We start from the raw sequence: 72089 nt of genomic DNA, 5'->3' as shown, positions 1-72089 counted from the left end.
AAACAATACATTCAAGAATGGAGTAGCGCGGAAACACCATCATTGTCTTGAATATATTTTTGTCATTAGTTCCGCCATCGTGGTTCGGATTAAGGATTGCAGTTTTTTTCCTATGTCATTTTGTCCTTGGTTCCAATCATCGCGGTTTGGATCAAGGATTGCATATGTTTTAGTTCCGTCCATCGTCTTTCGGATTAAAGATTGCATAATTTTTCTTATGGGCATATCCTTAATTTGGGCTATCGCGGTTGGGATTCCTCATATTTAGTCATCCCTCGCATATATCTATGGGTCATTCTCCTCTTAGGTTCGGTCCTCCAAAAAAAGTATACGAGCCAAGATGGTAAACAAAATTACTTTGACAATAACGCATGGGAAACACATGAAATACTTAAATCACCAATAATGCTCTGTGCATGGGTTCTTTTACGCAAATTCCTTGATCCGAGCCAGAAATAACTACAGCACACGATATCCTCAGCACATGGGATCTCCCACAAGAATTCTATGACATGGGGCATAAAATTCTACAATGTTTGATTCTTATGTTATACTCGGCGTATTTCTTCTCTATGAATTCCATGACATGAGCCATAAAATATTTAAATCACAAGTTATGATCTACGCATGAGTTCTTTTTATATGTATTCGATGACCCAGTCAATAAAGTATTTAAAATACAAATTATGTTTTGCGCATGGATTCTTTTATGTGAATTCCATGACATGAGCACAAAATGTTACAATCACAAGTTACGATTTATGCGTGGGTTCTTTTGTATGAATTCTATGAAATCACCCGTAAAATACTTAAAATATAAATTATGTTCTGTGCATGGATTCTTATATATTAATTCCATGATATGAGACATAAAATACTTAAAATACAAATTACGCTCTGTGCATGGATTCTTATATATTAATTCCATGATATGAGACATAAAATACTTAAAATACAAATTATGCTCGGAGCATGGGTTTTTACATGAATATCGTGGCATGAGCCATAAAACACTTAAAATATAAGTCGTGCTCTCGGTATGCATGGGTTTCTTTCTAATCACGACATGATTCACAAATTTCACAAAAAAAAATATCATCAAAGTATGGGTTCCACAAGAATAAAAGATTATGTCATAAAGCTTTACTTCTTTATGCTAAACACGGGCACTATGTTGGTGTTACACGGTGTTAGTCATGTATAACATACAAGTGTGGCAGAACCTAATGATAAAATGCTCGATGTCCAGGCGCCACTTGGTAAGTGAAGCAGGAACCACAAAGACGAAGGCGCATATCGTGAAGGTGACCTCCAAGGCAACAAGTGAGGTGTTGCCCCGTAACCTCCGGTGTGTCCAGAGAGCTATTGGACTGCCCCGGGGTCTGCTGAGAACCTCTAGGCCAATGTCCAGGCGCGTACGAACAGTTGCTAGATAGCTCGAAACCTGAACCAGAATTTCTGAGCCGAAGTCATAAATCCTCTGAATTAGTCAAAACCTGGCGGGAGGAGCCTTGGAACCTCAAGACCGTGCCTAAACACACCAAAACAGGCTAGGCCCACATATCTATTCCTGTCGAGGCAACGAACCTGAAAATGAGTGCTAGGGGAATGGACTAAGGGCAAAGCCTAGCTATGGTGCAAGTGTATGACTCAGATTTAGAGAGTGCAGGCCCCTCTCGGAGAGGTAACAACCCTACGCCTCATGCCCGGAGGTTTGTTTTTTTCTCTTGGGGTGTATGATTACAATGGGTCCTGAACCCTTGCCACGGAGCTGAGGAGGGGCTTATATAGAGTGCACCTCAGCTCATTAATGCCATGTTACAAGGAGTTCAATGCACATAACTACAACAGTTACTAGTAATGGCAGCTATAACTACACTTGAAGTCTAAGGTTAAGGCACCCGACCGTTGCGGTTCCCACGTCGCCTCCACGCCTCCACTGTCCGAGTGATGCTGGTGAGGCCGACTGGTGAGAAGACATCCAAGTGTTGTTGGAATATCCGAGTGGATTTCCAGGGGTGCGCATCTGAATGCGCCTCGGTCCAGGGACCTTCCAATGATGGTGTGGGACTCTAGGTGGGCCTTAGATGTCAGGTCCTTGACCCTACCAGTAGTAGGTGCCCATCATTAGCCCCCAAATCGGCTGAGGTTTTGTAGGACGAATGGGTTGAACCATTGGCTTGCCCCGAGTACTTCAGGGGTACCCATGATCCGTTGCCAAGTGATTACCTATCGTGACCTGGGTGAAACCATAGTGGAATCTAGACTAAAGGTTTTCCGAGTGATCGGATCATGTTTGACTGTCGGGCAAAACTTGGTGGCATTTGTATGTCTCTTAGGAGAGATAGACTAGGGTTCCGAATGAGGACATGCCATAAAAATCGAGTGACGACACCGGCGTGTGGTCTGATTCTACGGAGAGACGCCACTTATTATCCCAGGAGGATGCCAGCACAGGCCATATCTGAGTCCAAGTTTATGAGGCTCACACCTTGGAGCCTAGAAAAAGGGCCAAGTCAACCCGCAGAGGGGTGTCGAGCTCATCCCATCACAATCCTGAAGATGACTTCAGTCAGGCATTTTATGTGTCAGAGTGCACAATGACCCTCGGAGGGCGGTCTGTCGGGCCAACAAGTGTCCTTTTGGGAAAGGGACATAGGGCAATCAATCCGACTGATTTGCTGCTGAAATCTCGACATTTGAAATCGTGTGTGGGCGCGCAAAAGCAGTTACACCGTGGCTACTGTGGAAAGTGGGGAACGACACCTCGATCTCCGCCCCAAAAAATGCCACGTGCCCTCTTTTATGTGTGTGCCTAACTGCCACGGACGCCGTCTGATCCAGGGATATGTGGTCGTGATCCCGTGAAGCAGTTTTTACCCATGGTGTAAAGGGCTGGTGGGATAGGGTAATTCCCAGATCCCCTTTCTCCCTCGCCCACTCCGCACCCCATCTCCTCCGCTTCATCAACCAACGCGCACGAGCACTCGAGCTGATGGGGAAGGCTCCACCGCCAAGCTAGAGAAGGGGAAGAAGGCGGGGAGCTATGCCGCGGGGGATTGGATTCCCTCGCTCGTCACGACGAAGCGACTGGAGGAGCTTGTTGAGGAGGGGCTTATTTTGGTGGACGGATGGAGGCAGCCGGAGGCAGGCGAGGTCAAGTCAGCGCCACAGGGGGACGAGCGCATCCTCCTCATCACTCATATCGAACGAGGCTTTTCGATGCCTCCCCATCCTTTCTTATAGACAAAAAACACGATATAAAGTGTTAGTCAAGAACTCAAGATCGAGAATGTATTATACAATCAAATTCTTATAGACAAAAAAACAATGGTGATCCACATGGACTGCGAGAATGGTTCCGCAGAAGCAGCAACTCCAGGAATGGAACGACATGAAAAAGTTAATGTTGCTGAATCCAATCACTTATCACTTCAGGCCAGGCCATGGGTTTTCACCTGAAGTCAAGACTGAGCAAGCTCCAAACAATACATTCAAGAAGGGAGCAGCGTGAAAACACCATCATTGTCTTGAATATATTTTTGTCATTATTTCTGGCCATCATGGTTTGGATTAAGGATTGTAGTTTCTTTCCTATGTCATTTGTGCTTGGTTCCAATCATCGCGGTTTGGATCAAGGATTGCATATGTTTTAGTTCCGGACATCGTCGTTCGGATTAAATATTGCATATATTTTTTTTTCTTATGGGCATATCCTTAGTTTGGGCTATCACAGTTGGGATTCCTCATATTTAGTCATCCCTCGCATATATCTACGGGTCATTCTCCTCTAAGGTTCGGTCCTCCAAAAAAGGTATACGAGTCAAGGTGGTAAATAAAATTACTTTGACAATAACGCATGGGAAACAGATGGAATACTTAATGCACCAATAATGCTCCGTGCATGGGTTCTTTAATTTTATGCAAATTCCTTGACCCGAGCCAGAAATAACTACTCAACACAAGCTATCCTCGACACATGGGTTCTCTCACAAGAATGCTATGACATGGGGCATAAATTTCTAAAATGTTTGATTCTTATGTTATACTCGGCGCATTTCTTCTCTATGAATTCCATGACATGAGCCATAAAATATTTAAATCACAAGTTATGCTCTACACATGAGTTCTTTTTATATGTATTCGATGACCTGGTCAATAAAATATTTAAAATACAAATTATGTTTTGCGCATGGATTCTTTTATGTGAATTCCATGACATAAGTACAAAATGTTACAATCACAGGTTACAATTTGTGCATGGGTTCTTTTGTATGAATTCTATGAAATGACCCGTAAAATACTTACAATATAAATTATGCTATGTGCATGGATTCTTACATATTAATTCCATGATATGAGATATAAAATACTTAAAATAGAAATTATGCTCGGTGCATGGATTCTTATATATTAATTCCATGATATGAGACATAAAATACTAAAAATACAAATTATGCTCGGAGCATGGGTTTTTACATGAATATCGTGACATGAGCCACAAAACACTTTAAAATATAAGTCGTGCTCTCGGTATGCATGGGTTTCTTTCTAATCACGACATGAGTCACAAATTTCACAAAAGATATATCATCAAAGTATGGGTTCCACAAGAATATAAGATTATGTCATAAAGCTTTACTTGTTTATGCTAAACACGGGCACTATGTTGGGATTGCACGGTGTTAGTCATATATAACATACAAGTGTGGCAGAACCTAATGATAAAATGTTCGATGTCCAGGCGCCACTTGGTAAGTGAAGCAGGAACCACAAAGACAAAGGTGCATATCGTGAAGGCGACCTCCAAGGCAACAAGTGAGGTGCTACCCCGTGACCTCCGGTGTGTCCAGAGAGCTATTGGACCGTCCTGGGGTCTGCTCAGAACCTCTAGGCCAATGTCCAGGCGCGTACAGAGAGTTGCCAGATAGCCCGAACCTGAACCGGAATTTCTGAGCTGAGGTCATAAATCCTCTGAATCAGTCAAAACCTGGCGGGAGGAGCCTTGGAACCTCGAGACCATGCCTAAACACACCAAAATAGGCTAGGCCCACGTATCTATTCCTGTTGAGGCAACGAACCTGACAATGAGTACTAGGGGTATGAACTAAGGGCAAAGCCTAGCTATGGTGCAAGTGTATGACTCCGATTTAGAGAGTTCAGGCCCCTCTTGGAGAGGTAACAACCCTATGTCTCATGCTCGAAGGTTTGTTTTTTCTCTCGGAGAGGTGACAACCCTAGGTTGATTTTTCTTGCAATGGGATAGGTGTTTTGTGATTGTTCCATCTCTGGAGAGACGCCACTCTATGCCAGAGGAATGCCAGCGCGGGCCATATCCGAGTCCAAGTTTATGGGGCTCGCACCTTGGAGCCTAGAAAAAGGGCCAAGTCAACCCGCAGAGGGGCATCGAGCTCATCCCATCATAGTCCTGAAGATGACTTTAGTCAGGCGTTTTATGTTTCCGAGTGCACGGTGACCCTTGAGGGGTGGTGGGTCGGGCCGACGAGTGTCCTTTTGGGAAAGGGACAGAGGGCAGTCAATTAGATTGATTTGCTGCTAAAATCTCGGCATTTGAAATCGTGTGTGGGAGCGTGGAAGCCGTTACACCGTGGCTAGTGGGGAAAGTGGGGCATGACGCCTTGAACGCCGCCCCAAAAAACCTCCACCTGCCCTCTTTTATCTGTGTGTGCAACCACCACGTACATCGTCTAATCCAGGAATCTTTGGCTATGATCCCGTGAAGCGGTTTTTACCCGTGGTATAAAGGGCTGGCAGGCTAGGGTAATTCACAGATCCCCTTTCTCCCTCACCCACTCCGCACCCCATGTCCTCCGCTTCATCAACCAACGCACGCAAGCACTCGAGCTGATGGGGAAGGACTCCAACGTCAAGCTGGAGAAGATGAAGAAGGTGGGGAGGGTTGCGTCGTCGAGCTCCGGCCCACCGACGAGCTGTGTCATGGGGGATTGGATTCCCTCACTCATCACGATGAAATGACTGGAGGAGCTTGATGAGGAGGGGCTCATTCCAGTGGATGGATGGAGGCGGCTTGAGGCGGGCGAGGTCGAGTCGGCGCCGTAGGGGGACGAGCGTGTCCTCCTCGTCACTCATATCGAACGAGTTTTTTCGATGCCTCCCCATCCTTTCTTCCGCGCATTTCTAGATTATTTGGGGCCGCAGTTTCATCATCCTCCCCCCAATGCAGTCATATACTTGTCGTCCTTCATTTCCCACTTCAAAATTTTCATTGGCTGCTACCCGCACTAAGGCTTATTCAAGCACATCTTCACCTGTCGGTTGATGGCCGTGAAGAAGGATTTGCCGGATGGCGAGAAGACCCATGTGACCCGGCTATGCGGCGGACTAGGCATACAGGTCCGGGGGAGAGTGCTTTCCCCAAAATGAGTATTCCCGATTCTGTGAAGGGGGTTAGCACGACAGTTGGTTCTTGCAAAGGACATCCCAAGTGCGAGATCTCCGAATGGACTCCCCCCCCCCTCGCATACTCGGGAGCGAGAGTCGTTGCACCTCCATCCCTTGAGGTGACCAAGGAGGAGAAGGTCGATGTAGGGATCATGACTGACTCCCTAGTTGGAGTCCTGAATGCCAGGGTCAATGGAATGGACCTGCTGGAGACATTTCTCAATCAGCGGATCCAGCCGCTGCAGGCGAGGTCGCACCCGATGTGGTTGTACTAGGGTCCGAGTGATCCCACTCAGGTGCATCCGGAGGAGCTGAATTAGAAAGCCGTGGCGGGCAAGATCAAGGTCATCACCTCGGTCCGTGATAATCCGCGTGGGGCTAGGAGAGTTCCCCAATATGGGAAGGACACCCCGCCGATTGAGGTAACTCCATGTTTAATCAGTCGGACTGGCCCAAAATTTCTTTCTGTGCATCTTGGTGTTGTGATCTTTTTCCTTCTTCTCAGAGTTTCCAGCAGTTGATCTCCCATGTAACAGTGGTCGGCCGATCGCCAGAAGACGTGATGAGTGACACGAAGCGCTAGCGCTCCGAGGAGAGCTATAAGGAGGAGGAGGAGGAGGAGGAGGAGAGCGACACCAAGGATGGCGACGAGGCTGAGTCCTCCCTGTCCGAGACCGTCCCCAAGGAGCGCCACACCAAGGCGCAGAATGATCTGAGTGCTCGAGTGGGCAGTGCCCGGGCGCCAAGTGACAACCCAAAGTTGACTTCCCCGGTTCCAGCCCCCAACACGAAGCACATTGCCACCAAGCCTCGAAAGGCTTCCATGCCGAAGATCAAGGTGGTGGTGCCAGTGGCTTCGATGTAAGTGCCGGAGACTGAACTTCCTCTTTGCGTAATTTTGACTTGGCTGATAGACGAGTGACTTAATTTGCAGCAACGAGACGTCGACGACCTCCTTGGATCCGAATGCCTCCAAGCAAGGCCAAATGGAGGGCGACGCCGTGGACACCGCCACCTCCAAAGGTATTGATCCACCGAGGGATTTGTCCTTCAAGTCTTGTCCGATTGGTTTATAGACTGGCGCTTTGCCATTCATGCGGATGTAGAGCTAACTAAGAAGATCCAACAAGACGACGACGGCAAGGCCAGCCTGCTGAACCCGGAGGTTGACATGAGGGAGACGACTGGCGCCGACGTAGCCATGCGCGACACCTCGCCGAGCCGAGTGGACCGCGTTTCTCCCGCCAAGGCTACCGCGAAACCTGCATGTCCGAGTCCTCTGGCTCAGGCAGGCTTAGAGCTCGTGACTACAGTCTCTGCGTCCAGGCCCGCGCTCGTTAACAAGACCAGTAATCACTATTGCAGTTTCATATGAGGGAGAGGCATAAGCTAACATACTTTCTCTACTTGGATCATATGCACTTATGATTAGAACTCTAGCAAGCATCCGCAACTACTAACAATCATTAAGGTAAAACCCAACCATAGCATTAAAGCATCAAGTCCTCTTTATTCCCATACGCAACAACCCCCTTACTCGGGTTTGTGTTTCAGTCACTCACCAACCCACTATAAGCGAATCATGAACGTATTGCAACACCCTATATCGGGAACCCCTCACGCTTGCGCGACGCGGAGGGCACCATAGGACAGCATCGAAGTAAAACATACAACTCATACCAATCTAGATCATCAATCAACCCAAAGACAAAAGATATCTACTCAAAACATCATAGGATGGCAACACATCATTGGATCATAATATGTGGCATAGAGCGCCATGTTCAAGTAGGGATTACAGCGGGGTGCGGGAGAGTGGACCGCGTAAAATAGATGAGGATGGTGATGTTGATGAAGACGATCACCGTGGCGATGATTCCCCTCCCGATGGCACTCCCGTGCCACCGAGAGAGAGGAGGAGAGGTTCTCCCCCTTGTGCTTCCTCCTCCAAGGCTTCCCCCCTCTGGTCCTTGGCCTTCATGGTGATGATGGCCCCTCCGGGATCCTCCTCCATGCCCTCCGGTGATGATGGCCCCCTCCGGCAGGGTGCCGGAGAGGGCCTAGATTGGTTTTCGGTGGCTACGGAGGCTTCTGGCGGCGGAACTCTCGATCTAGGTTTCTTTCTGGAAGTTTAGGGTTATATAAGAGGTGTTGGAGTCGAGAACAAGGCAGGGGGGTCTCCGGGCTGTCCATGAGGCAGGGGGCACGCCCCCCACCCTCGTCGGCAGCCCGAGACTCTTCTGGCCCAATTCTTTTACTTCATGGCCTTCTTCTGGTCCAAAAATAAGCTCCGTCAAGTTTCAGGTCAATTGGACTCCATTTGGTTTTCTTTTCTGCGATACTCTACAACAAGGAAAAAACAGAAACTGGCATTGGGCTCTAGGTTAATAGGTTAGTCCCAAAAACCATATAAAATAGCATATAAAACATCCAGGGTTGATAATATAATAGCATGAATACTTCATCAATTATAGATACGTTCAAGACGTATCAGCATCCCCAAGCTTAATTCCTGCTCGTCCTCGAGTAGGTAAATGATAAAAGAAATAATTTATGAAGTGTGAATGATAGCAAGTGCATAAGTTTCATCAATGATAGTTCCAATCACTTTTTCTAGCATAATTATATATCATAACAGTAGCTCATTTTCATAAAACTTTTCATGATCAAGTAATAAGCTATTCACATGTTAAAGTATAGATCATAAACTCTCTTAAAACTAACAAACTATATTCTCAGTCATCAAACAATTGCAATTCATCTTATTTTCAGGAAGGGTCTATGTCAGAGCTTTGATTTAGCAAACTCCACATACTCAACTATCAGTTAGTCTTTCACAATTGTTGACACTCATGTGATATTTATGGGTTCAAAGTTTTAGTCGGACACAGAGAAAGATAGGGGCTTATAGTTTTGCCTCCCAACGTTTTACCTCAAGGGTAATGTCAACAACAATAGTTCATGAAAACTCACATCCAATTAGCCATATATACCAGGATCTTTCCAACATATTGTACTTGCCAAAGGATAAAATGTAAAAAGGAAAGGTGAAGATCACCATGACTCTCGCATAATGGTAGAAGATAAAAGTAAAAGATAGGCCCTTCGCAGAGGGAAGCAGAGGTTGTCATGCGCTTTTATGGTTGGATGCACAAAATCTTAATGCAAAAGAACGTCACTTTATATTGCCACTTATGATATGGACATTTATTATGCAGTCCGTCGCTTTTATTTCTTCCACATCATACGATCGTATAAAGCTTATTTTCTCCACATTAATAGATTATACATATTTAGAAGGCAATGTTTATTGGATGCACCGATGACAACTTACTTGAAGGATCTTACTCAATCCATAGGTAGGTATGGTGGACTCTCATGGCAAAACTGGTTTAAGGAATGTTTGGAAGCACAAGTAGTATCTCTACTTGGTGCAAAGAATCTGGCTAGCATGAGGGAGAAAAGCAAGCTCAACATGTTGGATGATCCAAGACAATATACTTTATTTCGGATATAAGAAAACATAACCCATTACGTTGTCTTCCTTGTCCGACATCAACCTTTTAGCATGTCATATTTTAATAAGTGCTCACAATTACAAAAGATGTCCAAGATAGTATATTTATATGTGAAATCTCTCTTCCTTCAATATTCTTTCATGAATTGTTCAAGTGACCAATTCTACGTTTGCTAAATTTCAATAAGTTTACTACCTATACTTATTATATGTGAAGTCATTACTCCCCATGGTATAAGGATATGAAACATTTATAAATTCAGATTTATGATATTCAATTCATTCAACCATTTACTCATAGGATATACTTGAAGCATGTGAGTAAATTACAAACTACCCCAAAAAGATATAAGTGAAGAACACTGAGTAGTCAAATAATTAACTAGCCACGGGAGGATTCTTTTTCATTTAATAATTCAGATCCAATGATTTTATTCAAACAGCAAGTAAAATTGAAAATACGCTCCAAGCAAAACACATATCATGTGACGAATAAAAATATAGCTCCAAGTAAGGTATACCGATAGTTTTGAAGATGAAAGAGGGAATGCCTTACGGGGCATCCCCAAGCTTAGGCGCTTGAGTCTTCCTTGAATATTACCTTGGGGTGCCTTGGGCATCCCCAAGCTTTCACTCCTTATTCTCCTCATATCGATATCTCACCCAAAACTTGAAAACTTCAATCAGACAAAACTTAACGGAACTTCGTGAGATAGGTTAGTATGATAAAGAGTAAACCATTCACTTTGGTACTGTCAAAGACAAGGTTCATAATTGTTCTCACACAATTCCTACTGTACCATATCATTTCTACAATTTATATTGAGGAATATAAGCCATAGAAACTAGAAATCAAGCAAACTATGCAATGAAAATAGAATCTGTCAGAAACAGAATAGTCTGTAATGATCTGAACATCAACCATACTTATGCTATTCAAAAAATTATTAAATAGACGTGAGGAATTTGTCTATTAATCTTCTGCAAAAAGAATCATAACCAAAGCACTCTTCTGTAAAAAAAATGGCAGCTAATCTCGTGAGCGCAAAGTTTCTGTTTTTTACAGCAAGATCATATTAACTTTCGCCCAAGTCTTCCCAAAGGTCTTAATTGGCACTTTATTGAAAGAAAAGCTATAAAACATGATTACTACAGTAGCTTAATCATGTAAACACACACAAAAAAGTAAGGGTAAATATTGGATTGTCTCCCAACAGGCGCTTTTCTTTAATGCCTTTTAGCTAGGCATGATGATTTCAATGATGCTCACATAAAAAATAAGAATTGAAACATAAAGAGAGCATCATGAAGAATATGACTAGAAAATTTAAACCTAACCCACTTCCTATGCCTAGGGATTTTGTGAGCACACAATTTATGGGAACAAGAATCAACTAGCATAGGAAGGCAAAATAAGTATAACTTCAAAACTTTAAGCACATCGAGAGGAAACTTGATATTATTGCAACTCCTACAAGCATATATTCCTCCCTCATAATAATTTTCAGTAGCATCATGAATGAATTCAATCATCACATAAAGCATTCTTTTCATGATCTACAAGCATAGAAATTTTTCTACTCTCCACATAAGCAAAATTCTTCTCATTCGGAATAGCGGGACACTAGTAGAAAAAGGGTCAAACGTGAAGCACATTAGTGCCGGTTTGTATTTGAGCCGGCACTAATGTATACATTAGTGCTGGTTCCAACGGCTAGCCGGGCCGCTTTCATTAGTACCGGTTCGTGGCGAACCTTTAGCACTGGTTCGTGCCACGAACCGGTACTAATGAGAGTGGTGGCAGGATGTTGTCAGACTGGGGCCCCTCCAGCCCCTTTAGTACCGGTTCTTGGCACGAATCAGTACTAAAGGTCGTCCTACATAGACCGTTCGTCCACCCGAGCTCGCTCTATTCTTCCCCTTTCCCCTCTCCTCTCTGTTCTTCCCCTCTTCCTATCAAGCTCATCACACATTTTGCCCAAAATTTGTCAAGATTTGAAGGCCCCCATCCATTCAAATCATCACAAAGGTTAGCAACTTTGTCCTTTCATCTCTCATTGCTAGATTAGCTCGTGCAATGCTTTATATAGTGATTGATTTTTGAGTTTAGTAATTTGGGAGGATATATGTGTGTGTGTGTGTGTGCTAGTATTTGATTTATATGCAATTTGAGGTCAAAAATAACACTTAGTTTGCATATGTAGGTGTGGTTTACTTAGTGCCTTCTAAATCTCCGTCGTAACCACCGTCGATCGCCCGCACCGTCCCGTCACCGGCACCACCTTGTGGTGAGCCTCTTGTTCATGAAATTTTATATAAAAATTGATGTTTGTGTGATTTGGATATATAGTTACTCGTATAATTATCTTACCCGTACGTTGTTTGTTATACATATAGTGCCATGGTTTTGATATCCGTCCCCGTCGGCCCTCGTCCTTGTTATGATTCGGATGTGGTATATATATTATCTTTTAAAACTAGTTGCATTTTGTGTTTATGACAAATTATGCCCATCAAGTTGACATAGATATTTGTATGTAGGAGGTAGTTGAACCGGAAATTCCAACCGACCCTATTGTCGAGAGGTTAAATTTAGTTGAAAGAGAAAACGAGGATTTGAAGGAAAAATTGAAAAGAATTGAGGGGGGGAAGATGGAATTGGAGTTGCATGTTGCCGATGTCGTCGATGCTCACAAGATCAAGATGGAGAAAATGCGCTTGAAGATTAGAAAGATTAGAAAATATGCCATCGATAGTGAGGCTTGTATCATTATGTTGTTGGATCCATTGTTACCTTAGTTGCGATCTTGATCGTATTTGTTGTTGCATTTAAATGCTTTAGCTAGAGAGTTATTTGTTTGTTGCATATAAGTGTTGTATGAACTTTATGTATGAACTTGTATTAATTTGGTCTATTCGGTGTTGTGTAATGAAGATGAGCCGGCAATGGATGTACGATGACCGATGCTCTCCCCAGTTCGTTGAGGGCGTGCATACTTTTCTACTTGCGGCTGAGGCAAACAAGCGGGCGGATGGTTTTATGCCTTGTTCATGTGCTCGCTGTAAGAATGGTCACAATTACTCTACGTCAAGAACCATTCACGTCCACCTATTTAAGTCCGGTTTCATGCCCCACTATAATGTTTGCACCAAGCACGGAGAAATAGGGGTTATGATGGAAGACAATGAAGAAGAAGAGGACGACGACAGCTATCCTGGCCATGGGTTCCCTGAATACGATGATACAACAATGGGGGAAGAAGTTGAGCTGGTAATGCGGGAAGAAGCTGAGCCGGCAATGCGGGAAGAAGCTGAAGAAGAGGCATCAGATGAGCCCGTTGATGATCTAGGTTGGGCCATTGCCGATGCAAAGAGAAACTACGCAAGTGATTTGGAGAAGAAGAAGTTGTAGCGCATGTTAGAGGATCACAAAAAATTGTTGTACCCGAATTGCGTAGGTGACAAGAAAAAGCTGGGCACCACACTGGAATTGTTGCAATGGAAGGCAGAGAATGGTGTATCTGACAAGGGATTTGAAAAGTTGCTGGTAATGATAAAGGATATGCTTCCAAAGGACAACGAATTGCCCGAGAGTACGTACGAAGCAAAGAAGGTTGTCTGCCCTCTAGGGTTAGAGGTGCAGAAGATACATGCATGCCCTAATGATTGCATCCTCTACCGTGGTGAGTACGAGGATTTGAACGCTTGCCCGGTATGTGGTGCATTGCGCTATAAGATCAGCCGCGATGACCCTGGTGATGTCGAGGGCGAGTGCCCCAGGAAGAAGATTCCTGCCAAGGTGATGTGGTATGCTCCTATAATACCACGGTTGAAATGTTTGTTCCAAAACAAAGAGCATGCCAAGGCGATGTGATGGCACAGAGAAGACCGTAAGAAAGACGGAAAGTTGAGAGTACCCGCTGACGGGTCGCAGTGGAGAAAAATCGAAAGAAAGTATGGGAAGGAGTTTGCAGATGACGCAAGGAGCGTATGGTTTGGTCTAAGCGCAGATGGCATTAATCCTTTTGGGGAGCAGAGCAGCAACCATAGCACCTGGCCTGTGACTCTATGTTTGTATAACCTTCCTCCTTGGTTGTGCATGAAGCGGAAGTTCATTATGATGCCAGTGCTCATCCAAGGCCCTAAGCAACCCGGCAACGACATTGATGTGTACCTAAGGCCATTAGTTGAAGAACTCTTACAACTGTGGAATGGAACAGGTGTACGTGCGTGGGATGAGCACATGGGGGAAGAATTTGACCTAAAGGCATTGTTGTTCGTGACCATCAATGATTGGCCTGCTCTCAGTAACCTTTCAGGACAGACAAACAAGGGATACCGCGCATGCACGCACTGTTTGGACGATACAGACAGTATATATTTGGCTAATTGTAAGAAGAATGTGTACCTGGGACATCGTCGATTTCTTCCGAGCAGGCATCCCGTAAGAAAGAAAGGCAAGCATTTCAAAGGTGAGGCGGATCACCGGACGAAGCCTCGCCACCGTACTGGTGCTGATGTACATGATATGGTCAAGGATTTGAAGGTGGTCTTTGGAAAGGGCCCTGGTGGACAACCTATTCCGAATGACGCTGACGGACGCGCACCCATGTGGAAGAAGAAATCTATATTTTGGGACCTGCCCTATTGGAAAGACCTAGAGGTCCGCTCCGCAATCGACGTGATGCACGTGACGAAGAATCTTTGTGTGACCCTGCTTGGCTTCTTGGGCGTGTATGGGAAGACAAAAGATACACCTGAGGCACGGGAGGACCAGCAACGTACGGACGGAAAAGACGGCATACATCAGGGTCATGCAAGCTATGCTCTTACCAAAGAAGAGAAGGAAATCTTCTTTGAATGCCTGCTTAGTATTAAGGTACCGTCTGGCTTCTCGTCGAATATAAAGGGAATAATAAACATGGCAGAGAAAAAGTTCCAGAACCTAAAGTCTCATGAATGCCACGTGATTATGACGCAACTGCTTCCGGTTGCATTGAGGGGGCTTCTACCGGAAAACGTTCGATTAGCCATTGTGAAGCTATGTGCATTTCTCAATGCATTCTCTCAGAAGGTAATCGATCCAGAAATCATACCAAGGTTAGAGAATAATTTGGTGCAATGTCTTGTCAGTTTCGAGTTGGTGTTCCCACAATCCTTCTTCAACATCATGACGCACGTCCTAGTTCACCTATGAGAAGAGATTAACGTTTTGGGTCCTGTATTTCTACACAATATGTTCCCTTTGAGAGGTTCATGGGAGTCTTAAAGAAATATGTTCATAACCGTGCTAGGACAGAAGGAAGCATCTCCAAGGGCCATGAAAATGAGGAGGTCATTGAGTTTTGTATTGACTTTATTCCTGACCTTAAACCGGTTGGTGTTCCTGAATCGAGGCATAAGAGCAGACTGGATGGAAAAGGCACGCTAGGAGGGGAACAAATAATATGTATGGACGGACATTCTCTCACTGAAGCACACTACACAGTTCTACAGAATTCCGCCTTGGTGGCTCCGTATATGGATGAACACAAGAATTTGCTACGCTCCAAACACCCGGAGCGGTCTGATGGCTGGATTACACATGAACAAACCAGAAGTTTCGCCAGCTGGTTGCAGACACGTACCATGCATGACACCTCTATTGAAGATGACCTGTACTTGCTGTCCCAGTTACCATCTTCGAATATAATGACTTTCAAAGGGTACGAGATAAATGGTAATACATTTTACACGATTGCCCAAGATAAGAAGAGCACCAACCAAAACAGTGGTGTCCGCTTTGATGCAGAAACCAAGACGGGAAAGGAAACATATTATGGTCATATACAGGACATATGGGAACTTGACTATCGACGTGGTTTCAAGGTCCCTTTATTTCGGTGCAAATGGGTCAATATGACACGAGGCGGGGTAACGGAAGACCCGCAGTACGGAATGACAACAGTGGATCTCAACAATCTTGCGTATGCAGACGAACCATTCGTCCTAGCCAATGATGTGGCATAGGTTTTCTATGTGAAGGACATGTCTACCAAGCCAAGAAAAAGAAAAGATAAGATAAGGAAGCAAATGCATCGTACGATGAGCCAAAGCGGCACATAGTTCTTTCTGGGAAGAGAAACATCGTGGGAGTGGATGACAAGACAGACAAGTCAGAAGATTATGAAAAGTTTGATGAAATTGCTCCATTCACAGTGAATATTGACCCGAGCATACCGTTAAATGATGAAGATTTTCCATGGTTACGGCGCAAAGGGACACACACGAAGAAAAAGTTTCACACCCAAAGATCTGGGATGTGATCGGCTTCACTATCATCACTTTCTACTGTGTTTCACACCCAGAAGGGAATCTCTGTAATAGTTAGGGTAGTTAATTATGTGTTTTGGCATTTGAAACGCGAAGAAATTTTATGTGCAAACAAATTCTTTCATGCCTTTACTGATTTTTAAAGTTAAGTTATTTACAAACTAGTGATTCACACTAATTTCAAATAATTCAAAATTTAAACAATTCAAATTTGAAAACTACCGGCACTAACAGAAAGTTTGTAATTTTTTGTACCTAAAGCAAAAATATTCACAAAGAAACTCTAAATACACAAAAAAAACAACTCAAAAATAAATAAAGCAAAAAAAATAAAAAAAAGCCCGCCTACTAGGCCAAAGCGGACGGCATACGACTAGAAACCCAACCTGTTGTTGGGCCAGGATGCAGGCCCGCAAAGGCCCAGTAGGCCTACAGGGCAGCACAGAATATGTAGGCCCAGTAGGCCTGCTTTGGAGAGGAGCTCGAGAGAGCTACCGCACGGGGGTTTATAAACCAGTGCGGTCGCCCCTCGGCTAGCGAGGTGGGACTAAACTTGCCGCACCGCACCTGCGCCAGCGCACCCCCTTTAGTACCGGGTTGTGCCACCAACCGGTACTAAAGGGGGGGCCTTTAGTACCGGTTGGAGCCACCACCCGGTACTAAAGGGGGTCGCTTCCCGCCGCTTGGCCTGGCCAAAACAGGCCTTTAGTACCGGTTGGTGGCTCCAACCGGTACTAAAGGCCCCTCCTGTATAAATAACACTTACGAAAATTTCAGTTTCTCATCTGCTTCTTCTCCTCTACACCGTCGCCCGCCGCGCCCCCCGTACGTCTCCATCCCTCGTCGCTGCCCCGTCCCCGTCGTCGCCGCCCCATCGTCCCCGTCGTCACCGCCGCCCCGTCCCGGCCCGTCCCGCGTCATCCCCGTCCCCGTCGTCGCCACCCCATACGTCCCCGTCGTCGTCGCCGCCCCGGCCCGTACGTCCCCGTCCCCGTCAACGCCGCCCCGTCCCTGTCCCCGTCGTCCCCGTCGTCACCGCCGCCCCGTCCCGGCCCGTCCGGCGTCATCCCCGTCCCCGTCGTCGCCACCCCGTACGTCCCCGTCGTCGTCGCCGCCCCGGCCCGTACGTCCCCGTCCCCGTCAACGCCGCCCCGTCCCTGTCCCTGTCGTCGCCATCCCCGTCGTCGCCGCGCCCGTCGCCGTCCCCGTCGCCGCCCCCCGTCGCCTCTCGCCTCGCCGGTGAGCGCGCACACACACACACACTTGTTAGAAATTTTTCTGTTTTTTAGAAATTGTTAGAAATTTTTCTGTTTTTTAGAAATAGTTAGAAATGTTAGAATTGTTAGAATAGTTAGAAATGTTAGAATTGTTAGAATAGTTAGAAATGTTAGAATTGTTAGAAATTTTTCTGTTTTTTAGTTATAGAAATAGTTATAAAAAGTTAGAATTGTTAGAAATTTTTCTGTTTTTTAGAAATTGTTAGAAATTTTTCTGTTTTTTTAGAAATAGTTAGAAATGTTAGAATTGTTAGAATAGTTAGAAATGTTAGAATTGTTAGAAATTTTTCTGTTTTTAGTTATAGAAATAGTTATAAAAAAGTTAGAATTGTTAGAAATTTTTCTTTTTTTTAGTTCTAGAAATATTAGAAATGTTATAGAAATGTTAGTTATATAGAAATGTTAGAAATTTTAGTTATCAAAATCCAATCATTAAAAAAATGTTACTTTTTGCGGGCATATAGCTAGTATTTGTTCTCGATGATGCCCGGCCCTCATCCTTGCCGTCGACCCGTCCGCGACGACGTCCGACTGACCCATGTCCGGGACTGGGCTCCGCCGGGTTGGCACTAGGAGGTGCTGCCTGGAGGGGCGCGCCGCTTGATGAGGAATCCGGCCCCGGGTCCCGTCGTCGACCCTGATCTCATTTGGTGGCGTTCGCGTGGGCCAGTTTCGGTGCAGAGGGAGCCGGCCCCGCCGGAGATGGTATGTCGCCGTGTCAGGGAGAGGACGAGCACGTCCATCGCTACATGGTTGCGTTAGAGGGCAGCAGGTTCTCCAATACCTGGCAGTTTCTTCAGGGATCTCACTTCAGCTATGATCCTGTGAGGGTTCCTTCTCTTTGGGTGTCCACCGCCCGCGCCGCAGGAACCGCGAGTGTCCTAGATTCTTCTGTAGTATTCGATCTTTATTAGCTACCTAGCCAGTGATGTACTCGATATATAATATTCAAGACGATGTATTCGAGATTATATATTATTCGAGACGATGTATTCGATATTATATCTATTATTCGAGACGATGTATTCGAGATTATATCTATTATTCGAGACGATGTATTCGAGATTATATCTATTATTCGAGACGATGTATTCGAGATTATATCTATTATTCGAGATGATGTAATTTGAATACTAAATTGTTTTATATTTCTTTTGGCATAGTTAAATAAAAGCTATGGCGGACAATACCAATAGAGAGGGAGAACAGACCATGTTCGATATAATACGCGGGCCAGATGATAATCAGAATGAAGAAGATTATGACGGCTCCGAATTTCTAAACAACACCGGAGAGGGTGATATGATATTCGATCGTGACGACCGAGTTGATGAAGTCATGAACTACGATTATGACAACACCGGAGAGGTATATATATTTATATAAGCAGGCATCTCGTGATCATCACATGTTTTAAATGAGTTGAAGATATATTAAAGAATCGATCTTTCTTCTTTCAGCCATCCGGATCGAGCAAATCTTCAGGCAAAAGGACGAAACAAGGCCCGAACAAAAAGTTGAAGGAGGGCGTAAAGTATAATATCGAGGCAATCAAACGTAATGGCGAACCATTAGTGCCTAAGAAGATTGCGGACAAGTTCGTTCGTCAGTGCGCAGTTCTTGTGAAGGACCAACTCCCGATCTCCCTTCAAGAATGGAGAAAGCCAGCGAAGCCACGTCCAGATCTTACTTTTGTCAACGACAGACAAAAAAGTCTGCTTTGGGATACTCTCATGGAACATTTCACCCTACCAGATCATTTCACAGAAGCAGATGTGCAGAAAGTCAAGGACGCTGCTCTTAGGAAGATGGCGGTTGCATTCAAGAACCACAAGAATCGTGAATGGGACAAGTACGTCAAGGGAGGAAGGAAGACTCCAGTATTCGAGGGAACACTAGAGAATCAAAGTGCTCATTGGGACGATTTCGTGAAATTCAAGGATTCAGAATTATCTAAGGAACGGTCAAGAATAAACAAGGCCAATGCCGCAAAAAAGGATAAGTTCCATAAGCTTGGGCCAGGTGGCTATGCGGTGGGAATGCCTAAGTGGGATAAGTCTGAGAAAGAGATGATGGATGCAAGTGTCACTCCAGAAACATTGAGCTGGCCCCCCAGGTGCAGGACTTGGTTCTATGCGCATGGGGGGGAGTTGGACCCGAAGACAAGCAAAGTTTCCAAGAAGGCATGTCTGGACGGAGCCGAAGATAAGCTACTTGTTGCAATAGAAGAGGCTCGGTCCGGGTTGTTCGAGCCCAACAGAGAGAACGACGATCTTACACGTGCCCTGGGAAATCCTGAACACCCGGGAAGAACACGAGGCATGGGCGCTATTCCGTGGTATGAGGGGTTTTCGAACTGGAACGCCGACTACAGAACCCGTGCGAGAAAGAAGATTGCGGAGGAGAAGAAGAGGAAGATGGAGGAGGAGCAGAGGAAGCTCGACTATGAACGCCTTCAAGGCCTAGAATCAGCGCACGCGGACTTGGCAATCAAATTCCAGCGGCAGCAGGAGCAGATCGACTCACTTAGCCAGCAAAGGGGGTCTCAGCAGCTGCAGCAGCTAGCGGATGATCTAGCATTGGATACCACCGCCCCATCCATGCCGAGAAGCAGTGTGGGTTCCTCCCCGTTTGACGCAATGCTGGATAGATACCCCGTGGATGATATCGCGGAGAACACTAACTGCGAGCTACACTTCAAAATTAAGAACATACCCTTGAAGGTGGCGGACGGTGTTGCTTATACAAATTCCCCCGATGCAACCTTCAATTGCAACCCGATTCCAGCAGGCTATGCTCGTGTCGTGGTTGATGAGGTGGTGGACCAATATTCGGGGCTAGAGCTTGACATTCCTGGAGGTGACGAGGAGCACACACTCGGAGATGCCAAACATCGTATCATCCTATGGAGAAAGGATTGCATCATCTTTCGAAGGCCACCGACACCGCGTCACCCGACTCCTCGTCGAAGTCCGCCACCGAGTCAGCAGACTCCCGCTCCTCCAAGTCCACCAACACGTGAGGCCACTCCTCCTCCTCCAAGTCCGGCAAAGTGTCAGGCCACTCCTCCTCCAAGTCCGACACAGCGTCAGACGTCCACTCCTCCTCCAAGTCCGGCACAACCTCAGGCCACTGCAAGTCCGGCACAGCTTCAGGCCACTCCTCCTCGTCCAACTCAGCCCCGTCAGCTGTCTCCGCCGCCTCAGCAATCGCAGAAGAGACACCCCGCAGCTATGGTGCGTAGCGGTACGAGTCGAGGTCATAGTACAGGAAGTACAGGCGGAGGCAAGCGATATAAATATGGTCCAAACCTCACTACTCCTCTTCCTGTGAGGGCTTACGACAGGACCGAGGAGCAAACCAATGCCATAGTGTGGGCAGAAGTCAACGCCCATTTTGGACCGAAACCGCCACCGCCGCCAAGGGAGAAAGTGCCTGTGGAAGTAGTTGACCACTTCATTCGTATGGCTCAACCACCAGCTCCTAAGCCTGTTGACACAGACTATGAGCGCCACATCAGGAAGTTACATCGACAACGTCTACAGAAGGAGGTGAGCTCGAGCTCGAGCAAACAACAAGCAGCTGTCAAAAAATGCGGGAAAACCGTTGCCCAGCTGGGAGAACAGGCGGCGCAATCGATCCCCCCGCTTGTTGTGCCGCCAACAACACGTGACAGTACGCGCGCCCAATATTATTGTGGCCAAACAGTTTACATTCCCGAGGTGGGCGATGTGGTAATAACCCAGGAGCATATAATGCAGGCTGAAACTCTCAAAATCACTGTTGGACAACTCCTCGAGATCGAGGACATGCCTGTGCTTAAAAAGGAGGAAATAAAACGGAAATATGCCCGGGGCCAACCTTTGGTCAAGCCAGAAGAGGTCAAGAAGCTCCCAACGAGAATGTATGAATTACATGAATGGTACATGAACATTACCAAGAGATCCGATCGAGAGTCCCTCATGGTGCAAGTCAAGAAGGATCATTACTACCATGAGAAACCTGTGACCGTTGAGTATTCTGAACTGTTTCAGTTATACAATCAAGACGCACTCGACAAATCTATCGTCAGTTGCTATTGTCTGTAAGTGATTTCTTTCTGTAATTTAAGTCTCAAGCTAGCTGTAGTGATCCTTTTGATCAATCATTACCTGTAATTATCCTCACTATATTCTTTTCTGTGGGTATTATGTAGGATGAAGATGTATGAAATGAGAAAAGGTGGACGCTATGGCATTGGGTTCATTGACCCAAACACCGTTAATGAATACACATGGAAAATAAACAAGCATTATGAAAAGCAGGTAGAGGACAGCATGCTAGAGTTCTTGAAGCGCCTCAAATACAATGAAGATATACTACTTCCTTACAACTTCCAGTGAGTCACACTTTCTTGTACTACAAATTCTCTGTTTTTGCCTACTAGCTAGCTACATGTTTTTGCTTACATATGCCCGCTTAATTAAGACATGCAAACGTGTGTGCATGCAGATTTCACTGGATCTTGTGTATCATTAAAGTTGACGCTGGAACAGTTGAAATACTGGACTCGCTACTCAAAGCAAATAGTGACTATAACATCTTGTTTGGGATAGTCAACAGGTAATTTCAATCATTATTAACTATATATCTCGGCCTATTTAGTTCGTCATTTCATGATATGAACTATTTAATAACCCCTTTATTCATTTTCTTTGTCGGCGGGCAGGGCTTGGGCAAGGTTCATCAGCGTCACAGAAGGCGAATGGAAACGACAGCTGAAATGGTTTCGACCCAAGGTAAGTAATTAAGTAGTACTAGCTAGCTAGCTAGCTGCCATCTCTTTAATTATCATGCTTGATTAATTATTATCTGATCAAATTAAATTCCATTCTTGTAATAAAGGCCCTGAAGCAGGCGCAGGGGACTGATCTGTGTGCATTCTGCGTTTGCGAGAACATTCGCATGATGGCGTCCGAAAGGAGCATATCTCAAAGACAGGAATGGGTACGCTTGTCAGAACACTATTCACAATTCTTACACCATTATCGATATCTAGTCACACAACTAATACACATGCATATTGATCTCCTTCTTAACAGTTCAAAGAGGTGCGGGACAAGCTCCTAGAAACGGAGCGCGTAGAAGCACTTCAAGAGGAAATAGCGGGATTTTTGCTCGACCATGTCATAAATCCGAAGGGAGAATACTATTACCCGCTACCGCCCCCATCGACCAGGTCATGAACCACTTCCAATTGTCATCGTGCTCCGAAGGCACCAATTAGGCTAATGCCACTGGCTCCGAAGGCAACATGCATATGTAGGAGAAATTGTATATAGCTATACATGTGTGTATGTGTAAATTAATATGGTGGTTTGTGAGACATTGATGATATATATATGATTGGTTCTACTAGAAATTCTATTTATATATATATATATATGCATAACGTGTACAATGTGTAGTACCGTAAAATACCAGCAAACGAAAAAGAATTAAAATGGAAAACACAAAATTAAATGAAAAAGAAATCATAAAACCAAAAACCCCCCAAACATTTTAGTACCAGTTGGTGTTACCAACCGGTACTAAAGGGCTCCCGCCCCCCGGAGCTGGCTCGTGCCACGTGGTTGCCCTTTAGCACCGGTTCGTGCTGAACCGGTACTAAAGGGGGGGGGCTTTAGTGACCACACTTTAGTGCCGGTTATGGAACCGGCACTAAAGGGCCTTACGAACCGGTGCTATTGCCCGGTTCTGCACTAGTGGGATCACTAGTTCCTAAAGTTGACACTCTTCCAAACCCGCTTTAGATGATAGTATTATTCATACTCCAAAAATATATAAGTGAAGTTCATGTAGCATTCTACAATTAATATAAACTAACCAATATCCAAGCTCAAAATGTATAAGTGAAGCACACGAAGCATTCTATAAAACCATATTCAAAAGATTTAAGTGAAGCTCAAAGAGCAATTCTATAAGATCATACTTAAAAGATATAAGTGAAGCACATGAAGCATTCTATAAACCAATGAAGAGATATCTCATACTAGCATGGTTCTAAAAAAGGAAAAACGCAAAGGACACAAATCATATGAACAAAACAAAAACCGAGGTATACCGATAATTGTTGAAGAAGAAAGATGGGATGCCAACCGGGGCATCCCCAGGATTAGATGCTTGAGTATCCTTAGAATATTTACTTGGGGTGCCTTGGGCATCCCCAAGCTTGAGCTCTTGTCTCTCTTTATTCTTCTCACATCGGTAACTCCTCGTTCTTCGAACGCTTCATCCACACAAAACTTTAACAAAAACTTTGTGAGATCCGTTAGTATAATAAAGCAAATCACTATCTTTAGGTACTATTGTGAACTCATTCTAAATTCATATTGGTGTAATATCTACTGTATTCCAACTCATCCATGGTTCATACCCTCCGATACTACTCATAGATTCATCAAAATAAGCAAACAACACATAGAAAACAGAATCTGTCTAAAACAAGACAGTCTGTAGTAATCTGGAGGTTTAGTAAACTTATGTAACTCCAATAATTATGAAATAAATTTGACAATTTGTACAGAAGTAAAGTGCAAAAAGTTTCAGACCCATTTGACTTTCCAGTAAAAAATGTAAAATCACGCGCTACGGCCAAAGTTTCTGTTTTTATTCTGCACATAGTAAACAAGCAATCTAATCATCCTAGAACCAAGGCTTGTCACATTATTTTTATAATATAATGGATATACATAAGGGGATAATTATTTACAGAGAAACTTTCATGAAAAATTCTACATTGTTTCCGTGAGCATGAACACAAGTGCTCAAGGTCGACCCTCACTTCTTCAATGCATAATTTTCCAATCACTTCTCTTTTTTGAAAAAAAAATTAGGCATGAGAGGCAAGTAATATATATATATATATATATATATATTCATTATTTTAATTTTTTTTGTATATTTCACCCACAACTAAGCATAAACAAAAAGGAAAAACAAAATCTACTTAGTGAAGAAAGCAAGCAAGCACACACGAGAATATCAACCCCACGCTATTGCTCCCCGGCAACGACGCCAGAAAAGAGCTTGATAATCCCCAAGTGCAAGGAATCATCGTAACAATTTCCAAAGGTGGAAGTGATAAGTATGAAGTATCGAACCCACAAGGAGCTAAAGGTAAGATCAATATTCTCTCAAGCCCTATCTGCCACTGATACGACTCTACGTACACCGAATGTTTGCGTTCAACTAGCAACGAGAAATAAAACTATGTTGTGGGTATGAAGAGGGTAACTTTGTATGATATCGAAGAGCTAAAATATTAAAGTAGGTGTTGTTATCATGAAGTTGGAATATATTACTAAATATTATAAATAGCGAGTGTGGAATAATGGTGGATCGGTGTGCGGAATTGTCCTAGGCAATCGTTAACAAGACCGGTAATCACTATTGCAGTTTCATATGAGGGAGAGGCATAAGCTAACATACTTTCTCTACTTGGATCATATGCACTTATGATTGGAACTCTAGCAAGCATCCGCAACTACTAAAGATCATTAAGGTAAAACCCAACCATAGCATTAAAGCATCAAGTCCTCTTTATTCCCATACGCAACAACCCCCTTGCTCGGGTTTGTGTTTCAGTCACTCACCAACCCACTATAAGCGAATCATGAACGTATTGCAACACCCTACAGCAGGAACCCCTCACGCTTGTGCGACACGGAGGGCACCATAGGACAGCATCAAAGTAAAACATACAACTCATACCAATCTAGATCATCAATCAACCCAAAGACAAAAGATATCTACTCAAAACATCATAGGATGGCAACACATCATTGGATCATAATATGTGGCATAAAGCACCATGTTCAAGTAGGGATTACAACGGGGTGCGGGAGAGTGGACCGCGTAAAATAGATGAGGATGGTGATGATGATGGTGATGTTGATGAAGACGATCACCGTGGCGATGATTCCCCTCCCGATGGCACTCCGGTGCCACCGAGAGAGAGGAGGAGAGGTTCTCCCCCCTTGTGCTTCCTCCTCCATGGCTTCCCCCCTCTGTTCCTTGGCCTTCATGGTGATGATGGCCCCTCCGGGATCCTCCTCCATGCCCTCCGGTGATGATGGCCCCCTCCGGCAGGGTGCCGGAGAGGGCCTAGATTGGTTTTCGGTGGCTACGGAGGCTTCTGGCGACGGAACTCCCTATCTAGGTTCCTTTCTGAAAGTTTTGGGTTATATAAGAGGTGTTGGAGTCAGGAACAAGGCAGGGGGGTCTCCGGGCTGTCCACGAGGCAGGGGGCGCGCCCAGGGGGGTGGGCGCGCCCCCCACCCTCGTGGGCAGCCCGAGACTCTTCTGGCCCAATTCTTTTACTTCCTGGCCTTCTTCTGGTCCAAAAATAAGCTCCGTCAAGTTTCAGGTCAATTGGACTCCGTTTGGTTTTCCTTTTCTGCGATACTCTAAAACAAGGAAAAAAACAGAAACTGGCACTGGGCTCTAGGTTAATAGGTTAGTCCCAAAAACCATATAAAATAGCATATAAATGCATATAAAACATCCAAGGTTGATAATATAATAGCATGAATACTTCATAAATTATAGATACGTTGGAGACGTATCACACCCTCTGAATGTAGTCTCCGAGACTGTCGTCGACTCGAAGCAGTCGGCGGGAGTCTTAGACCGTTTTTCTTTATTGTTTTTCACTCGGATTAGCCGGTGATTTCTCCAAGTTTGATGGTTTTAGTGGGGGCATACTGAGTGCACCCGGTGGGTGTTGTCCCCGAGACTGTCGTCGACTGCACCAGGCGCCGGGAGTCTTAGAACTTCTGGTGTTTTGGCACTAAGCACGATTGTGACTCTTTTTTTGTGGACCATCTTGGTGGACGTCATTTAGTGAGGGCACACCGAGTGCACCCACTGGGTGTAGTCCCCAAAACTGCCACTGATTGCGAGCAGTTGGCGGGAGTCTTTAGAACTGCATTTGTTTGTTTAGCACTCGGAGTGCAACCTTCCACTCGGTTGACCGAGTGGATGGTTTGGTAGATTGTAGGTGTGTTCGGAAGTCTCTAATTGATCAAGCTTGTTCCTTCCATGGGAGGATTAACTCCCGTATTTGGTACTGGTCAAGCTTGTTTCTTTCTTGGCGGGTTTTACTTTGATATTTGGTATTGGTCAAGCTTGTTCCTTCCTCTGAAAGGTTTTTTGTCTCCCATCCGACTAACTTTTGTTGTTTTGTAAGAGAGGGCTTGTGAGCTTGGTGCCCCCTATGCCATGTTGGAGAAGGAGGTGTTGCAGCTCCGAGTGGACCTGGAAGCCGAGAAGCACAAAAATGAGTGCCTTGAGAAGGAGAAGTGTGCCTTAGGAGGTTGGTCTCTTCGTCCGACTGTTCTCCAAAAAATTATTTCCTTTTGATTCGATCGAACTCTCTTAAGCAGATGTTCATAGCGAGAATGTTCACCTTGTAAATAGGCCAAGACCAAGACCAAGGCCGCCGAGGACAAGTTGGCATCAGTCAGGAAGCTTGAAGAGGAGAACAAGACTCTGAAGGCTGCTGCTGAGGTGGCCGGGCATGAGATCTCCGAGCTCAAAAAGCAGTATGCCAAGTGGGAGACGAAGTGTACCACTCAGGCGAGTGCCTTTGAGCAGGAGAAGAAGAATCTGGACGAGAAGGTCATCCAACTCCTCAAGAAGAAAGCAGCCCTTGAGCAGTACATTGAAGACTTCAGCGAGGAGATGAATGCGAAGCTCGCAGGTAGGACTTTCGGTCGAGTGAATCCCGCCTGCTTCCGAATTCTTGCAAGTGTTGACTCTTGTGTTGTTTCTGTTGACAGAATACTGCCCCAACGTGGAGCTGGAGACTGAAAGGATCGAGAGAGATATCTAGACCCTACAAGGTTGCATTGCTCGTCAATGACAAGGCTGCCCTGGCCATCCTTCGCTTGGAAGATCGTCTCGACAACGCCCTGGGGTACATCACTTGGCTGAGGGGCGATCGACAAGGAGCTGCAGCCAGAGGGGACCGCCTAGAATGATCTGGAATCGATGATGGCCCATCTGAACGAGATTCCCCACCGAGTGCAAGCATGCAAGAAATCAGCAGCCTGCTGCGGAGCCGATGTTGCAATCTCGCTCATCTGTGTCCACTGCAAGGACGTGAATGAAGAGAAGCTGAAGTCCCTCAAGGTCGCTAACACGAAGAAACTCAAGTTTGAGGACTTCATGGAGACGTTCATTGAAGCCACCACTCGGATTGTAGACGGTGTCGACTTGGACACCTTCATCGGCACAGCCAGTCCTTGGCCCGATGCGTAATCTAAAACTCTTAGTCCCGGATGAATTTGCCTTGGTATGTGATACGTATCCAACATATTTATAAATTTTTATTGTTTCATGCTATTATAGTATCAATCTTGAATGTTTTATATGCAATTACAAGCAATTATATATCATGTTTTGGGACTAACCTATTAACTTACTACCCAGTGCCAGTTATTGTTTTTTGCCTGTTTTTGGTTTTTCAGAATATCAGTACCAAACGAAGTCTAAATGACACGAAACTTTTTGAAGATTTTTTTCTGTACAACAGAGGTGCTCAAGGAACAATTGCAGCGGGCTCAAACAAGGATCAAACAATATGCTGCTCAAAATAGGTCTGAAAAAACCTTCTTTGTGTGTGTGTGTGGGGGGGGGGGGGGGGGGGGGGGGGGGTAGATTCAAGATTCAGTATATCTAAAGTTGGGGAACCTGTCAGCACTACGGTGCAAGCGCTTACGGATACAAGTGACGGGGCAAACAGCTGCCATGGCAGCGGTTCAGAGAAGGGTGCCATGGCAGCAGAGATCGACTGTCCGGGCAAGGATTCAGAGATAAGCAACGACAGTGGCCGAAGAAAGGCGGAGCGTAGCTGGCCAATGGGCCCGGGTGACAGCTGGAAAGTAGCTAGTGTGTGCGTGAGCGGTGGGTTAAACCGCAGACGTCTCATGTATCAGTTTATTGAAGAAAATGAAATAGAAACTATTTTCCCCTTGCCTCCCTTCTTCCTTCCCAAGCTATCTTCTCCCTCACCTACCCCGATCTAGTGGATCTCTACGATCCATGGCCATCACACGAAGGTGCTGCGGCCGATCGTCACCAGCGGTGAAGGAGGCGTGTGGTACAAGAGCGCGACGATGGAGGAGCTGCTCCGGGACTACAGGGCCAAGGGCCTCGGCACCTCCGCGCTCGACCACTTCAGGATCTGAATGGAGCGCAGATAGTGTATCTTCAGTTTACTTCCTCTCCTGTTTAATTGTTTGTTTGTTTTTTTGCGGAAACGTGTTTAATTGTTTTGTGATCGGCATATATTCGTGTGCTTGGATTCTGTATCTAATTACATCGTTATTTTACTTTTCTATAAAGGACCCTCTTTATGTCAAATTCCTCATAGCACGTATGATAATTTCTTCAAAAACACATGGCGAGTTTTGGCAACACAAATCTTGTTCGCTTGAAGGAATTGACAAACTCCCGACAAATAAATTGCTGTGAAAAACGTTCGTTCTGCCATGGACCCCAACGAACGTTCGCTGAAGAGCACTACCGTTTCTAAAAAGGTATGGATTAATTGGACACTCGATCAAGGCATATTTCATGCATGGTAAGAAAACAGACAGTAAAACAATTTTATTAGCATGAGATGAAGAAACTAAGAGACTCGGCCTGCGTCACTGATTCACTCTATCCTTCCTCTATCTCTGTATGTAATGTATCCAGTTAACTCAAACATATATATCTCCAACTAAAAAACTGTTCAAAACTTCCGTGGCATATTATGGCCACAATCTAATCCCACGTGTGAACAACAGTTTGTAAAGGCTGTGATTACGCTACAAACACCCACCAGCACGTACAGCTTCGTCTCACACGGCAACAGGCCGCTTCGGAGGAGGGTGGCGCTGTGCCACGAGCCTCGACGCCATTCTCCTCCTGAAGAGCAGGTAGAGGGCAAGCAGGAAAAACAGGACCAGGAGATACAGCCAGAGGTAAGCTTCCCGGAGGAGGAACGGCTTGTTGCTGCCACCGTCATCGTTGCAACTGCAGCCGCAGTCATTGCGCAGAGGCTTGGCTCCCTTGAGGGCTCCGTATGGGTCCAAGATGAAGTCCAGATTCATGGCTTCGCGCCCCAGCATGATATGTGTTCTTTTTGGTCTGAAGCCTTCCATCGATGCCACGACTGACAGTAATAAAAGAAAGCCCGTGTGGGGTTACCAATGGATTAGCTTCATCTATCCAAGATTTTCTAGTGAAAATTTAGATAAAGAAAAGGAGATTAGGCCAAGTGAGGACTGAGGAGACATCCCCAACCATGTTTAATACATGCAGGCTATCTAACCATATCTGTAAATGATGTTTTGGACAGAAGGAGCATACAAAGCCTACCTTCATAGCTCTGACCAGGTGCAAGCATCCGATGGTAATTGCCAAAAGTTCCGCTGGCATTTATCTATGATCAAGCACAGGACGAGTATTAGGATCTCTCAAATGATAAACCCAAAAATTTCAGCATAAATTTGCCAGTTCATCCATAAGACCACAAAATAATCCATTTGCATTCAGGATCCAAATGTCACTTATATATACCTCACTGGATATAGGTTAAGGTTGCCAAATAATCTCACCTTCGAATCAATTCCCTTAACCATGAGTGAGCCTGGTATAGGACGGCCAGTATCTGCAGCAAATATCCTTCCATGAACTCCTGTCTGAAACAAGTGTTAATATAGTGCACACAGTGACAAACATTTTCTATGTCAACAAAAGAGAACAACAAGGAGCAAAACCCAAAGGAACAACTTCAATAACACTGGAAGGTACTATTTCAGAAGGGGCAGAGAATGAAATGATGACACAGTGTCTCAACCCAGACCCTGGTACAAACATGGTGGTTGAAGAACCCGGTGCCCCAACCCATATACTAACTGACACCATTTCACTTCAAATAGGGCGAGGTTGTTAATTATTTCTGGTGCATAACCATAGGAATCAAACACTAGGAACATCTTACCTTTACAAGGCTTGCAACAAGATTGAGCATGCTCAACTTATTTTGCTTCCATATGACAAGAAGCTGTAGCAGAAGATTATACAGAATATCAGAACAAAAACATGTCTACCAAGTGGTTTACAACAGCAGCAGCAGAAGCAGAAGCATAACAAGATGCAAAAGTACCTCAGATGCTTTTGGCCATTTTACATCACTAATTTCAAGGGTTAACTCAAAGCAGCCTCCGTGTATATAGTTCCAGTCTTGCATGCCACCATAAATTGGATACCTGCATCACAAACCATAAATTGCTATGTTCGGTCTTGAAAAGTACTAACACTCACTGGAATGTTAATACAACGAAAGTTCAATATGGAGTAGCAAAGCGATGCTAGTCTTTTTTTTCTTTACCACAGCGCTCCATTTGTAATTCCTCCTTCGAACTCCTTGCTCAATGACATGTTATAGTGTGACTGACTATACACTGACGCCATGTACCGGAATGTCTTGTCATCAGGACATCCATAATACTGTTTTCTGTAAGCAAGACAATCTATGTGAGAATGCAGTCTGAAACAAAGCAAGTTTGTGTTCCTAAAGACTAGTAGGTGAATGAAAAATAGCAAAACAAATGAAATAACTGCTATACTGAACAAAAACTCAGGCAAAAATATTGCATTACAAGATAACATTGTATGACATTAAAATCCAAGGGCTCCAACAGCGCCACTTACGATATATTGATTAACAGCCCATTATGTGCACGACTGTTGATCAGCTGCTCATAAAACTTTAGCTGTGTGCTGCTTATCTATCTTGATGGTCCTATAAATAAGAAAAGGTACATCTAACAAATCTATGGGGCATCAAGAGAATGTTACTGTTTAACAAGCATGGGTGGCCACGTGCAATCTAACCTCTGAATAAAGCACTTGCGAACATCAAAATTCAAGTACCAGCATTAGCAAGGACTCAAGTTGGCAAACACAAAATATGAATGTACTCCCTCCGATCCAAAATAAGTGTCATGGTTTTAGTTATTTTGGATCGGAGGGAGTACATCATTTGAGAAATATACTGACACATCTGTGGACAATCCTTGGTTAAAATCTTATTGCTGGGTTTTAGTAAGATATAGAGAAACAGGACATGCAAAAGTACTAGCAGGGGATCTTGAAACTGAATGTAAATTAGGAAACTGGCTACCTTGTATCTCTAGATCCATCCCATGGATAATTTGCAACAAGAGCACCCTGCAAAACTCAAATCAGGTGGCAATGGATGGCAATCAGTCAATCAGGAGCTAATTGGTAATGACGTAAGAACTATGTATCAGAATAATGTCCATGAAACAAAGGGTCATCTGAAAATGAAGAAAAGTTAGTGAATTCCTAGTATTGGACCTTCAACAATTAATCCTGAAAATGGATGGATGGTAGAGTGGTATACAGATGGCCCTTTTCTTTTACATGCATCCTAATCTTAAATACTGTAATTGGTATCCACCTATTTGTGAACATCACCTTTCTAGTATTAAAAACTGAAAAAATCTTCTACCATCTGCTATTGTTGTTATTTTTCTTCCTTAAACCAATTATGTTCGCACTTTAAGATCAAAAGGAAGTGCCCCAGAGGTGCCCAGAGGAATTACTAGGTTAAAAGAAACAGTTCCAGAACTACAGGGTCTGACCCGATCCAAAACATCCACTTTTAGACATTAATAGTATACATCGAAGCAAGAAAATTCTTCACCACATAGCAGATTGAGAAGAAATAAGACTAAATATAACAAGTTAACAACATCCAACCCATCAATTGCAGCGCAAATATGATTTGCCTATGCATTTTATTTTCTGTGAGAGAGATGATAAATTGAGCATAAAGTGATTAGAAGCAAAGTTAACAAATGACCACAACCACTCCATATAGCAGGCTGAGAATAGAAAAGACATAAGACAAAATAGGTTTGTCCTGGATATGACTTTTTGGGGCACACGAAATTTGGGGGCATTTTCATAAGCAGAACATGACAGTAACCCAGAAATAGAAACCGAGATGTGGCTCACTACTTGACAAAGTAGACTTGACCACAGAAACATAACTGGGCGGTCAACAAGATTTAAGTAATCAAATAATTTCACAAACAGCGTTAAGGGAAGAATAATTACCCCATGCAAACTAGCAGAGGCTGTGAAGTGTTCTTGCTTTATCCAGTTCATAATAGCTCTAGTTTCAGGTTGTCGGTGCTTAATATCATCGTTGAGGGGGAAAAACTGCCAGTAAAAAAATGAAAATTTAAATCGAACGGCTCTCCAAAAGATAAAGTGCAAAGGGGGTTATAGAACCTTCCATAAGGAAAATTAATGCATTGAGTACGTACTTGGTCAGGAAAGTCTCTGTTGAGATCAACATTGTTTGCATTACCACGCCTTCTAAGAGCAAATCCATCTGGATTCATTGATGGAAGTATATGAAGGTGCGTGTTCTCCACAATAAGAGTTGCCTACAAAATTAATTTAACAGCTAAGTTCTGAACATAGCATATTAGTATCAATTTCCATAAAACTGGTGGAAATATTTTGGAGTAAGTTTACATAACAGCTTTGTTCAGATAGAAAAAGTGAGCACATTATCTCCAATGTTAAAAAATATGTTGGACATTACATGATCCATAGCAATGCAACTAAAACAACATAATTCGCAGCATGTTTGAGAATCTAAATTTTGTTCCATAAATTAATTGATTTCTACTGTGGTTAGGTACTAAGTTTCCTTTTCATGTCATGTAACAAATTAATTGCAAAACCAAATTGTAAGTAGTTGGTCAGTCAAAAGCTCCATGGCTAAGCAAAGAGCATGTAGCATCTAGAGAACCTTACCAAAGGATCCTTCAGGTAGTTATCACACAGCCAATACGCAAGTTGCATGAGGACCTCTCTCCCAACAGGCTCATCGCCATGGACATTCCCAATGAACTGGAAATTTTCAAAACAAAAGCTACATCAAATTTATATTCTTGGTACTATTAACACTGAAATAGGAAAATGCCAACATAGATAGCTCTTACTTATATTATACTAAAAACTGAAATAAAAGAGTTCAAGCAAGTTAGCTGAACTATTGCCAACATAGCTATGTAAGCTAGTTTCTACAGGAAAATCATGGGTTTCAATTTTGGATGTGATTCCATTATAGCTTAGTTAACTCTCATCGACATAGGAAAAGGGGGTAACCCCATGAAAACTCACAAAGAAGAAGAGCAACTTAACAGAGTGTCAAGGAAGTCATTATAAATATGAAAGAAAAGACTCCCATTGCCATTGAGTCACAGCTGTTCTTTTAGAGCAGATGAGATAAAAGGAATGATAAAGCAAGATGGTCGGGTGGCTCAACTTATAAAACACTTCCTTTCAGAATTTTATAAAAACGACCCACTTCTTAAGGATAAAGAGGCCACAAACCTTGAATGCTGGTTCAGCTTCTTTTAGCCCAGGCTTGTCTGATATTTCAATGGCCCACTACAAGAGCAATCAGAAAAGTTATCCAGTATACAATTTTGACAACGAATAAAGCATTAAAGCTATCATCAGTAAGTTACATACCAATGGGGAACCATTTACACTCTTCCCGATGCTGATAACAGGTTTGTGTAATCCCTCAAAGAGAGAAGAAAGAATAGGTAAGTGAAGTTTGGATATATCATATATGAGCATACTAGATCTATCAGACAGGAGAGATTACAGTCCTACGCATTAAACTGATTATCGCAACCAGAAGATTAAGTTACACATACATAGTACTTTTGAAACTTGCTGCTGCAATCCAGAAGTTCACATATAATTAGACACGCCTTTTATGAATGGGCTTAGGTTTCGAATTTAACATGCAAAAAGACTACCTTTCAGTATTTTCCCTTCCATTTACTTTTACATTACCTATCTATCAGTGTAAGTATGAACTACTGAATCCCATAGTGATCAGCAATGCTTTTAATTCTATTGTCTACCCACCACAGTTGGATACCAACCAATCAAAGCAATATTTATATGTCACTGCTAAACAAATTGAGGACCCCAAAAAAATGGTCGAGAACTCATCGACAGGGAGCAAAGTCTTATACATCATATACCTGTATATCCTGGAGACATTAGCACAGCGCCTCCCAAAGTCTTGTACAGCACCCTCAAGTTCAGAGTTGCTCATATATCCGCGAACCATTTCATCCCTAAAGTTGATAGAAAAAGCATTGCATACATGTTTACAGCAAATTTTTTCGTGCAATAAAAACATGAATAGAAACTAAAAGCTCTGATTTAAAAACATACGTGATCTCAGGCATATCCTGAAGAAGACCGCGCGAAAATGCCCCATGTTTCTCAACGGCGATACCTGGTTGACAATAACAGATTATTACTTGGGTACGAAATAGCTGCGCATATCCTGAGAACCGAGTCCGCAAACTCGCAAAGTGTGATCAAAGCTGACTGGTGAAACAAGCTCGGAGACAGGGAGAAGATATACTAATTAATTGGTAATAATACTCTAGGAATCTAGCTTGACATATGCCAATTTATGACAGCTACTTATACTTATCCATTTTATTAGCCAGGTGGATGGTGTGGGCTTCACATCATAACTACGCAATCATCAGCCAGTCCAAAGCATAAGGCACTCATCATGCATCCAAGGTGCTCCTACTCCTCATAACTAACGACATTCCCAATCCGTGCAGGTTGTACCGAAACGAACTGAGCCCCAGGCACATCCGCACCAGCTAGGCTCGTGAATAACGGCAGCATCCCCCACCAAATCCACAAAATCGAGCCAACTAACGGATCCGCGTCCCACGAAGCTAGCTAGCTACCCGTCCGAGATCGATCGAGGCCCAGCACGGCGTCGTTGCCCCGGGAAATGGAATCCAGACGCCGCAGAGGGTGAGAGAGGAACCTGGCGACGGGTCGAGGCCGCCCCTCGCGGCGGCTTGGATGGGGAGCGAGGCGAAGGCGCGGAGGAGGACGACGAGGAGTAGGGGGAGGGGGAGGGAGCGCAGGCGCGGGATCGCCATGGCCGCCCTGCGGGAGGGGGGGTGGCTGGCCGGCTGGGGTTGAGTGGCGTGCGCTTTTCCGTTTGACTCGCCCCCACCCCCACCCCCACCGGTAGTGGACACGATCCACACAAGGTCCAACGTTTCTTATGTGCTTTTAATTTTAAAATCTGCACCAAACCACAGCAGCACCAGTGGTCTAGTGGTAGAATAGTACTCTGCCACGGTACAGACCCGGGTTTGATTCCCGGCTGGTGCAGAATTATTTTTTGTTTATTATTGTATATGTTTCTTCAACATTTTTCCAATAAGCACAAAATGGTTTGGTTTTAATAAATTGTTTATTCAACATTTTTCCATTAAGCACAAAATGGTTTGGTTTTAATAAATTGTTTATTCAACATTTTCCCATTAAGCACAAAAGGTTTAGTTTTAATAAATTCATAAACGCTTCAAATCACCTGACCAAAAAAGGCTTGCCGGTTGCAACATTGTTGGGGTTTCATGAAACACGACCAATGTTGCGATGCCAAATTGCAACGTCACTAATATTTGCAAAGTATGGCCAATGTTGCTTTGCAAAGCAGGAGGGTGCAGGACACTCGGAGTCTTGGAGCCGCGGCTGATCTGACAGCCAGGTAGGCGGTGTTATCAGCTGGATGACTCGTAGCACGACCCTTTCAAGTTCTTTAGTAAAAATATTACTTTTCATATGCAAACAATAAAATGCTGCAATCACGTCATCAAAATCAAAAAGAAAATGTCAAAAACCGGTTTCAGCGATCGCCAGCAATATCTGCATCTATCTCACACTTCAAAGCAAGCTGCACTGGTTTAGCCACAATTTCTCTCAGTGATGCACCACTGCCATCTCAAGAAAATCAAATTAATTGTCCAATAGATAGTGGGGGAATGCAGGTACAGAACCTTGGGGCAGTTTCACTTATTCCAGAGTGTATGTTTTTTTCAGAAGAATACAACGGAGAACAATGGAAAAACGTCTCCAAAACAAAACCAAGTATAACTCTACTTGTAGAATTCTTCGGCGCTTTTCCTCCAAAAAAATATAGTGCAGTGAGGCACAACATTCTGCGTATATGATCGTGCCAACTATGAAAGTACGAAACAAGCAAGCGCCGCCACCGTATGCTGTCCGCTTTCCAGCAAGACTAGCTTAACAGGGTGTGGCAGTACGGGTTTTTTTTCTTCTCACACCAGGGTGCGAGTCCATGTTTTAGCACCACCAAAACATCCTGGAACACCGGTGCGAGTCCATGTTTTAGCACCACCAAAACATCCTGGAACACCAAGGTTCGCAGCACCGCAGGACCCCTATGGACCGGCGGTTTAACCCTCGGGCACAGGAGCATCGACAGCAGTGGTGCTACGCTGCTCAGCACAAAACGTCAGTATGTACTCGGTGAACAAGGGATGAAGGCCTGCAGTGCAACAGAAAAGGCATAAGGCAAAGCTACTATGGAAGCTGGTGATATATAATGTGCAAAGATCGTGTGACCAAAACTCACCTTTCAGGAAGGAAGATGACTACACGAGGCTACGACACTAAAGTACAGCTCGTCTACTTTGAACTGGAGACCTTTAGTAGCTCATGGAACGCTTCTTGGGGGATGTCAACGGATCCGACACGTTTCATGCGCTTCTTCCCTTCCTTCTGCTTCTCTAGCAACTTCTTTTTGCGGGTGATATCACCACCATAGCACTTGGCCAGAACATTCTTTCTCATTGCTGACAGACTGGAAATGACACAAGACGACATGCTCAATTATGTACTTGTCAAATGCACATGTTTTTACTTAAGAAAATAAAAGAGTACTCCAGCTAAGATAACCTGATACCAAACAGAATATTTTTCATGTAACTGAATAATGCTATGGGCAGTTGAAAATAAATTAGAACTGGGTGACTAACTAGTACTCCAAGCTAGGGAGTCCTAACAAGCTACCTGGACCTATTTCACATGTTTCATGACCAAAATACAGAATAGGACGAGACACTGAACCATGGGACTGATGCACAAAGGCTGATTGATCATGATATACAAGCAGATCTTTTTAGGCCAATGGAAAGGTTAAGATGGAACCATTATCAAGTCAGACAAAGAACTCAATGAAAACCATAGTTTAAAAAGGCGCGCCTAGGCGGGGGCTTAAGTGCATGTAGGCTCTAGGCGATAGCAAAACGCCTAGCACTTAAGTGTGCTTCATCTGCGCATAAGCGTGCACTTTGGTCAGAAAGCACAAGATGGTGGCAATACGCACAATTAACACCTACCGCTTTTTTAAATATGATGAAAACTACAAAAGAAAAATCAAAACCACTTCCCATGACACTAAATTCTAAGGAACAGCTGGTGTTCCAATGAACATACTCATTCAGGCAAACTACAAGCCTGAAATTGAATGGATAAATCCGACTTTACTCCGAACTGAAAATGCATTTCATGTTAATAACTACATACTTATTCACAGAAAAGTTCAATTCCTAAATAGCTATAGATGCACTTGCAAATATAGTGAGGTGCATACAAATGTTAACTTCGAAGCACTTCAAATGAACACAAATCTTTAACAAAAATAATGAAGGAATTATGTACTCCCTCCATTCCTAAACTACCAAAACGTCTTATATTTGGGAACGGAGGGAGTAGTATTCAAGAAAACTAAAGCAGAACTAATATCTTACGTTTCCCTTGCAATAACCTTTGAACCAATTGCTGCTTGTATAGTGATCTCAAACATTTGCCTGCACAATGAGAGACCAAAGAGTTACAAAATGAACTTAAGTGGAAAGAGTGGCTAAAGGAAATAAAGTGTCTCCAATCAGCACAAGGATAAAAAAAAATGTTGCAACAGCATTTTACCCAATACCGAAATCCACTCTTTTCTGCTTCACAATCCTCTTTTCTAATGAAACTACATTTCCCTTCCAATTGTGTAATTTATAGAGTCGTGAGAATGCTCAGTAACAATCTAATCAAAGAGCACTGGCCAGTGACCATCATTGGGCATGAACTATACGTGACAAAAAATATAAATTTTCACACTGCAACGATTTTTTACTCAGTACACCAGAAAAAAGTAATACAGCAAGTCTAGTGTTGTGCATTCAGAGAGTCACCCACTGCTGAAGGAAATATAAGTTGTGGTTGATTGCTTTAGCTAATTATTGGAATTGAACACAAGCATTACTTAAGGAGACAAAGTTCAACTTCAAACTTTACCCGATGGTTAGACAGATGTAGGATCTAGATTCGCCAAGCTCATGATTTTTTATATAAATTCCTATAGACTTAACTTCTTCATTTTACACATCAGAGTCCCAAAACAAGGAGCATAATGGATACCTTTCTATAAATTTCTTCAGCTTGTCCACTAATTCTCTTCCAACCTTCTGAGCTTTTTGGTTATGGATTATAGTAGCCATAGCATCAACAGGCTGGCCGTTAAGTAGAATATCCATCTTAACAAGATCAGATTTTTGATACCTGTTGAAATGAACTTAAGTTAGTGTAACAAGAACCAGAAATAGTGATACGAAGCTGTCACATTTTTTTTCCTTCTCCATCATAGAAGAAATTCCTATGTGCTACTTGAATAGCCATCTCACATCGAATGTAAATAATTTGTACACCGCTTGACTAATTAATCAATTGAGTGAAAACAGTTTAAGTCATTTAACGACTCGAACAGTTACTAGTCAAATAGTCACCGGGAGATGTTCCCTGAAACATAAGATGTCTAAAGCAAAAATTTGTTCTCGTAGGTACTTAGTAGGCTGGAGTAGAGACATGCACTAGGGGTCATATTCATAAGCAAGGCCAACAATTTTCAAGAAACAAAGGGGATATAAAATGTTCAACGGAAAAGACTGACCAGAGCACAGGAATTCGATGAGCCACAACCTTACAACCTCTGTTGGAAAAGGCAGTGCCTAGAAGGCGCTAGGCAATGGCCAAACGCCTCACCTAGGGCATAAATGGAGGTCTAGGCGGGGCAAGCAAGGAATTGCCTACCCAAGCAAGAAATCATGCCACATACTCCACTGATATGCCAAACACGTTATATTCCAATGCAGTAGACGGTAATTAACTTATTTATATGCCCTAAAATAATATCAACACCCATATAGTAATCACAAATACACTACGAGTAAAAACTATATTACCGCCTAGGCCGCGCCTAGGCACTAGGCGAAGGCCAACCGCCTCGCTTACTCCTACCGCTTTTTCCATCCTTTACAACCATATTCATATTCGCTTTCATCTCAAAATCTCGAAAAATGACAAAACCAGTAGTGTAACCAGACCTTATCTGATTTTTTTTAAATTGAAAACGATACATACTCAGAATCTTCATAGTCAAAAGTAGCATAGCCAGATGTTATGCTTTTCAACTCATTGTAGAAGTCCACAATGATCTCCCTCAAAGGTAATCGGTACTTCAATAAAGCTCTATTACTGCATCAAACATAGCCACAATGAGCAAAAACAAAAAACATTTACTTAAAAAAATGTGATTTGGGGGGAAACAATTACGCATCAATGAATGTATATTCTTGCTGTTCACCCCTCCTTTCCGAACAAAGCATAATTACAGGCCCAACATACCTAAAAGAAATGGTTGATCATCATCACTCTTTCTAGTTGTAAATGGAACAGGAAAACTAATGAGAAAGGAAGCAGATCTTACTCACTAGGAATAATAATTGTTGCAATGACTGTTGGCTCCCAGCAGGCCGTTATACGTTTTCCAGCATTGAAAGACAAGGCCGCAGGGTTCTCAATTTGCACTTTGCTGAACAAAACAATCAAGCTCAGATATCCTAGCAGAGAACAAGTATAATATCATTGTAAATGCTCACCTTTCATCACCATATTCAAAGATATATGGTACAGTTGGTATGGTGGATATGACTTGAGCTCCATATTCCTGTACAAAATGCAGTGGCAAATTAAATCTCATGAATGATGGCTTCCCGTAGAAATAGTTTCATCAGATGATGCAAAAACACTGCCACCATCTTTTTTCCATCAATTTCTCGGTGAGAGCAGAAGTGCATGCATGTGGTCCAATTGAGAAAAAAAAAGGGCTCCATTATTGAATTGTGACATAGGTGGATAGATATTGCAAACTTAAGTGGGTGTAATTATGCAAAGTAAATTCGTTTGAATCCTAAATCCACACAACAAAAATGATAACAATTCCTCTTCCGAGGCTAAAGGGACCGCAAAACCTTCGGGGTATTGATTACTAAAAATGAGGTATCATGCAAACTAAACACTGGGATCGCTGAAAGGTGTTCACTACTTTTCTTAACAAAAGAGTTTGCCTTAATACACACATGGATGCTGATGCACTAACAAAATACCGCTTTTGGCTGGTATTATATCCAATGTACTGAAAACAGGTCTACTAGGCCTCATATTATGCCGTATACTCATGCTGGGTACCCTCGCCAGTTACAAGTAGGTAAACAGGTTTAGTAACAGGCCAATTAATTAGTATAATCAGCCATAATAGGCAAGATAGACCCCCTTACAATGGACTAGCAGGAGCTTAACTGGCCTCTTCCAGTAATAGGGACGCAAATTTTCCTACGAGTATACTGTCCCATTTTTGGTGTTCGAAAGAACTCATGGTAGTATTAATTAAGTGCAAAGCTGTTTACAGCTGTGTACAATAAAACTTATAGTTACATGCCACCAATAAACTGAAAATTGTTTGCAAAAGTAATAGGAAAACTATACTTGTTCAAGCCGTTGATGAAACACATCCATGTGCAGCAATCCTAGGAAACCACATCTGAAAAGATATACATGATACAAACTCTTGTACGGATCAATAATGGATTGAGGCATGTTTGGACACTTGATAGCATGTGATCAATGGAAGGGGAATATACTGAGCATGCAGAAAAGCTTATACCTGAAGCCCATGCCAAGTGCAGTGCTTGTCTCTTTTGTAACAGACACACTGGCATCATTACATGTTAGCTTCTCAATTGCATGGCTAAGAGCCTCAAAGTCAGAACCATCAGCTGGGTATACACCAGAGAAGACCATGTGTCTCACAGGCTTGAAACCTAAATGGCTATTTTACATGATGTCACATAATACCACAAAAGAAAAACTAAGAAAAAAGTGCATGTAGAACTGTCAATAAATTAAATGAGGTGTTCCCAGGGCCCAACTATTAAATTAATCAGTTGATAGAAATGATTTCAGGAGGGTCTGGAATCCCATACCAGGAAGTGGTTCAACGATAGTCTTAGCCTGATGAAGAGTATCACCAATCCGTGCTTCTTTAGTTGAACGCATTCCAGTTATAACATATCCAACTTGTCCAGTGTAAAGCACTCCGGTAGGGGTAAGCTCAGGATGCATAATGCCAACATCAAAGACTTCATATGTGCGACCAGTCGCAGCTGATGAAATCTTATCTCCCTTGCGCATTGCACCATCAACAATAGCAACATGACATATCACCCCTTTGTATTCATCGTAGTATGAATCTAAGAGCAGCATTCGTACAGGTGAATCACAATTCCCAGGTGGGCAAGGTATACGCTCGATAACAGCAGGTAACACCTGGCTAAGGCCTTGACCAGTTTTGGCAGAAGTGAGCAGGGCTTCACTTGGATCAATGTCAAATAACCTCTTCAACTGGGCCTTTACATTATCTGGGTCAGCAGTAGGCTGATCAATCTTGTTAATGACAGGAATAATGCTAAGGTTTGACTCAAATGCAAGGTAAAAATTTGCAATTGTTTGTGCCTGTACACCTTGGGCTGCATCAACTACTAAAAGAGCACCCTGGCAAGCTGCTAGGGACCTGGAGACCTCATAGCTGAAATCCACATGGCCTGGAGTATCAATCAGGTTAAGCAAATAGCTTGAAGTGTCTGTCCCATGGGACTCGGAATTTTCCACTGTATGCTTGTAGAACATAGTCGCGGTTTGGGCTTTGACGGTGATGCCCCTTTCTTTCTCTACCTGTTGATACCAGACATAAATGTTGCAATAAAGGGCTGAAAGTATAAAACTATACAACAGGGATTTATCAACCTCAGGAACAGGAGGAACTTTAGGAAAATGGGAATATTTAAGAAACAGGGTAAGTCAACAGTGAAGGTATGTCATTCATGCTAATATTACCATCCGGAAATAAGTAATGACACAAATGAGGAAGCCTAAAGAGAAACCGACTGCCCTCAACCATTTTGCAATTTAGAATGAAGAATTCCCAATGTATAATTTTATCAAACTCCATATATTTACCAAATTCCATATCAAGCAAGAGCATATCTACTAACCCCTGTATAGCCCAATGTACTGATAAAAAAATGCTAATAATCTTCCTATAACTTTCTTAGCACACACGGTAGGTTAAATTAGTAGTTACCATATGAATACTTTTTATTGGTTCGTTGCCTTGTCTTTTCTAAATCCATCTCAGTTTTTGTGGCTGCGGGTTTGTATGGCGACTGATGTGCCACATGATTGGATTTTTTTATTAGTTGCATCGCAACACGCAGGTATTCAGCTAGAATAATATGTAACTGTATGCTGTAAGGTTGTTATCCCTGACGCATTTATTAACACTTGAAAGGAAATCATCCTTTTATCAAAGTCATGATGTTGCTGGTACTGCTGTTCTACCATGTACGAACTTCAAAATTAGGACCGCATCATTACAATATGTTTCCTCACTCGGTGAAATTAAGTAAGAGCTAACACTTCAATAAAATTGCTCGTGTTTCGAGAGGGGGGGGGGGGGGGGGGGTGTCGCGTCGCACCTGCAGCTTGTCGAGGTACTGAGCGCCATGGCCCTTCTGGATGGTGCCGGTGAGCTCCAGCAGCCGGTCGGCGAGCGTGGACTTGCCGTGGTCGACGTGCGCGATGATGGAGAAATTCCGGATCCGCTCCGGCGGGTACTGCCCCAGCTCCGACGCCGACACGCCGGGGCGGGGGCGGTGCTCCGGCGACGCCTGGGAGGACAGGAGGCGCTCGGGGAGCACGATCGTACGGGCGGGTGAGGGGGCGTTGGCCAGCTTGCGGACGGCGCTGCGGACGGCCCGCCGGAGCGCGGCGGCGCCGGCCATGCGGAACCGCGGGGCGGAGGGGGCTAGGGTTCTGAGAAGGATTTTGGCGAGAAGGGCTTGACCGAGGAGTGGGTGGAAGCGGTGTATAGACCAGAAAAATGTTTGTGAAGACTGTAAAGGTGGACCAGTTTGCATTTGTTTTTTCTAGAAAAGGCCATCATGCCTAGCTTTATTAAAACGGAAACGTTTAGAACCGGTCGACCGGCTGAAACTCGGCCGGTCACGTCCACGCTGGTGACGGCCCCACGCACCATCGCTTTACTCTTCGTTATCCTGCCGCACGAAGCGCTCCTAGAGTTCTAGCCATCCGTTCCACCACTAACTATTCCCTCTTATCCCCTCACGCCCCTCTTGCCCTGTGGCTCTCAAATAACTTCTCACCGGTCGCCGGTGATGACCGTCATCAATCCGGCACCTACCTGCCCTCTGTCTATCCCGCGTCAAACTCTGCCGCGAACGGGCGCTACCTTAGAGGAACCCACCACCGCGTGTGGCAAGGGACGAGGTCATGGCCTGCGGCACCGATGAGGTATGGTGCTGGAGACCGGCCGGCAACTGCAAGCTATGTGGCCGCCGGCGTGGATTGGCTCGGCGCGGTGCTGCAACCGTAGTTCCGCGGAGCTGCAACCATGGTCGGAGAAAGCTGGAACCACGGTCTAGCAGAGCTGCAAGGCTCCTACATGCTGGCGAGGGAGTGCTACAACCATGGCCGAGAAAAGCTGGAAGCGTTGTCCGGCGGAGCTACAACCAGGTCCGGTGGAGCTGCGAGGTGAACCAGTCGTTTTTTGCTTCCACCGTCATTTTTTTTTCTACAACCGTAAGTTCTTTTGCTGGATCGTTGAGATGTTTTTGTTTCGTGACCACCGGCGGTGAGGCATGATTTTTGGCGACATTGTGAGCCCTCGGTTGGTTGCGAGGTGTTCTTTTTGCTGGAACCGGCATATTATTTTGCTGGAACTATCTTACTTTTTGTTACAATCGACCGTGAAGCTCTTCTCCTCTGAATTTGTTTTTGCTGGAACCGATCTATTCTTTTGCTGGAAACTGGTATTGTTTTTGCTACAACTGAGATTGGAGCTATTTTTTGCTACTAAATTTGTTATGCTGGAACTGAAGCCTTTTCTTGCTGGAACCTAGTAACTTTTTGCTTCAAGGATTTTGTTTTGTTTTCAGTTTTTTTTAAGGACACCAGATGCAAGCCGACAGCCGCGGCGAGCCAGAGGCGGTGACGTCGATCTGGGGGATGCTGCAACCATGGCAAATCGCAAGCTGGAAGCAGCCAAGAAAGGGGATTAGAGCTGCAATCTTTCGGTGGCCACGCGCTGAGGACCCATTGGCGGCCGTTATGCAATCCCGAAGAACGGCTCCGGTGAGTGTGCCGACGAGTAGCTCCGGCGAGCGGCTCGGCGAGCTGCTAGGGCGAGGCGCGGGCGGTTCATGGAGTTGTGCTCGGAGTTGTACGCGAGCGAGGAGGGGATTTTTCTTTTTTTTTTCTCTCTAGATCTAACGGTCATGTGTGTTGGTATCCAACGCTAGGGCGCTGACCGGCCGAAAATTTCGGCCGGCGCGCCGACGCCTAGCAGTGCCCTATTAAAATTAGACAACGCTTACATCGTCTGCCAAAAATTCAGAAATAAAAGCTGGAAGTGAGTCCAACCACAAGTTTGATGGATCAACACTTTCATTCTACGCTAGCACATGAGCCATCATATTTGATTCGCGGTTACAATGCTCAATAATGGTGGCAGGTCTGAAATTAACTAACAATAAACGACTTTCTTCAAGAATTGGACGTGCCACCATTGAGTGTCCAGAGTTTTGCTGGAGAGCCTCCACTAATATCAGACTTTGCAGCACCCCGAGTAGACAACATTTTACAAAGAGTGGGGGCATCTTTGATTCAAAAGATTTTTTTATAATACTCCCTCTGTCCCATAAACGCTCTTATATTATGGGACTGAGGAAGTAATTTTGAAGAATTGCAATCCTTAAAAATTTTTCTTACGCTGGTAGTTTGATTCATAAGATTAAATTCTACATAAATTTTTCCTGACAATACCCTTGGCCTTTGATCCATAATGTAGTGCATATATATTTTTTGAAAAGCCAACCTCTCAAACTTTGACCAAGTCTGTTGAGAAAATCATTTACATCTAAAATGTCAAATATATATTATTAGTTTCATCATAAGATATAGTTTCATACTTTATATATTTTGTATTGTGGATACAGATATTTTTATCTATATAAATTTGGTCGAAATTTGCATTGTTTGGTTTTGATAGCTTGACTTTTCAAAATATCTATACACGCTCCATTATGGAATGGAGGGAGTACTATATTGCGTATAAATTTTAGCATACACTCAAACATCTTGAAAACATATGTTTATCAAATCCGGTGAAAGTGATGCCGGCGATGAACGATATGCTGGAGGAACCATTCGACGCAAAAGAGGTCCACGATGCCCTTTTCCAGATGGCCCCAACGAAAGCACCGGGGATTGATGGTTTTACGGCCGGCTTCTTCCAACGACATTGGCATTTGTTGAAGGACGACGTGACTAATGTTGTGTTAAGCTTTTTAAACGGGGGAGACCTACTGATTGGCTTCAATGACACTTTCCATTACCTTGATCCCAAAGGTACGGTACCGCCAATCAATCTCTCAATACCGCCTCATTGCGGTATGCTCTGTACTCTATAAGTTCGCAGCTAAGGTTATAACTAACCGATTGAGGGGCTGTATGGATGAGATAATTATCGAGGAACAAAGTGCATTTGTCCATGGGCGATTGATTACTGATAATGTACTGGTGGCCTTCGAGAGTGTGCACACTTTACGTCGGAGAAAGAAAGGCCAAAACCACGCTGATTTTCAGCAGGGTTCTGATCAGTTAGATATGATGAAAGCATATGATAGAGTGGAGTGGCACTACTTGGAGGCCATTATGGCGAAGCTGGTTTTCAGCATGGTTCTGATCAGTTTAATTATGAAATGTGTCGCCTCAGTGCGCTTCTCTGTTAGGGTGAATGGTGAGCTTCAACCCTACTTCACGCCCTCTCGGGGGCTTCAGCAAGGGGATCCCGCGTTACCCTACTTGTTTCCGCTCTACGCGGAGGGTTTCTCGTCACTACTCAAATATCATGGAGGACATATTGATAGGGGTATTAGGGTGAGCATATGTTCACCATGGGTCAGTCATTTGCTGTCCGCGGATGACTGTTTGATTTTTCTCAATGCTAATTCCCAGAGTGCAGAGAGATTGAATGATATTATGAGGATCTATGGTGAAGCTTCAGGTCAAAGTGTGAATAAGGATAAAAGTGATATCTTCTTTAGTCCGAACACACCCAGCTCCACTAGATAGACTTTCAAAGGAACACTAGGTGTCATGGTAGAAGCGTTCAGCGACAGATACCTTGACTTACCTACTGCTGTTGGACGGATGACGAGTGCACATTCGAGCACATTGGCGAGCGGTCCAGAAGAAAAATGCAGGGATGGTCTGAGAGGCTCTCCGCATGTGCTTGGAGAGAGATACTCATCAAAACCATCATCCAAGCGATCCCTGCGTATAACATGAGTTGTTTCCTGTCGACAAAAAAGGTTTGTGCAAAACTGACGTCTAGCATGGCACGGTATTGGTGGAGTAGCTCCATCGATAAGAGGTCGCTCCATTGGATCTCTTGGAAAGAGCTTACGAAACCAAAATGTCAAGTAGGCATGGGTTTCCGTGATCTCCATATGTTCAACCTGGCTCTTCTCGGCAAACATGGGTGGCGTTTCATGACAAAACCAACATCACTTTGCGCAAGAGTTATGAAGGGCAGGTATTTTCCAAATTCTGATTTCATGCAAGCTGCTGTACCCAAGGCCGCGTCAGCAACTTGGCGGGCTATCATAGCAGGCCGAGAAGCCTTGCTTGCGGGTATCGTCATGCGAGTTGGCGATGGTACTTCTATCAATGCATGGACTGACAAAGTGGATCCCTACAACACACACAAGGACACCATTGTTGACACCAATGGCCCCTACCATCTGACTAGTCAACAACCTGATTGATTCAGATAACTGGTCCTGGAAACAGGATCTAGTTCGACAGAATTTTATCGCACCGGATGCTGAGGCTATACTGAATATTCCTCTACGACGCAGTGGAGGCGAAGATACATTGGCATGGGCACATGAGAGGACAAGTAACTACACTGTTAAGTCAGCATACCGAGCTCTAGTGATTCAAAAGAGCATCAAGCTCGAGAAAAGAAGGGCCGGTTACAGAAGCTTCGGTTAATAAACAACAGTTGTGGAAAGCTCCGTGGTCTCTCAAGGTGGTACCTAAAGTGCGTGTGTTCTGGTGGCGGGTACTCCGTGGTATACTGCCGGATGAATGCACGCTCAAGTATCGACATATCCGAGATATCAGCACATGCAAGCTTTGTCAATCACATGATGAAGACCTACATCATGCCCTTATGTACTGTTCACATGCCCGAGGATTTTGGGACGAAGCACGCCAGCTCCTGGATATCAAACTACCGCGGCTTCATCCCACAACTTGGGCATCTGATATTTTATGCGAACCAAGGTTCTCAGCGAGAGAACAAGCAACGATCATCACTATGATGTGGTACATTTGGACTTCACGCAACCGACGGACGCATGATGGGGACAAATTAGATCCGGCCAACTCGATAAGGCTTACTCGAGAAGCTCTGGCCCTGCTTGATATTCCCTTGTAACACATTAACGCCCTACCAAGTCACGGTTGGCGCCCTCCGGAACCAGACCAGGTCAAGATAAACACCGACTCAGTGGTCGTTCATGACGAAGGAAAAAGTGGAGCTGGTGGCGTGGCAAGATCGTCCACAGCCCTACTGGGTGCTTGGTGCAAACCTCACCCTGGAGTTACTGACCCCATGATCGCGGAGGCCCTTGCAGCTCGGGATGGAGTAATCTTCGCAAATCTCAGAGGGTTCACGCATGTGGTGTTGGAGACCGACAGCCTGGAGGTGGTTAACCTCTGGAACACTCGCCTCAACAATCGTTCAGTTGTGGCATCAATTCTTTTAGAAATTGAAGAGCTTTCTGCTAGTTTTCATTCTTTTGTAATCCAACATGTAAGTAGATATGCCAATGGTCCAGCTCACCTTTGTGCAAAACGTGCTTGCACGGTGACTGGCACCGAAAGCTGGCTGGCTTACGGAGACTCTCAGCTTCTTGATCAGCAGCCTTATAGCTGATTGTTCAAAGAACACTTTTGTTTAAATAAAGCTCTGAATTCCATGCAAAAAAAAACAAATACTGCCCATGATTTACCTTATAGTTTGAGGATGGGGCTTGCCTACTCCTGCCTTCGTGCTCCCATCCATGCTCCCCACCGTTCCTTTTGCATCCCATGGTTCCATCATTTTCTCTCTCCCACGCCCCTTTTTACTACCGAAAGATAAATCAAGAATACCAATTTGTTACTTCATCCCATCCTTAATACTTGCACATCGTTGAAACGTCCTTTCCCGGTACATCCAGAAATTACGCGTCCATGGACTGGAGTCCGTCCGCAGCAGCCATGCCGATGTCGACGTCGTCCGCTAAACTCTGGCCAAAGCTCCAAGCCGCAAAGACCTTCTTGATATTGGCGCGCAGCTCTGCACCTACCGCGAGCACGGTCGAGCCGACCTCAAACCCCATCTCGCCGAGTACCGCCTCACGCGCCCACACGACAAGGTCAACGTGCTCTTGCCGCCGGCTCTTGCGAGCTCGCTGTGCTCTTGCCGCAGGCTTGCTGTATTCCAGGAGATCGCCGGCAAGCAGCTGGCCTGCTCGAGTACGCTGTACGCGTGTAGCACTCGCCGGCTTCTGCCCGCCTCTGCCGTCGGTGCTAGTGCCGCCTCGTCGACGACGGCCGGCGCCCGCGTTGCCGTTCCATCCGCCTCAACGCTCCAGCCGCGCTGCCGGTGCTGATGGTGCGAAGATGACCACGGCTTAGCCACCGGGTCCAGCCGCGCTGCCTGCTCCCTCCGTGTTGGTGTGCAGCGCATGTCCTGGGGCGGTGCGCTGCGGCCTGCGGGATGAGCCAGTGGAAGAAGACGTCGCGTAATACGTATGGGAGAGGGTTGATATGGAAATACGGGGATTCTATGTCTTTTTTTTGGAAAAAAGAGGCACCGGGAGGAGAAAATGGTGTGACCGTTGGATGGTAAATGAATAAACGGGAATACGGATGGGAGCACGCGGAGGGAGCAGGCAAGCCCCGTCCTTAGTTTGATGAGAAGTTTGGTAAGTAAATTTAAGTGAAATTAGTTGAGAAGGTAAGTAAATCAAGGTAATTGATTATTATACTTATAAACAAGGTTGGACGAAGGGGTGGTAAGAAGAAAGTAAAAAATGGAAAACATTCTTTTCAGAGAAAATGTTGCTTTAGGTCGGCTGCGCGCGAGCCACTAGATCCTTTTTCATCGTGTGTCGGGCAGCGCCCCGCAACCTCCCCCACGGGTCACATGTTTCCCATGGCCCACCAACCCACCGCTTCCCCTCTTTTACCTTATATGTCCTCTAAACTACCCATTTCTAGATAAAATAGATGATGTGACAAGCAATAAATGAAGAAAGAGAGGAATTACTTTCTGCGAAGAGAAACCTCTAGGGAGTTGTAGCGCTTTAGTGTGGCTGGTTGTTTATTAAATGGTTAGTTTGATATTTTTTTATTTTCTGTAAGTAGCAATTACTCTATTTTTCTAATAATATTTTCCTAGAGAAAAGTAGCTACTCGCAGAAAGGCATCACCTCCATATGCTGTCAGTCTTAGTGATGAAACCGTGAAGTCTTTTGGTTTAGCCGTTTGTTATCCTCCAATACTTGATCATTCAGTGAAGAAGTGTATTGCGTAACATTGCTTCTCTCTGTTGTGTAAACAACAAAATGTATGTATAAACAGTTGCAGTATTTTAAGCATGTAGTTGATGAAAATATTACATGTATTTGTTTGTTCTTCCCTTTTTAATCTATTATTTGCTCCCTCTTTTAATATGTGCACAAGATATCATTGTATTTTAAACATGTAGCATGTTGTTGTTTACTAGCACTTGCTGGGTATCCAGTTGATGAGAGAACTATTTTTTTCCAGTTTCTGCATGGCTGTCTGGTGTTCTGTTGTGAAAATAAGTACCTTTATTTTTTCTAATCTGTGGAGAAATGTCTGCTATCGTGTTGTATAGTAATTAAACCCTGTGCAAATCTGATTTGAGTCAATGGACCTAAGAAAAGAAGGAACACGTTTTAAGATGTCTCTAAACTAAATACAGTAAGTTCTAACAATTTGTTTATGCTTTATCATTCACCCCCATGCCAAAGAATTCCGCAATCTGAACAATAACACATCAAGCAATAACTCAATTAGCCACGGGTTATCACACGGGCGCGCCATGCCTCCGCACAACAAGTATATATTATGAATATATAATAGCTTACACCCGTAGTAAATAGCTTGCAAAATTAGGAGTTATTTACCCAAAACCACCACATTATGGGCTAGGGTAACAGATCGGTACCACATTTCAGGCAAGTCACACAAAACCACCAACAATGGGTCTAATTTGTAACGCGGAGTACTGACGCTGCGTTTTAGCCCCGAAAACAGCGAATCCGACAGGTTGGTCCCGCATGTCGGGCTGACGTGGCACGTGTTGACGGACGCCGTTAGACGGCGAGAGACGGCCGTTTCGGCGCGCCTGTCTATGAGGTCAAGCCGTTCCCTTCCCCCGCTCGATTCAATCCAGTCGATTCAGTCCTTCCCCGCTCCGCTCCGATGGCGACCAGCTCCGGCGGCGACGGCGCACACGGAGTCGACGGAAGCGGCGACGCCGCACTCAGCGGCGAGGGCCTTGGTACTACTTCAGGGCAGAAGCTGTTGCGCTCGCAATGCGGGGTCATCGGCCCCCACACCGATGGCGGCTGCGACCTAGATCCAGAGTCTGCCGCGGCGGCGGGCCTGTCGCCGGAGCATGGTACCGAGGAAGCAGCTTCGCAGATTGGTCCCGCGGATGTGCTCCCGTTCGTCCCATCTTCAGCTAGGTAATCTGAATCTTTCAAAATCTGTTCTTTCAATCTTTCCTCCTTACTGCAGGATCTGTTTTAGACATTGATTTGTTAGTCATTTAGAAGTGATTGTAGTCCTGAATATTTGTCGACTATCACATCTTTAGTTAGGGTTCAGTTATCTTAGTAGTACTGTATGGTTCTGAATTTTTGGAGAAAATCACACTGTAGTTTTCATTTATGGTATTGCTACACTACACTGCATTGTAACCACTCTGAGCTATATTAGGCTTGTAGATATTGTCTTGTTAATATATGTCTATTTTAGGCCTGAATTGCTTACACTGCATTGTCATGTTACTATAATTTAAAATTTTGCTTACACTGATAGTAATATTAGTACTGATTTGCCATGTTACTATAATTTAAAATAGTTCATTATAATTGTCAGATATAATGGTCAGTTATGTTAATACAATTGACTTGTTCATATTCATTTGTATGTCTATTTTAGGCCTGAAGATTTATGGTCAATCTATTTCCAGTTTCCTGGAGAGAAGTATGCTCTTGTTAAGATGTCTGAAAGAGAAATCACTTATGGTAGTTTGGTCAATGTAATGGTCAGCAATGGATATTGTAAGGATGACAGTCTTTGCTACTTGAAAGATGAAAATATAGGGCTGCAAGGTGTTTGTGTGATTAAAGGCAACATTGAAGTAGTTCACATGGTGAGACAATTTGAGAGCACCCAGACATTGTCACTGACAGTTAGAAAGGGAAAGGTAGTTATTGAACCAGCAGTTGGAGAAGATCAACATGCACAGCAAATAGAAAAAGAGGCACATGTTGTTTTTGTTGTTGCTAAATCAGGTGTTGTGCACAAAACAGTTCCTCCTAACTGTCAGTTACATCTTGGGACACAGGAAAGTGTAAATTTTTTGCCACTCAAATCAGTTCCTCCTAACTATCAGTTCCATCTTGGGACACAGCTTAACACTGAAGTAAGTGTCAATTATGCTGATTTTCAGTTTGATTCAGATGAGGAGGACAATGCAGTTAGTGAGGAAGCAATCCTGTAGGCATGGACACTGATGAGGAGGACAATGCAGTTAGTGAGGAAGGTTCAAGCAGTGATGAAGATTTTGTAGTTGATGTTGACCACTTAGATGCAGGAGAAGAAGAAGATGACTCAGATTCAGTGCAGTATGTAGAAGAACAAATTGCAAATAGGAGGACAGAGGAACCTGAGCTAGATGAAACTCTTTCTGAAATAAAGAGGAAGAGAGCTGAATATATGTCAAGCACACACTGTGAGGGGGACACAGATCCTGAAGATATATATGACATGGAGCCGGAAGAAGATGATGAGGAGGCCCAAGAGATTCCAGTTCCTGAGCCTGTTAAGAAGAAGGCAAAGAGGCCAGGTCCTACTAGTAGGTCCCACTCTAGTGATGGTCCAAGCATTAATCCTGATTGGTTTCCATCTTCAGAAGAGGAAGATACAGGCTTTGAAACAGATGATGATGGAAATGAACCAATGTCCTTTGTTATCAGCTCTGGCAGAAGGAGTAGGGCTAAGAAAAGACCACCTAGGGTCTGGTATGATGAGGACATGATGCATCCAGAACAGCAATTCCAGCTAAAGCTCTGTTTCAAAGATGTTTACCAATTCAGAGAGGCCCTTGTCAATTTGCATGTGAAACAACTTAGAAGATATAAATACCACAGAAACTGCAGTGATAGGGTAATTGTTTGCTGTGAGGGAGATGGTTGCCAGTTCTACATGGTAGCAGCACAGATAACAAATGAGCCCACTTTCTGCATTAAGAAGATGAGGTTGGAGCACACATGTCCCACCCAGTCTGAGAAAACTAGGATTAGTTCAAGGTGGCTTGGCAACAAAATGCTTGAGACCATCAGATCAGATCCCAACACTACTGTACCTGCTATTGTTGACAAGGCAAAGAGGCAATTTGGGCTTGAGATTCCTAGGATGATGGCATGGAGGGCTAAGAAGAAAGCAAAAGAGATTGTGCTTGGTGATCACAAGAAGCAATATAAGAGGCTGAGAGACTATTTGGAGACTGTGAAGCTTACAAATCCTGGATCTATGTGCATTGTCACTACTGTTAGTGGAACCAGAGAAAATCCTACTGCTGGACCAAGGTTCCATGGTCTATTTTTCAGTTTGAATGCATGTTGTGAGGGCTTCTTGAATGGATGTAGGCCATTCATAGGTCTAGATGGCTGCTTCATCAAATTGACTAGTGGTGCACAGACACTAGCAGCTACTGGAAGGGATGCAAACAACAATATGTACCCCATTGCCTTTGGAGTGGTTGGAGTTGAAGATACAGTTAACTGGTCCTGATTCTTGACACAACTAAAGTATGCTCTAGGGGGAAGTGAAGAGGGCAAGTTTGGAAAGTACACATTCATGTCTGATAGACAGAAGGTTAGTTCATTTGCTTGTTCATTTAGTTGTTCATTTAGTTCATTTACTTGTTCATTTACATGTTCATTTAGTTTATTTACTTGTTCATGACTAGTTGGTAGGTGTCGAGTCGTAACCCTTCTTGTCGACACTTAGGCATAGATAGCCTAGAGTGACCCATGTGGTATCAAAGAACATATCCATCATCAAAGTGATGCCATCATGACTAGTTGGTAGGTGTCGAGTCGTAACCCTTCTTGTCGACACTTAGGCATAGATAGCCTAGGGTGACCCATGTGGTATCAAAGAACATATCCATCATCAAAGTGATGCCATCATGACTAGTTGGTAGGTGTCGAGTCGTAACCCTTCTTGTCGACACTTAGGCATAGATAGCCTAGGGTGACCCATGTGTATCATAGAACATATCCATCATCAAAGTGATGCCATCATGACTAGTTGGTAGGTGTCGAGTCGTAACCCTTCTTGTCGACACTTATAGCCTAGGGTGACCCATGTGGTATCAAAGAACATATCCATCATCAAAGTGATGCCATCATGACTAGTTGGTACGTGTTGAGTCGTAACCCTTCTTGTCGACACTTAGGCATAGATAGCCTAGGGTGACCCATGTGGTATCATAGAACATATCCATCATCAAAGTGATGCCATCATGACTAGTTGGTAGGTGTCGAGTCGTAACCCTTCTTGTCGACACTTAGTCATAGATAGCCTAGGGTGACTAGGATGACCCATATAAAATCATTTAAAATCTAATTAACTCATATAAAATCATTTAAAATCATATTAACTCATATAAAATCATATAAAATCATTTAAAATCATATTAACCCATATAAAATCATATAAAATCATTTAAAATCATATTAACTCATATAAAATCATATAAAATCATTTAAAATCATATTAACCCATATAAAATCATATTAAATCATTTAAAATCATATTAACTCATATAAAATCATATTAACCCATATTAACTCATATAAAATCATTTTAAATCATATAAAATCATATTAACTCATATAAAATCATATAAAATCATATTAACTCATATAAAATCATATAAAATCATTTAAAATCATTTCAATTCACTTTCATGCAGGGTCTACTCAATGCAGTGACAGCAGTATTCCCAAACTGCCATCATAGGTACTGTTTGAGGCACATCTATGCAAACTTCCAGAGAGCAGGATTTGGAGGAGAGGATTTGAAGAGATGCATGGATGCAGCTGCCTATGCTTACACTGAACATGACTTCAATTTGGCCATGGAAAGCATGAAGGCTGAGTGCACTGCTGCTTGGGAGTGGATGTCAAGAATTCATGCTAAAGCTTGGTCTAGGCATGCAATGGACACTAATTGCAAAACTGATTTAGTGGTGAATAACTTAAGTGAAGTTTTTAATAAGTACATTCTAGATGTAAGGAACAAGCCAATTGTCACAATGATCAATGGGATCAAGGACAAGTTGCTAGTGAGGTTCCACCAGAAGAGAGAGGGTGGAAAATGTGCTAGATGGGAGATTGCACCAACCTATGCAGAGAAGTTGGAGATGAACAAGAAGTATGCAAGGGATTGCAAAGCACTCATAGCTGGCCAAGGACTTTTCCAAGTCACTAGTGGAGACAAGACCTATGGTGTTGACACAAACATACAGACATGTGGGTGCAAGAAATGGGACATCACTGGAGTTCCTTGCAAGCATGCTTGTTCTGCCATCTATAGGTCTAAACAGCTGCCAGAGGATCATATCAATGTGTTTTTCAAGAAATCTATGTACTTGGAGGCATATAAGCCAGTGATTTACCCTGTTCCTGGTCCAGATAGCTGGGTGAAAACTCCAACACCTGACACTGAACCACCACAGTTCAAAGATGACAAGAAGGGGCCAGTAGAAGAGAAAAGGAAAAAAGGAAAGTTTGAGCCACCTCAAGCAAAGCAGACATCTAGGATGGCTACTATAACATGTGGGAACTGCAAGCTATAAGGACACAAGTACACAAGTTGTCCAAAGCCATTGAGGCCTGATCTGCAAATCAGGAAGAACAAGCACATGGTATTTTCATTTTGAAATCACTTGAATGTTCATTTCTATTGACTGATCATTATAAAGTTGTTTAATTTTTTGATTACAGGCAAACAGGACTGTACCAGAATGGCACCATGGTGCAGCTTCATCAGCTACCGGAAGTGCTAGGGGTGCACCATCATCATCTACTACAAACTCCTCTCCTGCTGCTACTGGAAGGGGAGCAAGGTATGCTACTACTCCTGCTGCTGCTGGAAGGGGAGCAAGGTCTGCTACTACTCCTGCTGCTGGAAGGGGTGCTAGTTCTTCTCCTACTGCTGCTGGTAGAGGTGCAAGATCTTCCACTGCTGCTGGAAGGGGTGCAAAAAGGTTCAAGCCTCCAAGAAGTTCTGCAGAAGCTTCTACTAGCCAGCCTGCAGGCAGTAGGCCAAAGAGGACAAAGTACATGAGCAAGAGGATGGAGGGGTACTTCTATGCCAGTGGGAACTACTAAATGCTCAAATTTGAAGTCTGTATGCAAGTGCATGTGTGCTAAATCAGGCATTACATCACTTTATTTATGACATTATGAACCTATGTATGGCACTCAGAACCTATGTTTGTTAAAACCTATGTATGGAGTTGTGAACCTATGTATGGCACTTTGAAGTTATCTATGTTTATCTCCTGCTGTTAAAATTCTGTGCAAATAGATGTTCTGTGCAAATATATGTTGTGTGCAAAATAAATTTTGAGCAAAAAAGATCTGTGCAATATATGTTCTGTGCAAATAGTATGGACAACTACAAACATTTCATTTGATACAAACAAAATACATTAATAAGTAGGCCATTGATCCAAAGATGCAATGATAATAAGTTGGACATTAGTTCTTAAGAGTACACAACACAAGTCTTCAGAGTAGACAACACAAGTCTTGGACATAAAGATACATAAAGCATTACAGCTTATTAAGTGCATAACAGCACATTCAAATCAACTGCAGTGCTACCTTAAACCACACCACAATACATACTTAAAAATCATCACATATCTCCTTCAACTTCTTGATCTTGTCCTTGTACCCATGTTTCTGTTTGAGCAGATCTGCAATCATGTACTCCAGTTTTTTCTTCTCTTGTTTTAGTTGGTCCCTCTCTGTCACAACTTGGTCTCTCTCTGCCACTAGCTGGTCCCTCTCTTTCTTTGCCTTTGCCCTAAGTACCTGATGAAGATTGGTACAATCATGGTCTGCCAGCTTCTTCTTCTCCATCTCCTCTTTGAGATCACTTAGAGCCAACCTAACATTGCCCAGCTCTGTGATAGCATCCTCCTTGTCAGCAACCATTTTTGCAAAGTCCAGTTTGAAAAACCTCAGATCTTCCTCCATCTTCCTCTTTTCTCCAACTAGTTTGTAATTTCTTTCACCAAGCTCAACATTTTCTTTCAGCCTGTCATCGATTTCTTTGTTATACATGCTCCACAATTCAGTGAGGGTGAACTGCATAGCCACTGACCACTCTGGGTCTATCCACTCCAGATAATTGCACTTTAGTTCTGCCTACAATTAAATAAATATGTTCTCAATAAGAAATTGTATGAAATGTGCACAAATTCTATAATACTCTGTACACTCTCTACTTTGTCCTATCCACTGAATTGTAGTTCAGTTATATCCACTGAATTTTAGTTTAGTTCTATCCACTGAATTATATTCTATGCATCAATTGGTGCCTAAATCAAATATTACATCACTCTTAATTAATAGATATATTGTCAAAATTGTATGCACAAATTATGGGCAAAACCAATTATAAAAGCATATATAATTTTTTCCATCTATAAGATTGTATATGCATAGATTATGGGCAACAACTATTACATCAACAGAAGCAACAGAAGCAACAGAAGCAACATACCTTCTCCTCAGCACACGCAAGAAAACGTCTGCCTGTGTCCACAGATTCAAATGCAACAAGCCTGACGCAAGGTGCTTGATGCAGACAACGAGACGACAGGTCGTGAGCAATGCCACTCCATTCATAGCAAGAGATAGTCCTAGGAAGCTAACCAGCACACAAATTGCACAAATCAGCGGCCTGGTAAAAAATCCCCAAATGATGAACCCTAACCCTAGCGGGATGAACCCTAATCCGTGGGGGAGGCGAGAGGCGAACACGCATACCTGGCTAGTGACTTCTTCGCCGTCCGAAGAAGAGCTCGAGGACTGGTCGCTCCAAGAAACCATGGCGGAGCGGCGAAAGGCGGCGAGTCGACAGTGGCGGCGCCGGCGGTGGTCGGGGTCGAGAGAGAGGACAGAGAGAGTGAGGAAATGGCTGGTCTGGTTCGAACACCGACCGGTACGGGCCACTTGAACGGGCGCGCCGAAACGCCCGTCTCCCGCCGTCTAACGGCGTCCGTCAACAAGCGCCACGTCAGCCCGACAGGCGGGACCCACCTGTCAGATTCGCTGTTTTCTGGGCTAAAACGCAGCGTCAGTGCTCCGCGTTACAGATTAGCCCAATTGTTGGTGGTTTTGTGTGCCCTGCCTCAATTGTGGTACTGATCTGTTACCCTAGCCCATAATGTGGTGGTTGCTGGTAAATAACTCCAAAATTAGTGAAGTACTACTAACATATTGTGATCCTCAAAGGCATAAGTAAAAGGAGACATGATCCCTAAAGGCTTTATATCATGTACTCCCACATAGCTTTCGCAAGATGTTTTGCTTTACTGTTGCCGGCGAAGTGGGCACCTACAGTCTTCATAATCTTCTTTAGTGCTTCTTAGAAGACCCCGCTTCACCTCAGCGGAATGCAGAGCACCACTTTCATAATCAGTGATGAACTCTTCCATCTTGTGAAACGTCCTGCTACCACCACTCTTCTCTTCTTTCCCGGGCACCTCACAGTGTCCAAACCATGAAAACACAATATGTCTAATGTAATCCAGACAAGGGTTGCCTTGTGCAACTTTTACAGGACAGAAAGCTTTCCTTACTTTCACACTCAAATTTTGTTCCCCGTCTTCCATGAAGATGGCCCAAGCTGGATCTCCTATATTACCAAATTCATCGTTCTCTATTAAATCGGGGAGCTTATTATGGGACAGAATAATAGGTTGATTTTCACCCTTCATGTCTTTGCAGTACTCTCTAGTTAGCTCGCGAACCTCCTCAAGATCCTCGTCATGATCCATGGACAACAGCCATATGTCTGCCTTCGGGAGTAATACAGCAGCACATTGCATGCAAGGTTCAAAGATCATTTTAGCCACGACATCAGGCCGGTCATATGGGTCAGCAGGCATTCCGTACACCCCGAGTGCATATTCAAAGGTCTTGTCCCAGCACCTTATCATCCTCCCCACGGTGTTATTTATGGCAACATCCATCACAAGCGTCCAGTATTCATGTGGACGGCGATTCATTTCATCTGACAACCACACGAACTCTACCCCGTTAAGCTCCAAGCCGGCTGCTTTCCATACCTCAATCATGTAACATCCAATAGTCCGAATATCATTCATATCACCACCGAATCTGTTGTGTATATGAGCAAACCAATCCGCCATCAAGATTTTAACCCTGCAGCCAGCTTTGACCATTTTGTTGACATTGAGCACCATCATGATCCCCTGGGCAATGTGTACCGATGGAGAGGGATCACACCAAACATAGCAAATAGGAGCGACCTTCTTCTCCAGTAGCACCCTAAGCTCCTCTTCCTCGTCGATGCTCCCCAACCCGATGCTCCTCATCGTCGCAAACCTCTCATCCAAACTCATCTCGACAGCATACCCTGCAGTGCTGATCTAAGCTGTCGCCTCGACTGAGTTGTCTATTATTTATTTATTTTTTTGAAAAGGAGGTCATCTAATGACTGAGTTGTCCATGGGGACGAAATATATAGGATCGTAAACACAACTCAACTAACGAAAATTCTAGACCTACGGAAACCAAACATCACGTAGAAACTGCGCGTAAGTGTAGCAAAACTCCTCAACTAATATATAAGAGCCCACCACAAGAAGTCAAGAAGTGAGAAGGGAATCATGATTACACCAGTGTAAGGATGTTTACTGCTAGGTTCTGCTTATTCTTTGAGCACACCGGAAAATAGAGCTTCATATCTCTGGAAAAGGAGGGTGGCGGGGGTGGTGGTGTTGGAGGCGGCCTCGGAGACATCGACGGTGGCAGTTGCTGAGGTGGATCCAAACCCTAGGCAACTGCAGTCAAGGAATCCGAATCTAGATCGATCTGGGTTGCGCAGGAAAGGATAACGAAGCGACGAGGTTTTCTGGGAGACTAGTTACAATGGGGAGTAACTTAGACTAGTAACATCACATTTTACTAGACTATATTACTACCTTCATAGTGCGTAGTAACATATGTGTGGTGTCATGTCATGGTTCATTTATAAGAGAAGTGCATATTTCAACCCCGAACTCTTGTCCTGGTCTAATTTACAACCCCGAACTCCAATACCGTCTAAATTACAACCCCTAACTCTCAAAACCGGCTAGGATTCAACCCTCCCCTCTTTGTTGACCGGTTTTGACCGGTCAACGGGTCCCATCAGCATGGCACATCAGCATTATTTTTAAAAAGCTGTAAAATAAAAAAAATCCAGGAAAAGAAATAAAAAAATCAAATTTCCGGGAAAAAATCAGGGAAAATAAATAAAATCGAATTTCTGAAAAACAAAAATATCGATATTTCCATGAAAAACCAAAAAATACTTAAAATAAAAAAATCCAAGGGAAAAAATTCAAATTCCCAAGAAAATTATATAAAAACTGTAAAATAGAAAAAAAAATCTAGAAAAAGTAATTTTTTTGATTTTTTCCCTGAAAATCACGGAAAAAGTTTCCGAATTTTTTTCGCAAACTTTTTTTTTCTGAAATTTGGTTTTTTTCCTGATTTTTTCTCGATCTTACAGATTTTTATTTATATTTTTCTTGAAATTTTGAATTTTTTTCCGACGTGGAATGCTGATTGGACCTGTTGACTGGTCAAAACTGGTCACCCCTGGTCAAAACCGGTGAACAAGGAGGGGAGGGTTGAATTCTGACCGGTTTTGAGAGTTGAGGGTTGTAATTTAGATGGTATTGAAGTTCGGGGTTGTAAATTAGACTAGGGCAAGAGTTCGAGGTTGAAAAATGCACTTCTCTCTTCATTTATTAGCCTATAGACTCATATTATCTTGGTATGTGTGATGTTACAATAACTAGCTAAGTTACCACCATCACTTCTCTCATCATTAAATATGTGCCACATAAGCAAAATTATCTTGGAAAGTGTGATGTTACTAGTGATATTACTCCCATTGTAACCAGCCGGAGGCCAAGGCGTGGTTTCCGAGGCCCTTCGCCAACGTTCGTAGCTTTTCCCTTTTCTGTTGTACTCGTGTTTTTTTTACATGTACTCGTGAATTTCTAATGTCTGGTTGACCGAGATATGTGGTCGAGCGTTTGTCAACTGGAATCACCTTGAGATTTGCGGGTTTTCTTTCTTCTTTTTATAAAATTTATTTATACTAGCAAACATTTCTGTGTGTTGCAATAGAGATAAAAATATTACGCGCTAGCAGTATGGCTCAGTACCCTAACATATCAGCGTCCTCTATTTAACACGGTGGCCTACCATTATCTGTCTTCCCACCCTCGCTGATGATAGCCGGCTAGCCGCGATGTCCATGTGATCACAATGCATTCGACATGGTAAGTCTGAAGTCTGTGAGCTTGCCACTGCACGCCACACTTATCATTGTGTCACGCAAGGGAATGTTTAATTTTTTTTAAAACAAATCTCATCGACCACGAACTACTCCCAACGCATAGACATATAAAGACTTTCCAAAAACTAATCACATTCTAGATATAAAAGACTTTTCAATCAGCAAACAGTTTTTTGAATCGACAATTTTTTTTTTAATTTGGGATTTTTCAAATTTACGAACATTTGTTTTGCTTAGGCGAACATTTTTTGAAATGCATGAACAATTTTTGAATTCATGAACTTTTCTTGACTCAACAAATACTGTTTGAATTGATGAACTTCTTCTAAAATTTGGGAACATATTTTGAAAATTGTGACCTTTTTAATTTTGTGAACATTTCCTAAAATTTTATGGACATTTTTTACAGATTCACGAATATGTTTGAATACACGATCATCTTTTTCAAAATCGTGAACATTATTATATTTCCCAACCATTTTTCCTAATCATGAAACTTTTTAATTTGCAAACATTTTTTAAAATTACCAACATTTTTGGAATCCAAGAACATTTTATGTTTTCCCAAACATTTTTTGAATTCAGCAACATTTTTAAAAACTCACAACTTTTTAAAATTTGGAAATCCTGAATTAATTTAAAGAAGGGAAAACAAAAACAGAAATAAGAAAATAAAAGGCAAAAAACAAAAATAAAAAACAGGGGGCATCACGCCCCACATATGGGCCGGCCCATGAACACGTACAAGGAGGAGGAGGTGTGTGAGAAAAGGGAGGAAAAAAAGGGAAAATACACAGGAGCTCCTGGGTGCTCCACACCCCTATACAAATATTAAATGTAAAAATACCAAAACAATAAAAAAATCTGAAATTTGGGATATCAAACATGGGTTCCAAATCTACCCTTATGTGAAATTTCATATAAAAATACCAGAAAACGTATCCATGGCAAATGAAATATTGTCCGAATCAAAATCTGTCCAAACAGTCCTTTTTCTATACATATGAAATTTTTGTCTTTTTTACCGTGAATACGTTTTCTGGTATTTTTTCACGAAATTTCACACGGGAGTATATCAGGAACCCAGGTTTGATATCCCAAAATCTTAGATTTTTTTTTAAATTTCTCAGTATTTTTTTGAATTTAATGTTCGTATAGGGGTGTGGAGCATCCAAGGGCTACAAATCCATTTCCGGAGAAAAGGGAAAAACCTTGGATCCACGATGGAAGACTTAGGCTTAAGCCACTGCCGTGCTTGTGCGGCTATAATACTTTGGGCATCATCTATATAAAAGAACCGAACATGACCATGACTTTGGGCATCCCTTTATTAATAGGTATAGATATATATTATTTCTCACGCTTATGATAGCGACTCACCTTTTTTTCCGGAAAACTTCCGACTTTATTCATCATCAATCGTGCTAGATTGATAAATCATGATAACACATACGAACTAAATAAAGATTATAGCATCTACACTCAGGCTCCTCAAACGCCCTCTATACACCCGAACATACGATCTGGTCAGTGATCGATTACAAAATTGCAACCCAGCCGGGCTCCTCAAACCAACACTATACGTCCGGGTTGACCGGCACCCCTCGTATCCATCCCATATCTGAGGCCGATATGACGAGGCCGGGATGCGTCCATGAGCGTCTGCCAGGTCGGACCGACGGGCGGAACCCACACAGACACACGTCGAAACTCATCGGTCCGGTGAGTATGCATTCATATCGCAGCTTTGCCATGCTGCCTGAGGGGCCCAATCCGACTGTTTAAGTCGGTTGGCGCCCCGCCGACCCTAGCCAGTCCCATTTCCACCCTTGTCGTCCGTCGATAGCCATGGTCCACCAACGGATCACCACCTATACCATGCTCACTCTGGACCCAGGTGGAGCTCCTAGTGGAGATCCAGGCACGTCATGCCGCTCAGATTACAACAGGCTTGCCTCGAGACTCTCTGGAACAGTTGGCACCGGAGCAGGGGGAGGCGGAGCAGGAGGCGCCATACGCGGACATGGAGCACGCGGAGCCGGAGGAGAGGGAAGAGGAGGAAGGCGAGGTAGTTCTGGCTACCGAATTCAGATGAGCGATGTGTTGGCCGTGCTTGAGATTGCCCAAGCGGAGGAGGCGATGGAGCAACAAGCCATCCTCAACTCATCCAGTTGGAGCTCGAGGTGGAGGCAAACCGCCGCTACCTCCGCCAGGTGGGCGCGGAGATGGACCAAGCCTTGGTGGAACTGGACTCCGACGAGGAGCTAGAGCTACGCGCAACGGCCACCGATCAAGAGGCCAGTTCACCCAGCACTGCCGGCACTGAGGTCGTCTACATCTTCGACCACGAGTAGTAGTATGGTAGTTTTTATCTATGTAGTAGTACACAGATTTTGTGTTGCGTGGTGTAGTATAGATTTGAGACATATGATTGCAACGGTGCTTGGTGATCGAACCCTCTCCACACGGGCACGTTCGAAAATGACCGCGGACATATGACAGGTCATTTTGGTTGTATGCGGCTGTAGATGCGAAAAGTGCAAGCAACAACTGAGCTCCTTTAAGCTATTTATTTTCCTTTCAATGTATATAAATTTTCACATCTCAAAAGAATCTGAAAAAAATTACACATAGACATATGTTTATAGTATACATGTGTATAGAATTTCATAAACATATATGTTAATATGTGATGTACACAAAAAGGGCAAATTTATGGAGTAAAACAGGCCTTTTCTTTTTTGTTTTTGTGACTGATATTTGTTTTTTTGTGTACCATGCAAATAATCAAATTAGTTGATGAAATTTTATACTACATACTTGAAGAACATGCATATGTAGATTTGCTATTTCACGTCTAGATGTGAAATAGCTATCTCACATTTAAATCTAGAACCGTTGGATACAAATAATCACAATTAGTCGTTTTAGCGCTCTGTTGGTTTCTTTCGCGATGTACGCACGCATGCCTGTGTTTGTCTGTGTGTTTGTTCAGGCCCATGTGTTCCGCCGGCCTCGTGTGTGTGTGTGTGTTAGGCGTGTGTTTGTTCAGCCCATGTGTTCGGTCGTTCTTTTTTCGAGAAACCGTTCTAGTCTATTATGGTGCACAGGGCCGGCCAGTTGTGACGTGAGCTTACGATCAGCTTGCAGTTTTCCAATCCTGTCGCTCTGATTTGTTTTGTTTTTTTCTCATTTTGTTTTTTTCTGTTTCCTTTTCCTTTTCTGTTTATATTTTATTAGTTCTCTTTTATTTTACATTATATATTTTTAATTCAAGAACACTTTTTTAAATTCATGAAAATTATTTAAATTTTTAATTCAAGAACACTTTTAAAATTCATGAAAATTATTTAAATTTTGGACTATTCAAATACAAGAATAGCTATGTCACATCTAAATTTACCAGTACATATATATTTTTTGCTACAAAATTAGTGTTTGACTTGAGCGGGGCGAGTACACCAGGTTTTGAGCCGTCTTTGCTTGTCCATTACAGGAGGCTGATGGATTATGTTTTTATCATTGTTGGGTCACGTAAATGCCGCTTTGATTTGTTTTGTTTTTGTCTCATTTTCTTCCGTGGGATATAAGATTTGTACTCGAAAAGCACTCGCTAGTGTGCACGCGAAGTAGTTTTTTTGGCGTTTGGTTTTGTCGATGTTTGTCTCGCGTGGACCGCATGCTCTTTTTATATGTGCTCTAGCTATGAATTTTCATCTGGGAAGCCTTTTTTTGTGGTTTTTAGTTGTTTTTTTGTGTTTTCATTTTTTCGCTTGGGCTGTTTCTTTCTTTTTGATTTTTGTCATGGAATGTAGCATTCGATTTTTTTGTTGTTTGATGCCACTTTGCAAGTTGACCATCGACTTGCAATTGTTTTTTTTATTTGATGCCACTTGCAAGTCGACCCTCGACGTGCCACTGGGGTCTTTTGTTTGATGCCACTTGCAAGTCTACCTCCGACTTGCAATCGTGTCTTTTTTGTTTGATGCCACTTGCAAGTCGACCCTCGAAGTGCAATTGGGGTCTTTTGTTTGATGGCACTTACAAGTCGACCCACGACTTTTGCAACTAGGTCTTCTTATTTGATGCCACTTACAAGTCGACCCTCGACTTGCAACCGGGCCATTTTGTTTCATGCCACTTGCATGTTGACCCTCGACTTGTAGTTGGGTCTTTTTATTTGATGCCACTTGCAAGTTGACCCTCGACATGCAACTGGGGTCTTTTGTTTGATGCCACTTGCAAGTCGACCCTCGAAGTGCAATTGGGGTCTTTTGTTTGATGGCACTTACAAGTCGACCCACGACTTTTGCAACTAGGTCTTCTTGTTTGATGCCACCTACAAGTCGGCCCTCGACTTGCAACCGGGTCATTTTGTTTCATGCCACTTGCATGTTGACCCTCGACTTGCAGTTGGGTCTTTTTGTTTGATGCCACTTGCAAGTTGACGCTCGACATGCAACTGGGGTCTTTTGTTTGATGCCACTTGCAAGTCGACTCTCGATGTGCAATTGGGGTCTTTTGTTTGATGGCACTTACAAGTCGACCCACGACTTTTGCAACTAGGTCTTCTTGTTTGATGCCACTTACAAGTCGACCCTCGACTTGCAACCGGGTCATTTTGTTTCATGCCACTTGCATGTTGACCCTCGACTTGCAGTTGGGTCTTTTTGTTTGATGCCACTTGCAAGTTGACCCTCGACATGCAACTGGGGTCTTTTGTTTGATGCCACTTGCAAGTCGAGGGTTGACTTGCAACCGAGTCTTTTCGTTTGATGCCACTTGCAAGTCACCCTCGACGTGCAACTGGGTCATGTTGTTTGATGCCACTTGCAAGTTGACCCTCGACTTGCAACTGGGACTTCTGTTTTCGTGCCACTTGCAAGTCGACCCTCCACTTGCAACTAGGGTCTTTTGTTTCATGCCACTTACAAGTCGCCCCTCGACTTGCAACTACATCTTTTTGTTTTTTATGCCACTTGCAAGTTAACTCTCCACTTGCAACTGGGTCTTCTTGTTTGATGCCAGTTGCAAGTCGACCGTCGACTTGCAACTTGGTCTTATTTTTTTTATGCCACTTACAAGTGTACCCTCAACTCGCAACCGGATCTTCTTCCTTTTTATGCCACTTGCAAGTGCACCCTCGACTTTGCAACCGCCACTCGCAAGGGGACCCTCGGCTTGCAACTGCGTCTTTATCTTTTTTATTTCACTTGCAAGTGGACCCTCGACTTGCAACCGGGTATTCTATTTTTTCATGCCACCCGCAAGGGTTCGTTGTTTGTCAACGGGGGAGGGCCACGTTAGAGGATGATGTCACGTTAGATGTGAGATATTATCTCACATCTAGATGTAATATAGATGGACTCTTTTTTGAAACTTTTATTTGTTTTCTTCTGAAAAGAGAGGTCGTCCTTTGCAACGCTGCTCTCCTCAGCGACACATCCCACCGCAGTGGCACCAATCCGGGGATCTCTCAACTCCGACACCGGCCATCCGCCGATCCCTCCCCATGCGGGCCTCGGGCCTCCGCCGCGGAGCGTGCCCCTCCACGCCGCTGCGCACACTGCCCCACCCCCTCCACCCCCGTGGTGGCACCGTGGCAGGGCCTGCCGCCACCGGGGCCAACAATGCAAAGGTAGAGCGGCATTGACGCTGGACTGACATCTTGGGGTTACCGCCGAAAGAAGTCCAAATACCCCCCTGAACTGTCAGATTTCGAACACATCACCCCCCGAACCACAAAACCGGACTCTTAATCCCCCAAACCGTCAATTACCAGACACATCACCCCCAATCCTCCGTCTCCGTCTCCGTCCCCGTCGCCGCCCACCGTCGTCGCGCCTCGCCGGTGAGCTGTGCCCCGGCCACCAACCACACACACACACACACATTGTTATAGAATTGTTAGAAATCTTTCTGGCTTTTAGTTATAGAATTATTAGAAATGTTAGTTTTAGTTATAGAAATGTTAGTTATATAGAAATGTTAGTTATATAGAAATATTAGAAATGTTAGTTATATAGAAATGTTTTTTAGTTATAGAAATATTAGAAATGTTAGTTTTAGTTATAGAAATATTAGAAATGTTAGTTTTAGTTATAAAATTTAGAATTTGCATATATGAAATCACAATCCATCATTTAAAAAATGTTACTTTACTTTTGCGGCATATAGTATTTGTTGTCGACGATGCCCGGCCCGCATCCTCGCCGTCGACCCGTTCGCGACGACGTCCTGCTTCAGAGGACCCATGTCCGGGACTGGGCTCCGCCGGGCTGGCACTGGGAGGTGCTACCTTCAGGGGCGCGACGCTTGGTGAGGAACCCGGCCCCTGGTCCCGTCGTCGACCCTCATCTCCTTTGGTGGTGTTCGCGTGGGCCACTTTCGGTGCGGAGGGAGCCGGCCCCGCCGGAGGTGGTACGTCGCCGTGTCAGGGAGGAGGACGAGCACGTCCATCGCTACATGGCTGCTATGGACGTCAGGTTCTCCAATACCTGGCTGGTTCTTTTGGGAGATCACCCGAGCTATGATCCAGTGATGGTTCCTTCTCTTTGGGTGTCCACCGCCCGCACCTCAGGAACCGCGAGTGGCCTAGATTACTCTGTAGTATTCGATCTTTATTAGCTTGCTAGCTAGCTAGCTAGTGATGTATTCGATATTATATCTATTATTCGAGATGATGTATTCGAGATTATATCTATTATTCGAGACGATGTATTCGAGATTATATCTATTATTCGAGACGACGTATTCGAGATTATATTCGATGATGCTTATTATGTACTATGATTGATTCAGTTTTTCCTTATTAATCGATTGCATCCATGCATTGTAATTTGAATATATTTCTTTTGGATTAGTTAAACAAAACCTATGGCGGACAATACCGGCAGAGAGGGAGAAGAGGCCCTGTTCAATATCATACGCAATCCTCGCGGGCCAGATGATGATCAGAATGAAGAAGATTATGACGGCTCCGAATATCTAAACAACACCGGGGAGGGTGATATGATATTCGATCGCGACGACCGAATTGATGAAGTCATGAACTATGAACATGACGAAGAAAATGTTGATCTTGAAACAACAAAGACTGGCGAGGTATATATATTTATATAAGCAGGCATCTGGTGATCATCACATGTTTTAAATGACTTGAAGATATATTAACGAATCGATCTTTCTTCTTTCAGCCATCCGGATCGAGCAAATCGTCAGGCAACAGGAAACGTGGCCCGAACAAAAAGTTGAAGGAGGGCGTAAAGTACAATATCGAGGCCATCAGACCTAATGGCGAACCATTAGCGCCTAAGAAGATTGCGGACAAGTTCATTCGTTAGTGCGGAGTTCTTGTGAAGGACCAACTCCCGATCTCCCTTCAAGAATGGAGAGAGCCAGCAAAGCCACGTCCAGGAGTTACTTTTGTCGACGACAGACAAAAACTTCTGCGTTGGGAAACGCTCATGGAACATTTCACCCTACCAGATCATTTCACAGATGCAGATGTGGAGAAATTCAAGGACGCTGCTCTTAGGAAGATGGCGGTTGCATTCAAGAACCACAAGATTCGTGAATGGGCCAAGTACGTCAAGGGAGGAAGGAAGACTCCAGTATTTGAGGGAACACTAGAGAAGCAAAGTGCTCATTGGGACGATTTCATGAAATTCAAGGATTCGGAATTATCTAAGGAACGGTCGAAAATAAACAAGGCCAATGCCGCAAAAAAGGATAAGTTCCATAAGCTGGGGACAGGTGGCTATGCGGTGGGAATGCCTAAGTGGGATAAGTCTGAGAAAGAGATGCTGGATGCAGGTGTCACTCCAGAAACATTGAGCTGGCCCCCCAGGTGTAGGACTTGGTTCTATGCGCATGGGGGGGGGGAGTTGGACCCGAAGACATGCAAAGTTTCGAAGAAGGCATGTCTGGACGGAGCCGAAGATAAGCTACTTGTTGCAATAGAAGAGGCTCGATCGGGGTTGTTCGAGCCCAACAGAGAGAACGACGAGCTTACGCGTGCCTTGGGAAATCCTGAACACCTGGGAAGAACACGAGGCATGGGCGCTATTCTGTGGTATGAGGGGTTTTCGGACTGGAACGCCGACTACAGAACCCATGCGAGAAAGAAGATTGCGGAGGAGAAGAAGAGGAAGATGGAGGAGGGGCAGAGGAAGCTAGACTATGAACGCCTTCAAGGCCTAGAATCAGCGCACGCGGACTTGGCAGTCAAATTTCAGCGGTAGCAGGAGCAGATCGACTCACTTAGCCAGCAAAGGGGGTCTCAGCAGCTAGCGGATGATCCACCATTGGATAGCACCGTCCCATCCATGCCGAGAAGCAGCGTGGGTTCCACCCCGGGCGACACATTGCTGGATAGCTACCCAGTGGATGACATCATGGAGAACACTGACTGCGAGCTACACTTCAAAATGAAGAACATATCCATGAAGGTGGCGGACGCCCTTGCTTTTACAAATCCCCCCGAGGCAACCTTCCATTGAAACCCGATTCCAGCGGGCTATGCTCGTGTCTTGGTTGATGAGGTGGTGGACCAATATTCGGGGCTAGAGCTTGACATTCCTGGAGGTGACGATGAGCACACACTAGGAGAGGCCAACCATCATATCATCCTATGGAGAAAGGATTGCATCATCTTTCGAAGGCCACCGACACCGCATCATCCGACTCCTCGTCGCAGTCCGCCACCAAGTCAGCAGACTCCCGCTCCTCCAAGTCCACCAACGCGTCAGGCCACTCCTCCTCCAAGTCCGGCACAGCTTCAGGCCACCCCTCCTCCTCCAAGTCCGGCAAAGCGTCAGGCCACTCCTCCTCCAAGTCCGGCACAGCTTCAGGCCACTCCTCCTCCAAGTCCGGCACAGCTTCAGGCCACTCCTACTCCTCCAACTCAGCCACGTCAGCCGTCTTCGCCGCCTCAGCAATCACGGAAGAGAGCTGCCTCAGCTATGGTGTGTAGCGGTACAAGTCGATGTAGTACTGGAGGTACAAGCGATTTCAATATGGTCCAAGCCTCGCGCCTCTTCCGCAGAGGCCTTACGAGAAGTCCGAGGAGGAAAACGTAGCCATATCGAAGGCCGAGGTGGAAGCCCATTTTGCACCGAAACCGCCACCGCCGCCAAGGGAGAAAGTGCCAGTGGAAAAGATTGACCACTTCATTCGTATGGCTAGAGCACCAGCTCCCAAGCCTGTTGACACAGACTATGAGCGCCACATCAAGAAGTTAAATCGAGCACGTCTACAGAAAGAGGCGAGCTCGAGCTCGAGCAAATCAGCTGGCAAAAGGAGCGGTAAAACCGTTCCCCAGCTGGGAGAACAGGCGGCGCAATCAACCCCCCCGCTTGTTGTGCCAACAACACATGAGAGTAGGCGCGCCCAATATTATTGTGGGCAAACCGTTAACGTTCCCGGGGTGGGCGATGTGGTAATAACCGAGGAGCATATTGCGCAGGCTGAATCGATCAGGATCACTATTGGACAACTCCTCGATATCGAGCCCATGTCTCCGACTAGAGAGGAGGAAATAAAACAGAAATATGCCCGGGGCCAACCTTTGGTCGAGCCAGAGGAGGTCCATAAGCTCCCAACGAGAATGTATGAATTGCATCAATGGTACATGGACATTACCAAGATTTCCGATCGAGAGTCCCTCATGGTGAATGTCAACAAGGATCATTACTACCATGAGAAAGCTGTGACCGTTGAGTATTCAGAACTATTTCAGCTATAAAATCAAGACACACTCGACAAATCTATCGTCAGTTGCTATTGTCTGTAAGTGATTTCTTTCTGTAATTTAAGTCTCAAGCTAGCTGTAGTGATCATTTTGATCAATCATTACCTGTAATTATCCTCACTATATTCTTTTCTGTGGTATTAGGCAGGATGAAGATTTATGAAATGAAAAAAGGTGGACGCTATGGCATTGGGTTCGTTGACCCAAATACCATTAATGAATACACATGGAAAATAGATCCATATCACGAAAAAAGTGTAGAGGAAAGCATGCTACAGTTCTTCAAGGAACTCAAATACAATGAAGATATACTACTTCCTTACAACTTCCAGTGAGTCACACTGTCTTGTACTACAAATTCTGTTTTTCCCTACTAGCTAGCTATATGTTT

The 72089-nt window shown here is 44.0% G+C and overlaps 3 protein-coding genes and 1 pseudogene across 4 annotated transcripts; all 4 read right to left on the bottom strand.

Moving 5' to 3' along the window:
* Nucleotides 1-29166: 29166 nt before the first annotated feature.
* Nucleotides 29167-35689, bottom strand: SOL1 (carboxypeptidase D). Its single transcript, XM_048691772.2, has 15 exons — nt 35489-35689; nt 34867-34930; nt 34671-34766; nt 34144-34174; nt 34003-34059; nt 33421-33516; nt 32922-33044; nt 32710-32814; nt 31748-31794; nt 30953-31078; nt 30728-30830; nt 30563-30625; nt 30177-30260; nt 29938-30001; nt 29167-29731 (listed from the first exon to the last, which is right to left on the bottom strand). Exons 1-15 carry the CDS (start codon nt 35604-35606, stop codon nt 29418-29420), a joined length of 1491 nt encoding a protein of 496 aa, XP_048547729.1. The 5' UTR covers nt 35607-35689; the 3' UTR covers nt 29167-29417.
* Nucleotides 35690-36457: 768 nt separating this feature from the next.
* Nucleotides 36458-43785, bottom strand: LOC125519232 (Small GTP-binding protein). 2 transcript variants are annotated; one of them, XM_048684101.2, is made up of 12 exons: nt 43401-43785; nt 41850-42597; nt 41531-41687; nt 41353-41407; nt 40467-40534; nt 40295-40399; nt 40141-40212; nt 39949-40062; nt 38950-39090; nt 38289-38348; nt 37112-37339; nt 36458-36974 (listed from the first exon to the last, which is right to left on the bottom strand). In XM_048684101.2, the coding sequence occupies exons 1-11, from the start codon at nt 43704-43706 to the stop codon at nt 37165-37167; spliced, it is 2001 nt and encodes a 666-aa protein (XP_048540058.2). In that variant the 5' UTR covers nt 43707-43785; the 3' UTR covers nt 36458-36974; nt 37112-37164. The 2 variants fall into 2 exon arrangements, with proteins under 2 accessions (XP_048540058.2, XP_048540057.2); XM_048684100.2 differs by having other exon boundaries at nt 36458-37024; nt 43401-43784.
* A 13460-nt stretch (nt 43786-57245) lies between these two features.
* On the bottom strand, nt 57246-58457 carry LOC147957874 (uncharacterized). Its single transcript, XM_087533576.1, has 3 exons — nt 58395-58457; nt 58129-58275; nt 57246-57770 (listed from the first exon to the last, which is right to left on the bottom strand). The coding sequence occupies exons 1-3, from the start codon at nt 58455-58457 to the stop codon at nt 57246-57248; spliced, it is 735 nt and encodes a 244-aa protein (XP_087389702.1).
* A 439-nt stretch (nt 58458-58896) lies between these two features.
* On the bottom strand, nt 58897-60046 carry LOC125527228 (tyrosine--tRNA ligase 1, cytoplasmic pseudogene; annotated as a pseudogene).
* Between the last annotated feature and the right edge of the window lie 12043 nt (nt 60047-72089).

The sequence above is a fragment of the Triticum urartu genome, chromosome 7A (genome assembly GCF_056163025.1).
Source record: "Triticum urartu cultivar PI428250 chromosome 7A, HENAU_Tu73, whole genome shotgun sequence".
Taxonomy (NCBI): domain Eukaryota; kingdom Viridiplantae; phylum Streptophyta; class Magnoliopsida; order Poales; family Poaceae; genus Triticum; species Triticum urartu.
This window is presented reverse-complemented; position numbering and strand designations above follow the sequence as displayed.

Coding starts and splice junctions, on each gene's coding strand:
- SOL1 (XM_048691772.2), bottom strand. CDS start 35,606: ATGGCGATCCCGCGCCTGCGCTCCCTCCCCCTCCCCCTACTCCTCGTC. Junction 34,931..35,488: donor CGGCCTCGACCCGTCGCCAG/GTTCCTCTCTCA, acceptor ATTGTCAACCAG/GTATCGCCGTTGAGAAACAT. Junction 34,060..34,143: donor GTGTAAATGGTTCCCCATTG/GTATGTAACTTA, acceptor TTGCTCTTGTAG/TGGGCCATTGAAATATCAGA.
- LOC125519232 (XM_048684101.2), bottom strand. CDS start 43,706: ATGGCCGGCGCCGCCGCGCTCCGGCGGGCCGTCCGCAGCGCCGTCCGC. Junction 38,349..38,949: donor CTGAAGAAATTTATAGAAAG/GTATCCATTATG, acceptor CTCATTGTGCAG/GCAAATGTTTGAGATCACTA. Junction 37,340..38,288: donor AAGGTTATTGCAAGGGAAAC/GTAAGATATTAG, acceptor TGTCATTTCCAG/TCTGTCAGCAATGAGAAAGA.
- LOC147957874 (XM_087533576.1), bottom strand. CDS start 58,457: ATGGTTTCTTGGAGCGACCAGTCCTCGAGCTCTTCTTCGGACGGCGAA. Junction 58,276..58,394: donor GCGAAGAAGTCACTAGCCAG/GTATGCGTGTTC, acceptor TGTGCTGGTTAG/CTTCCTAGGACTATCTCTTG. Junction 57,771..58,128: donor TTGCGTGTGCTGAGGAGAAG/GTATGTTGCTTC, acceptor ATTTAATTGTAG/GCAGAACTAAAGTGCAATTA.